The following is a 72,089-nucleotide window of genomic DNA, read 5'->3' on the forward strand; positions in this document are numbered from 1 at the left end:
TGGGTTTTAGATCCTGGTAAATAGTAATTCACGAATCACGATGGCCACGGATTTAGATAATTGTTTAAGCTTATTAACTATTTTTTTAATCAATCGATTTAGCAATACAAAAAAGATAACTTAATAATGATAAAAACGGATATTATAATATGTTGTTTAATTGATTGAAATTTGTAAGCAGTAAACCTAAGTGCTTGATGAATTAAATATTAAACTGTATATTATCTTATGTTATGTGTACAAAAATTGTTTAAGCATAATATTCTTATTCATGATAAACTATTACCCTTAACACACAACATAATGTTTAATAACTAGAAAACTACTCATTCGAATTTTTATTTTGATACATCAAAATTCTTAAAAAATTTATTCACTAAATAATTTACAGTAAAAAGGGGGGGGTTCTCATTTGAAAATCAAAAGCTTGTATCGCCACAGGATACTCCTCGAGTCGTACAAAAAATCTCAAGACTTTGAAAATATGGTCTCTGAGTATATTTAAAGATTCCAAAAGTCAGATTTTGAATAACTACATTATTAAAGAATAGAAGGCGGGCATGCTTGGTGAACCACCCTATGTAGTCAAATTATAATTTTTTAACTCAAGCAGTAAAACACGCTGTTAAACTCAACTTCCCACAGACGTATAAGAAGACTACCTACCTATATATAGAAACAATTAGAGAGCCTTAATAATATTTTTACTATTTTTATTATTTTATTTTTTATTATTAAGGCTCTCTTGATACAATAATTTATAACTTATACAGGTATGTTTTTTATTATTTAAAATTTAAATATGTATCTATAATATACTTACTATATGTATATACGACGTTGGACGTACTGCAATGTACAGTCTACGTCGATGGTTATGATATAGTATAAGATCACGCAAAAATCATATACATCATATATTATATTATATAGTACATTAATAACATTCTATATTAGAATTTATATAAATATATAATTACATGAATATAGGTGATATACTGATATCTGATAGGAATAAATTAGGTAAAAAAAAAATTAAGTACATATAAGTAGGTACCTAATAAACAATCTATATAAAACGTTCACAATAAGCATATGTGATAAAAATTAATAAGAAATTAGGGCAGGAAAATAAATCAGAAAAGTTATATCTAAATGAATTTACTTATTGATGACACTTTGTATTATAATATGTAGTATGTACCTATACTCTATAGTCTATTGTCTATACGTATTATGTTATAGTCTATACTCTATATAGGTAATAATTATTATAAGAGATCATAACAGCATTTACGATTCAGTCGTCTACGACGATTATACCATTTATACCATTTATACCATTTACCTTTACGGCTTTACCATTAATTAATAAAGATGATAAGTTTTGTTAGTAATAATAATATAGATTTGGATTAGACGATAGACGATTTAGATAGATTTCATTGTAGTATTCGGCCTCATTACAAATTTATAATATACATGTAATATGTATATACAATTTTTTTATTTTAAATCTATGGGTAATGTTGTTTGTAAGTTATTTGATAAGTAGGGAGGAGCATTAAATAGATTTTTGAAAAGATTGAATTTTATTTCATTCAAAAAGTTTTGAAATATTTTGGAAATTTTTATCGTGTACAGAAAATGCCAACATAAACATTTGGTGAAAATTCCAAGTATCTACGATTAATATTTATTTGTTTTTGAGTTACAAGCTGTCGGCAGTGTACCTAATACCTATAATACATATCTAACATTGTGGACAAATCCGACCGAAATGGGCAAGTGCCACTTGCGGCAGATTGGATAGTGGATAGAGTACGTATAGTCAGTGGATGGGATGGGTGCTGTGCTTATCAGTTTAAGTGTACAGCTTATAGACATTAGACAAGTATACTAAATACAAGTATAACTACCTGACAAAATCAATTTAGTTATAAGTAGTTAGTAACTAGGTACATCCGACCGGGAAAAACTGAACAGCACTTCAACAGCGGTCAAAAAATATAAGCAACACATAAAAATCGAACAGATGGCGCCACGGGTATATTCCTACTACATAGTACAATTTTCCCAGGATAGAAACTGGATTTATAAAACTGTACCTTAAACGGCTTAAACCTGGCCGGATAACCAAGGTATCTAGCAGCGAAAACCTCAGTCAAATCCATTCATTCGAAGATTAGTTGTTTCCGGCAAAACTCAATTTCACGTTATATTGTTGGAAGATAAAATATTTAATAACAGCTGGAACGTGTGCGAATAATTCGCACGAAGAAAACTTATAAAAAGTAATGATATTATTACAAAAAATATAATAATGAATGATGATAAATGTAAATTTAAAAAAAATCAAAAAAACCATGGATATTGAAAAAAATATTTGTCATCAAATGTCTTTATGTACTTATACCTATAGTCTACTGCCTAAGCTTTACAATACTAGAAGTTAATATCGATCCATACATATACTATAATTTATTTTTTATTTTTCTATAACCAAAACAATCAAATTTTCAACATTTTTGTTGGAAATTAGTTTAACCTTGCCGTATTAGTACCTAATATCTAGCAATATTATTTATATTTAATAATAAATATCTTTAGAAATATAGGCCAACTAACCGCTCATTTGCGTTTTTCATTTTATGAGCAATGATTAATAATTTTAATTTAAAATTGAGTTTAACACATCAATTTACTATTACAGTTTCTACATATTCTATCATCTTATTCGTTGACGTTACATAATATTAACACTATATACTATACAAATATACAATATACAGCAGACCGAGCTCCCCGGTTTTATTATATTGATTATTGAATACAGTTTAAATACAACTAATCAAGTCAATAGTTATTTGCTATGTAATATTACTATGTATAATTATTTTATCATAAGTTAAAATATCCAACGAGCATGGAATTTTCAATATTTGGCAACTTGAATTATATAACAATTACACGTATATACTCGTCCAGTTACTTCGATATTTTTTTACTTGCCAAGGTCAATCTTTAATACGTTGCAGTATATCGTATTTACTTTTTTATTTACAGGCATACGCATCAGAAAACTGAAACATCAAATTACATCCGTATTTTTCATTCAGAAAACGTGTATAGAGTTTTTTATAATTTGTAGATACACGCATAGAAAATTAATAATCTGTATTGTTAAAATATAATAAATTCTCGATAAAGAGTACGAGAGTACCAATACTTATATAATTCACAACCTTGGAATATTAATGTAGAATTGCTTTTATTAGTTTAATAACTATTATACAATTTAATTAAAGTCATATTGTTTGATTGCTAAGTTAATTGTTTAACCGTAAACCAACACAGCTTAGCAGCTCCCTTCAGTAAAATAGTGAATCTAGACTTAAAGCACGGATCAAATTTTATTTAATCTAAGCTTTAACTTTTAAGTAGGTACCTACTACTTGCTAGTGGACGGTGCCTTACTAACAACTGCATTAAATGATATAATGTTGTAATGTTAATATGTTTACTATGTTAAGAATATAATTTTGTTTTTACATACCTATATATAATATCTATATCGATTATTAAACATCATAATATTACATTTACGGCTTACGCATATTATTTTCCTAAATATATTTTTACTGACGTACCAATTGAAACAACAACACGTATTTGATAAACCACGCAAACATTATTTATTTGCTATCGCATGTATCAATATTTTAAATTATAATTAATAATTATTATACATACATTTAATTTAGTATGTCGATTGTCGAATGAACTATATAGTCTAGTAACTATAAACATATACATCCCGATCCATTTAACATTTTAACATTTTAGGGCATATTTTACATTATTATTTATTTTAGTTCTTATAATTACAACATTTTTGGAAAAAAAAGTATATTTTTTATCATTATTGCTTTTCAAGTTTTTTACTCTTTTGAATGACAACTAACATTTAAAATTTCATATTCCAAAGCAGAATATTATTTGGAGTATTTTGATTTAAAACAAGTAGCTTATTAGTAGTTAATTTATAACTTATTATTTATAAGTATAAGTTTTTAAAATTTATTTATTACTTAAGCGGAGTTGTGGAACAACATTTTACTGAGTTACTGAATATACCCACTAGCCACAGATGTACCTCACTACTTCTCGAATCTAAACTTTAAATACTCATAAGTCGTAAAATACTAGCCTAAAATTGGGTTTTTGAAGAATAATATTGGTACTGCAAAAAGTATTGCTTTGGATTGAAAAATTAAAAAAGTAAAAAATTGTAAAAAAAATTGTTTTTACGGACTTAATAATATTATTTGCAAAATATTATTAAGAACGTAATAGTTTTTGAAATAATGAATGTCTTAAGGCGGGTTTCCACTATACACGTTCTCTTAAATCCTTTTTGCTGATTAGGTTAGGTTACTAATCGATTACCCACGTTACCGTGTTGTTGGACATAGGTGAACTTTTTTTGTGGACACGGCCCACGTACATAATTGTGGATACCCGCCTTTACTGGATCACTCGGTATATTTATTATCGATTATCGACTACAATAGATAATAATAATAATAATAAAAGTAAATGTTAAATTATCAATTATGTTTGTGTATATTTCCTATAAATATATTATAATAAACACATACAATCTCAAACCATTGCAAAATGATAGTTACACATATATTGTCATTTGTAACTTGTCAAATAGATAACCGTTCAACTAAGACAATGTTACTCTTCATAGTAAAATTTATAAAATGGAAAATCTGGTATTTGAGTCCCACGAATTGATCATAAGAACGATTTCGTTTTTTTAAACTCTGATCATAAAATATATATAAATGCAGAGCATGGGAGTTACTCGTTTCCTCCAAATCTATAGTAGTGATGTGAAGGTATTCGATTATAATATTCTGGTGTAAAGGGATTCTACTACTATGTTATGATGGCTGATGGAACACGTTTTATAGTAATTCGCTGCTCATAACTAATATTTATCATTCATTGTAATTTATAACTTTTGGGCTAATCTTGTTAAAAACAACACCCTAGATAAAATATAATTTATGTTTTTTATAAATAAAACCATTATAATTAATTTAATTAAAAAGCTAAAAAAGCCTAGTACTATTAATTTTTATACGAAAAGCTTTTTTATGTCACTTTTTGTTCCTAGATTCAAATAATATATTTAGTTTAGGTACCTGCAGCGCTCACGTCACATCTCACTCTCACAATGGCATGTAGTCATGCACTATGCAGGGCACCAACGCTTAATTATGCACTAATAATTAATAAATATACATGTCAATAATTGTTATGTATTAATTACCAAATGTCGTATGTAAGCGTGTTATAAAAAGCGTTGTGTAAATATATAAAATGTTTAAAGTAGGTACTGTGCACTGTAAAATAGGATAATATTATTAAAAATAATAATAATAATATCAAAAGCATAAGTATCAAGTACTTTAATATATTATAATATATGCAGCGGCAGCAGGTTGTCCGAAAACGCGACGACAAATCGCAATGGTTGACGTGCCGGCGGCTGCCGTTTTCACGACAGTGTCAACAACAACAACAACAACAACAGCAACAACAACAATAACAACGCCAAACACCAGCAAACAGGCTATGTAACACGCTCATGCACTCGCCACTCGCGCATGCGCGGCGGACACGGTTTGGTGCCTGCGTCGTCACCGTCAGCCGCGATGATGGTCTGGCGGGGTAGGACGGGATGATATTTTCTACTACGCAGTACGCACTTTACGCACTTGCGCACGCACACGCACGCGTGACGCCGACGCGTCCGAATATTGGAACCTCCTTGTTTCCAGCACTCGCCGGTACGGAGCTCGGCCGACCTTGACGGCAGTCACTGTTATTGTTTACATCGGGCCGCACAGCTGTGTCCAATAGGAGCGCTCGGTTTGTCAACTGCGCAATTCCGTCTGGAAGCGGCAGTTTTGCTTTTGCGTATCGGCTGGTCCCATCGTCCTATCGGCTTTTTTTCCCACCGCACACATCGTCACTGCCGTCGGTTCCAAGCACACTGTCCGTCAGCCATCGTCGAATCCGTACCGATTTCTTTTCGCACGTACACCACCCCTTGTCTTTGTCCCGTCGACAGTTTCACAAGCGTTGTTTTATGTAGCAATATTTCGTTTTGGATTGGTTTTAAGTACGCGATTCTCGTCTTTGTCTCATCCTCAGTAAAGACTCCGCGCACACGCCTAACCTATCATCCACCTCTTCCTCCTGCTCATCCCCGCCGAGTACGCTCGCAGCGTGGTATCACGCCGGTACCCATACAGACGTTCTAACGGTGTCGTGAAAAACCGAACCGCCGACGCCATGGCCGAAGTCGACGACGCCGTCATCGACGTGGTAGCGTCCGAGGTGATCAACGGCTGTACCATCACCGGCGACAGCGACTATTCGGACAAGGCCGTGGACCCGACGTCCGTGGAGATGCGCGTCAAGCGCAAGGCCAAGCGGCTGGCCAAGTCCCTGTCCCGGGACAGCGGCATCGTCAACGGGCACGGCGGCACGGCCACCGTGGTGCAGCTCAAGAGACGCTGGAAGAACAACAGAAAGTCCCGGAGCGGTTTCACCAAGAGAGGAGAAATCAAAAAGGGTAAACCATCTTTCCGTCGTTCGGTTGACCGGCACGAATGTTTGTGTATTAATATAATGTCATTTACACGTCGCGTAGTAGTGCACACGTCATGACCATGTGCTTCTTGGAGACGCCGCGTCAGATCCCCAGACCGTATGAATTGTGTATGATCCGTTCCTTAGGTTTGGATATCGTGTGTGTGGTGTGACCTGTCTCTGCTGCTGTTGGTGTCGGACATGTGATTTTAAACGACCGTTTGGTATTGTTGGAACTTAAAACCGTTTTTAATACCGGTTGATACTAAATATAGTCTCTTAGGTATTACGTCCACTTGGCATAATTAACGTTCGAATGTATGTATATGCACAAAATAGAATTTATAAATAGACTTGGACAAAACAATTTATTCAACTTTGGGTACTTCTGAACAAATAGATTTAATGTAATTAGCATTACGACATAACACGTTGTACCTTGTAAGGTGCTTATGTGAAACTTATTTCCTTGAAAGTTTGGGTTAAAAATAAGTTAAAAATACTTTAAATTTCAAGTGTATGTCATAATATTGGTGGTTTCTAATGGTTTATTTTTTCATTTAATTATTTACTAGTTTTTAGGGTCCATAAACAAGAATTAACAACTATTATTAACTTATATAATATACAAAATATTAATAAGTAATAACAATAAATTATTGATAAAAACAAATTTTAGTAAGATATATCTGTTTAAATTGTTTAATCTGTTTACTATTCAAAACTGTACATTTGAATAAATGATAATACAGTTATCTATTAACTTTTTTAATTAAAGAAATTGAGATGTTTATATTATTATGAATAATATGAATACCTATCAAAAAAAAATATATCAAGATAATAAATATCAAAGTGCATTTAAATGAAGTTATGACGTACATTTTACTATTTTTTTTATTTTTCAAAACATAATGTTTTGATTGAAGTTATAAAGTAGGTTAATTAGTTGTTTATTTAATGATAACATTTCACTAAGACATATTATATTATATTTTAGGATCCAAGATGATTAAACATTTGCAATGATGGAATATTGCTGGGTATATTTAATCTAATTTGTTTTTATACAATATTATACTTTTTATGAGAAACAAAATGTTTTTCTTTAAAACAATGATTTCTTACATTTGTAACTTAGATAAAAGTTATTTTTTTTTAATTCACAACTATCCTGTAGGCTTAAAAAAGAAACAATGAGATAGTTATTGTTACAATATATTTCCTCAATTGATGGCTACAATACTTGTTTTATCAGTGTTACAACATATATTCATCTATATTGTATTTGTTTATTAGGTGGTGCTGGTGGCAAAGGCGTTTGGGGAAAGTTGGGCGAAGAGAGTGATATTGATGCCGCTATTGATATGAAGGATCCTAATTATGATAGTGATTTGTTGGATGATGACAACATTGTGCTGCGAGAAATCACTCCAGAATCGTCTGATGAAGAACTCAAGGTAATTATTTAATTATACCCATCTATTAATCTATATTGCATATTCAATCTTAGTAGGTATTATAGCTTTAAAGATTGGATTTGTATCAGTTAATACTTGTGAACAGCGTCTTATGTTTTAATTTTCGTTTTTTAGAATTCCATTACATTTAATATTCTTGAGTATTATGAACATGGTGATACTGATGAAGCAGCAATGACACTAAGCGAGCTAAACATAGTTAGCAAATGGCATTTGGTTAGTGTTTATTTTTCAACTATAAAGAAAAAACATGTTTATAAATTCTTATATTTTTCTAGATAACTCAAGTTGCTGTTGAAGTAGCTCTCGAACACAAACCATCACAGAGGGAGATGACATCTGTATTGCTATCTGATTTATACGGTCGTTTAATCAAGCAAAAGGAAATAGCCCAGGGATTCGATGTAATATTGGCTAATCTTCCTGATCTCATTCTTGATACTCCCGATGCTCCCATCGTTGTTGGTTTGTTTTTAGCCAGAACCATTGCAGATGACTGTCTCCCACCAAAGATTATAGATTTTTTCAAAGAGAAAAACTACAGTGATTTAGCAAAGTAAGTAAACATAGTATAACCAATTATGTGACATAAATTTACTAATATACATTGTTATATTATTTTCAGTGAAGCATTGATCAAGGCCCACAACTTGTTAAATATCAAACATGGACTGACTAGACTTGACAATGTTTGGGGTGTAGGTGGTAGCCTGAGGCCAGTGCAGTATCTTGTGAGACAAATGAACATGCTTTTGGATGAATATTTATGTTCAGGTGATCTGCAAGAGGCCATCAGATGTATTTTGGAATTGGAAGTACCACATTTCCATCATGAACTTGTTTATGAGGTTTGTAATATTCGTTTGAATACCAATATTTTAAGTTCACTTTTGTAATGCAATATAATTATTTTTGTGATCCAAACTTTATTTCCAGGCTGTTATTGATGTCATTGAAGCTATGAATACTCATACTGAAATTTCTATGTGCAAATTACTTAAAGCATTGTATGATGCTATTATTATAACTCCTGAAATGATGAATAAAGTATGAAAAAACAACTTAAAATATTAATTTAAAACTAATTTAAACTATAATTTTTTTAGGGTTTTGATAGAGTATTTGATGTACTTGATGATATATCTATTGATGTTCCATTAGCATCTGCTGTCCTTGAACGTTTTTTGGATAAGTGCATCAATGCTGGATTTTTGAAAAGGGATGTGTTGCTTAAAATACCGACAAGGTACTATATTAATATTAATGAATTACTTTAATATTATGTTATATTCTTAATTACTACGTTACAATTATACTTTGTATAGAGCATCTCGTAAGCGGTATGTGTCTGAAGGTGATGGTGGTCGTCTCAAAGAAGCATAAGAACTATAAGAAAAGAACCATTAACAGACCTATACTCCTCTTCTCCTCTACCTCTAGAGTACAGTATTTTTTTCTCAACTTGATTTGATTTAATTTTTTTTTTTTTGTCATTGTCATTACTTGATAAGATGTTAACTATAAAATATAATTATTTCATTACAATTAAAATCAACCTTAGAATTTAACACTTATTTACATATTCCAATGCTATTTTTTAGTAATGTAAGTAAAAATGTGTTATGGATATGTAAACAATTTTATCACTTAGCTGTATTATTATGCCAGCTAAGTTGTTGCTTATCAATTAAAATTAATAATATAATATTAATAATTTAAATTAATATGCCAAGAATTTAGAATTGAATATCAGCAATATTAGTTTTCACAATAATGAGAGTATTATAAATAAATTATCTATTATAAGATTATATTCATGTTTGACATGTTAGTAATACTGTACTCATTAGCATCATGTGGTCGAATGAATTAGGGAGTTCTTATAAAACTAGGGTACATTTAAAAAAAAACTTGCTTAATTATAACATTTTATTTTATTTTTATTGTATAATTCATTGGCTTATTATGAGATAGTTTATACAAATTATTTTTTTCACTACTTTTTCATGTAAATTTATTCGACATTTTAAATTTATGTATTGTATAACAATGAGTGTATTTTCCAATTTAGAAGAACCATTTTCTAAAATATTTGTAATGAAATATTGTATTCTGTTTAGTACAAAATTATATAATATAGATATTATGTATCATTCTTAAGCAATATTTTTTATTATTATACAAATAATAAATTATTCCTAGTTACCCTTATGTGTAACATTAAAATAACAACTGTATTTAGCATCAGAATAATATTAACTATACTCCATTCAAGTTAAGAATCATACTTAACGCCAATAATATTTGTCCCCTTCACTTAGTCAACCACCCGTATGCTGTGTAAGAAATATGCCAAAGGCCTGTGCACAAGTCCTCTACTGGGCGTGTTTGTTAACTTGAATCGAGTATACGTGTACACACATTATAGAAGCTCCCTAAAAGCTAAATTGTATGTTTAATTTACAAAATTAGTACATTTTTTAGAAGTTTTTGTTTATTTATTATTAATGTTATATTGATAATATAATTTACTTTTTATATTTTACTACTGAAACAAAAAAAAAGCATTTATATTATCAGTTTAATTGATTAAATATAGGTTAGTAGTTTTACTTGAAACAATTTTTATAAATGATGCAAATTTTTTTAAGTGTGTGACATTAAAACATTTTCTAAAATTATTTTTTTGAAATGAGAAAGTTTGATCTATATTGTACCTCTTTCTCAGTATATCTGATTATTTTAATACTTATTTTTCTTATTTTAGAATAAAGAAAAATTTTTAACTACAATAAAAGTTTATACTTACTTACCCAAGTCAGAAGTGAAAAGTCTATGTTTCTAATAATTAGTTAAGTTTAAAATATAAAATGATAATAGATATTTTTAAAGCATAATGTATTAAGATGTGAACCATACTTGTACAATATATTAGCTTCCCAAACAAATTGAATTACATACCTACACTCTTGACCTTGAGTCACTTGTCAGCCAAGATACATTAAGCGTTGGAAAACTCAAAAAATTCAAATTCCAACTATAATCTACAACTACAACTTACTGTTACATTAATGTATCTTATATTTCAAATATAAAATCATTCAAAATGGGCAATTAATACTATTTTTATTTTTCTTACTTAATTATAATGTAGACACAAAGCACCTAATATTATAGTTCAGGTGATCTTTTCATGTGAGACCATACAAATAATGTTAATCCATTGTTGTTAACTAATTACCCATTCCAATAAAAAAAAACAATGTTATAATTTATTACTTAGCCGCTAACAATCTTAGACTTAACTTATTATAGCATATTATGTAATAGCATTCTATCTTAAAATGTGTGTATTGATAGTTCAAAACTCGTCAATCACAACTCATACACAATTGCTCATTGTGGGTATGAGGATAAACTACAAACACAATTTAGGATGATTTTCTTAAATTAAAATCCACGTAAGTATTAAACAAAAATCGATTCCAACATTTTTAAAAAATATTTTTCCTTGAATAGGTTTGTATATAAAATGATAAAACAAGGATAATTACTAATTTCGTGTTAACAAATGTATAAATATTTTCAAACAAACTATACTTTATGTTATGTAAAAGATAATGTGTGTGTAGTAGGTATTGAGGTTGTGGTATATACTTATTTAGATTCAACAACTCAACTGATTTTGATGAAGATGACAAAAAAAAAAATTATTCCAAGGACCAAGATACTAGGAAGATTTTGACTTAAGAAAGCAGTTTGAACCACGCCCAAAAGGTGGTGGTGATTTTTGTTTTATTATACTTAAACTCACACCTAGTTCAAAACTGGAACAACTCAAAAAACACAAGAATCAAAGAATGTCGAAAAACTTATTGTCTTGCCGATGTCACTATTACGAAGTAAAATCTATAGGTACTTACAGTGCCATCTCTTGGAGAGTAATGAATATATGAATAAATCGTTCAAACAATCTGTGTAGTATAATAATTTTAATTATATAAAAATGATAACTTTTTTATTACATTTTTAATTGTAATATCTATAATCTTTAAACAGTATTTTATAGTAATATTGTTCATTTTTAACCCAGATGAAGACAGGAAGAACCCTACTTAGGGGAGGACTGGGTGGGCTGCAGCCCCAAATCCCGACATAATTAGGGCCCCCCATATATTACACAGTCGTCAGTAATATACGTTTTATTTATACCGATCGGCAATCAACATTAAATAATAAATTATTGACATGAAGTATAATTTGTTTATAACCTTAAAAATTCATTGAATACAAAAAAAAAGTATATCAAAAAAAAATTGAATTTATAATTTAGATTGAAGGGCTTCACCAAAATATTAGCCCCGGGCCCCAAAATTTCCAAGTCGGGCTCTGGAAGTCCAGAAATACAGGCATACAGTCAGTTTAAGCACTTTAATATAATAGGTGATTACATATTTACATCTATAGATTGCCCATAACTCGCATAAACGTTTGTTTGACAAAAGACAATTAATGTCAATAGTTATACTTTGTAACTATGTTTATAAAATTATAGTCCCCGAGTTCACCCAAAAGATGCCCACAAAGTATAAATACCTCATGTAGGTAATTATTCTATATGCCAACATTTGATATAATTTACAAAATACCACGTTATAGTTATCAATAATTATGTTAAAATTTGAACACACTCTATAGTACTGTAGGTACCCCAAATAAATATAATAATATAATAATAAATGGAGAATGGGCAGACTTATCTGTACGACTGTATAGTGTATTAGTATAAATATTTGAAATTATAAATTATATAGTAGCACAATATAATATAATATTAAGGTAGATAGTTGTAGGTAGGTAACTACCTAAGGATATATATTTTATACTTTTAATAGACAATAGACTAGTGAACTCGTGAAGTAATTTCCCAGACGATTATAGTACGATGGCGATAATCTGTATTCACAATATTCGCCGTTTATTTCTAATTAAAAATAGTTTGTTATTTTAGATAATATTATACTAAACTATTAACGTCAATACTATGTTCAATGTGTAGTACAATACTACAATATCTAATAAGAATGGACATTTTATTACAGGTTTTAATCATAATAATATACTTTATAGTAGGTAGTTATAAAAACATAATAATAATAACAATACAAATATATAATATATATTATACATACGATATAGTCTGTTTAATTTATAAAATAAATCAATATTATTATTTATTGCCGATGATTATTGTAACATGTAATAGCTTTTTTAGTGGCAGCTAACTGTTAAAAGCATACGTTAGATTCCAAAAAAAAAGCGTTAACCTTGTTACATAATTATAAATAAAACACAGACAAATATTGATCCATTATTAATCATTGAAAACGTTGAAAACTATAATAATAACGTAATAATAACCGTCACGATGTGTTTATTGCAAAATACTAATGGTCCTAATAGTGCACACGAAGAATATTACTCTTCCATAACCGAAAGGAAATGCATCCATCCTGTCAGATAAATAAAAACCGATTAACGAGTTATCTTTAAAAAAAAAAAAAATGAAATCTGTCATGACTCAGATTATCCTATTTTTTTCCTAAAAAGAGGTATAGAACTATAAAATATTATTATAATGTATGGCAGTATATTAAATTGTGTATAATATAAAATGTATTATTTGTTATTTAGCTAACGAGTACAATTTATACAATATGTTATGTGTATTATATTCGTCAGATAGTGAAATAAAATGTCGAAAATAGAAGATAATATAATATAACATATACGTGGGCACGTGGTGGTTATTAAACGAGTCGATTATTATTTTGAAAAATAATGCACACGTTTTTGAAAATATATTTTTTTCATGCAGATAATTTGAAGTTATAAATTACGTTTTTGAAAAAAAAAAATTTTCTGTTAACATTTCATTATTGCAATATTAATTATAGCACATTTTTAATTTCATCCTCCAAAGCAAGAATATTTTTCGGTGAATTTTGTTTATATTTAGTAGGTATAGTTAATATAGATACCCGATTAGTTTTAATTTCTAACTTTATAATTTAAGTATCTTAATCATGTTTAAGCGGCCGAAGTTGTACATCATCATTTCGGGGTATATTCATTATTTCATCATTCACTCCACGTATATCTGAATGTTAAATACAATGAAATGCATTGGAATAAATTAAAAGTACTTTAGTGTCTAGTAGTTTATTTAGGTACACTATTCAGAGTTAAGTCCTATCGAGGAAACTTATGATGTACCTATACAGATAGTACAATCATAATAGTTATATGGTCGATATTAAGGTGTATATCGTAGGTATATGCACTTAGGTAATTGGACAGTCAGGTCTTAGATAGGTACCTACTATAGTCTTATTGTCTTAATGCCGTAACAAAATAATTAACCCTTTACTAAAGACAAAAAGTAAATACCAAAGACATTAGACTTGGAGAGGTATTAATGTTTAAAGAGAAGCGATATTCCGATATAATTAAGTTATTTAACCAAAACTAATAAGATCGATCGTTTTATTTTACTTATAGCTTATAAATGTATCTATGCAATACAAATGTAACAGACATTGTTAATCAGGTATTAACTGAGTATATAGAGAGCACTGAGCAAGTACTTGACATTTTATCCGATCATTAAGCACGCAAAGGACCTGTATTAAATGAGAAATGTCGAATTGCATTCTTGTTTAATTTTTTTATTCGAAGAGAGTGGTAAAAAGTCGTCATAATAATGTCATGACAATATTGACAATCTGTTGTCTAGGCGCTAGACATCTAGGGTGACGTTGATATTTAAAAACATAAACTAAAATATTAAATACCTTTAATTACAATACCAGTCCACAAGAAACGTTAGTGATTTAAAATATTCTTTCTAATTTCCAACGACGTATTATTTATGAGAATATAGTCCTTGAGTGTATTACTATATTCTGTACCAGGGATTGGCAACTCAAAGTCACTAGAGAGACAATTTTGGAACTTGAACATAGATTATATTTTTAATGCAGAAATGGGAAAATCAATAAAAATCGTAGGAAAATATTTTTTATGGATAATTTTTTTTTAAAGCACACGTCAATCTTTCTTGTAGATTCGTATAATTCTGATTAAAGTAAAGCCTTACTTTTCAATTTCAACTATCATAGGATTATTGTGCCAATAATTATCTACAAACAATGTTATCTATAAATACAAATAAACCTTAACATTTTAAAGAAGTAATTTAAAAATTTGTCAAAGACAAATCAAAAAGGTACTCCAAAATATCAGAATTTTCTATTGACTTGAAATGTAAATACTTTGGAATCATTATTCAAATCTTGTGTTTTATATTTTTATCCTTGTTTAGTTGTTTATCTCTTGATTAAATTCGTTGGTTACAACTATAGTGACTATAGTCAAGAACGACCATTGACTTAGTTTAATATTTAGGTAAGGATTAAGATTAGATTTATCCACTATCTCCTATTAAATGTATTATGTAATTGAAATTATTTTTAAAAATATTTTCGGCCTGATGTTAATAATAATGCAATATAATATACTTTATTATGTTTATGTTTTACTTTATATAATATCATGTTTAGGTACAATTTTGTAGATTCAATTGTTACAATATGAGCATACCTATTGTGCGTACAGATATAACGTGATATATTATGACTTATGAGTTAGAACAAGTTCTAAGTACACAAAAAAACTGCCAGTTTTTACACTTTATAAATCGATCGGCTTAGACGGGTACAGTAAATAGCAGCACAGAATAAGAGCATAATAATAGCAGTGAAATAGCATAGAGTAACTAGGTTTGTACAGTATGTTACTCTCACGTACACTGGTGACTGGTCCATAGAATCTTACTGTTTCTTGTCGCCACTATATTTTAGAATTTTAAAATTATTGTTTTTATTTCATAGGACGAGTGGGTAGACGATGTGCATAGTGCATCGTTTATGGATTCCAACTCACGGTTTGAGATAATATATTTTATATCACATTATAATATTTTTGGTAGACCTAGTACTCGGCATTATAATGGTTTTGACGGTTGTTCCGTTTTTTTGTAACAGCAGCGAGATCTATCGGCCCGAACTCATACCGACGAGTGTCGGAACTCGGCAGTTCGTCTGTGGAGCTTCAAACGGTTGACGGTAGATGGCTCTGTCGCCGTACGTTCATTGAAATATTGCCGGGCCGGGGACCGTCGGCGTTTTCCGGATGAGCAAAACGTTTTCCTGGTGCCGAGTCCACGCCGAAAAAACGTTGTATATTCCTTACTGTAGGTCAGTCGTTCCGGTCGACCGCACGCGGTAACGGAAAGCCATAATCAGATGGTTGTCAGTTACGGGTCTGCCATGTTTTACGGGAACGCGCACTGCATAAGTACTGGTCGACGTCCAACGATTAAGTTAAGATCATACTTCACAGGATCATTTCTGTAGAATGCATCGTCCCCTCCAGGTGCAAATCTGGAGTCGTCATTGGCCACGATGATGAGACTTGTCCATGTGCCAGAGCGTGAGGCGGCTGATGGTCTACTGTTCGCAGTGAAGACCATCCAGCAACGATGATCGCAACCAGCTTGCTGGAAGGCATGTGGACAGTCTGAGTGGTTCACTTTTTAATGATTATATTTTTACAAATTATTTTTAGTTTTTAAAAACGGCGAATTTGCATTTCACTCTTGCGGACCTATACGGCTGAAACGATTGAAATTGAATTAAGCTGAATTGGGGAGGCGGCCGTTAAATGAAATTCATTGCATTTTCCGCGTCACGTTACAATTTTTTTAGATATTTGTAGAAATTATTAAACACTGTTGACGTGTCAAATTAACTAACCGATTAATTAATACTAACTACAAAGTAGCCTTTTAACTTTTAAGCGCAGATACGCAAATTTAATCTATTTTTTCCTTTTACTTTAGAAAATAAATTACTGCAATAGCAATATCATCAAATTACTTTGTGATATTGACTGACGGATCACAGATAGTCTCCGCTCATAGTAATTTTTTATGTGCTGCAGCCTGCAATGACTATTCTTAAATCTCAATCAATAATTGTTTTAACACGTATAATATAATGAATTACTCAACTTCCTCCTTTTTAACAATTCCAGTCAATTATTTATGCATTATTTTTTAATTTGTACTTTGTAAATACGACAAATCAATAAAAGTCATGGATTTTTGTACTTTTTAAAATACTTTAGTGCACTTTATGATCCTACGGTCATATTGTATTATGTCAGGTTTGTGCACGAATGCTTAAAAAAATAATAAGAATTGTACTTGTATGATTGGAATATTTATTTAATGTCGTGGTGACATTTCGTGTTTCACTAGAGCACATTTTTAGTTTTTTTTGCTATCAATTTTGTTCATTTCAAACTTAAATTTTTTTTTAAGGTTGCGTGTGCTTAAACTTAAGCAGGGTTTCAATAGAAATTACAAATCCAATTTAGCTTATATATAATTTATTGTTTGAACTATTTCCCTAACCTCGAAATTGTTTGACTTAATGCCAGCACTAGTTAATTTTTTTATCAATAGACGTGTGATACGCAATAATAGACTGCATTTAATACGCACGGAAAATCGGTATGAGTAGGTAGTTAGTATTATAATTAATAATGAGTTATAATGAGTATGAAATAATTGTATAATTAGTAATTATATTATTATTTGTGATGTACATACAGGTATCCATTGGACCATTATACGATATAATATATGGATTTACATGGTACACGCAGCACTAAAAACATTAACCTTGATGAATGCCTGAAGTGAAATGACATAATATATAGGTAATATTATGTACTCGTGGAAATTAGTGCGTGATGATCGTTCAATAGGTATATTACTTGTTTCATGTTTTTCCATATCCTGTATAGGTAAATATCTACACCAAAGTTATGGTTGTAACTGCATGATAAAACTATACTTCTAAACAAATTCGCTCCATACATCTAAAAACCAAATTAACGATTAATTTTGGTTACAGATAGTATATTTACACGAGTTATTACGAGAACAAAACTCTATAAACACTATGGATAATACCTAACTGTAGTTTACACTACATTTTTTTTCTAGCTGATCAATTAATAAATATTACAAATACATAACATCTGAGTAAGAACGATGTCAAATATGTCACGGACAATTTCTCAGTCTTTTTTTTTTCACAGTCATTGTGTACACTGAAATAGTCAACCCCACCAATACGGCAGAGTGGAAGCTTTCAGATAATCAGATAGCTCGTTAGCCAATGCTCGAAACCACTCTTGATTGTGGTATTATAATTTTTTGATCAAAGAATTTAAAGTTCTTATCAACAAAGATACTACTTCAAGAGTTTTTTGAGAAAAAAATAATTGGTGTTCAATTTTTTTTAATTATAAAAATAATCATTATAATATCACTTAAAAAAATAAATATTCATGCACATCTAGTACATTATCACTCTTAAAAACATAAATATCGTATACCGTATAGGTATGTCTAATGAGTTTTTTCACTAGAAAAACACGGTTATGAATAATAATCAATAACATAGTATTAAAAATGTAAACATTACTATAACTGAACAGTTTATAATGATTTAACTTTGTCGTTTGCTCCTCTTTCCGTCACATGTTTACCAATTTTTTGAAATGGGATGTCGATGGCCAACGTCAGAAATACTGACAATCCAGTAATCAGTATCATTTGACCTACGTCGAACTAAAAAAATAATAGTATGAATAATGTAAGTGCAACTTGCATTTACACATTTTTGTACACTTAAAAGAAAAACCATCAAATAAGTGTGGCGTAATAGGTAAACGGTGAATTAGACCTGAAGTAAAATCCATAGCTCGCTACTCGATATTTTTCCTCTATGAGGAAAATCAATAAATATGTTGTTGTTAATAAGGAACTATGCCAACTATGAAAACCTTAAGGAAAATCGTTCAGAAACATTGTATCGTGTATCCAGCCCAAAAACATATTTATGTTAAAAATGTCAATAAATATCATCTTGATTATATATTTATCATTATTATAATTCATAAATATTATTATAACATAAATACATTTTTTATTATTATTAATTAGTAATGTTTAACATAAATATGTTTTTGGGCTGAATGATACACGATAAAATGTTTCTGACCAATTTTTCGTAAGGTTTTTGTTATCAAGGTTACTTCTGAATTAAAACATATTATTTATGATTCAAAGATCGAGTAGCTTGCTATGGTTTTTTTCAATATAAAAATCGTTAGGTTAGATTAGGTTACAAATCGTTCTGTAAATTTTAAATTACACAATTTATTTTAATATAGAGTATAACTATATACCGTATTTAAAGTATCAAATGCTCAAACTTGTATGTAAAATATTCACGGATGGAAATTAAAAAATAATTATATCCATCCAATATGGGTAGCAATAATATATTAATATCTTATTAAACTGTATTTATTTATTACCATTGTGGCTGTAGTGTGTAAGGACGGACCTCTGGCTGATCCAACGAAATAGAAGAACACAGGATATTGTACTAGGTAAACAGCGTATGAGATTTTTGAAAGCACCGTAAACGGCCTACAACATAACAGTCTTCCAAACCAACCTATCAAAAACGATACAATTTACAGGTATATACTAATTACTATACAATATTTTAAAAGTCATAATATTAATAACTCATATATACACAATATTAAATATTAAGTGTCTATAAAGTATTAAGTATTACTTCAAATACTATTTAAAGTCTTAACCAAGTCCACCCGCGAGCACCCTTATACAAAATATGCATTGGGAAAAGCAGTGTTCAGGATAGAGAGGAATGGGAGTTTTCCATCGGGTGTTTAAAAAAAATGTTTCTACCTGTAGCTAATATGCTTTTTACAGCATCGTTCCTTACCCCCGTGACCACTGTCGGTGGCAATGACGCACCATAGTATGAAAACAGTCCAAAGGATGGGTGCGATCGCGTTAAAAATCGCTAGGTGAATATTGTTGTATACATAGTTCATGTTAGACAGCTGATAAGGACCGAACACCGCCAATAGTCCACAAGCGGTCGCTACAAGCCATGTCTTTTTCACTTGCACCTGCGATTTCAATTGAATGTCAGATTATTATAATATGATGCGAGAAAGTTGTACAGCCTTTAGAATGTATAAATGTCCTATATAGTATATACCTACACTGGAAATATTTAAACGGCCGCGTTGCTGCATCCAATAGCCAACCAAAAAGCCCATTAGATAAACGGTTGCTCGGTGCGTCGGTAAAGTATACGTCAAGTCAAAAGTACGATTCAATTGTGAAATGCTGTTGTACCAAAAAAAAAAAAATTTAGTATATTTAAAAATAATATGATTAATATTGTATTGTGTAGAACAGTCTAATGTTTACATAGCAATGCTAACATCTATAAAAAACAGGAATGTCGACTGTCGAGTATATTTTTAAGCTTCTGAAAGGTCGGATAAACTATAACTAATGTTTAAGAAGAGATGTCTGTCTAAAATTTTCTATCACACGCTCATTATACCAAAACAAATGTAAGTATTATTCATTTTTTTAGATTACATTTTTTAGACGAGTATAACCAATTACGCAATTTACCAAAGTGTTAATGTGTGTGTACAGTGTGCACAATGAGTCGATACGATCATGTATTAATAATATTTACAAAGTTTTAAAAAATGGATTGAAAAATATATTTTAACTATAGTTGTTTACGTGGTTATTATTTAAAAATAATCAAAGTTCATGATTAATATTAGTTTAGTAAGTAGAACTACTGTAGATGAACACGTGGCGAAAAATGTTGTTTGTCATACCATTTTTGCAGTCGTCACTGGTTTTGTTTGGTGGTAAAAATATGACACATGACAGACAAAGTATGTTACTACAATATAAACATTTTTTAAATTAGTTGGTTATTTGAATGCAAATTTGTATTCAATCGTATCCACTATTATAAAAAAACAAGGAACCCACTCAAAATATAGAGTAATACAAGCCTATTGTGTGTGTGTGTGTGTGTGTATGTGGAGGGGGGGTCAATCATAGTACTTAGAAGCATACTCAGATCCAAAATAAACAACCGTGGCCAAATTATTGTTTATGACTGCTTGATAACGTAGTATTGTTGATGCAGACATGATTGCCGCAATGACGAATAACGCAACAGCTTTACTTTTTCTTAATAAATATATTAATGGGATAGCCATCATGAACAATTGAAAGTCTATGGCAAGTTGATGAGTATGCGTTAAACACTGAAAATAAAAACTATATTGATTTTAACAGAATATTTACATTATAAAATGATATAGTAACAATATTTACCATATTTTTAAAACCAAATAAGTTTTGAATATACAGTAAGTTTCTCCACCAGTTCTTGTAACAGAGATCAGAGTGTCGCGTGATAACCATATTCCACATAGGACCATAATTAATTTGTGGTAAGTATCTAGCGCAAATTAGCATTACTGTTACTAAAGTTGCAGTCAATCTAAAACAAAACATTTTCACTGAAGATTAAATTATGATAAAATAATGAAAATAAAATAAATCTTAATTGTTCATTCTACATTAATATTTAGTATCTAAGTTGGTTGTAAAGATTATGAATAGGTTAAATAGGTTAAATAGGTTAAATATCTAAAGCATGTTTACGATGGTTTATTTATAAAATAGCTTATATTAAAAATATAAAAATGAAAGCAATATTATTTACCTGATAATGCAAAAAAAATAATATTTTTTGTACCTATATATTACTTACAGTTTATTGTTAACAATAATATATTTTTATTCTAAAGTACAAATATTTTTTATTACAATGCAACTATTATTAGTTATTATTGAAGTATAATTTAATTATTTAAAATGTTTAGCTTAAACTGTGATATGTTTTTGTTCCGACAGTTCATTGCCTATTCAAATTAAATGTATAATAATAAATATAAGTATAGTTGAATCATCGTGAAATATATGAATAAGAAATAATTTAGGTAAAAAAAAAATATATTCATGCGGACAAAAACCTATTTTTCACATTTTCCGATTTTCTATATACTATAATAATATAAAAAATACGACTAAATCAAGTATACCAACCGTATATAACGTGAAATAACACTCTTGACCGGTGAAAATTTACTTAATGTATACGCTGCTAATAAGCCACTAATGGCCAAGAAAGAATCTGTGTATAAATAAGCCACTCTTCCTGTGACTAGCCACGGTTTTGACATATTCTATGAAATAAAAATAAAATAATGATATTAGATAAAAACGTGTCAAGTAGAAATGTTATCCAAGAAATATTATATATACTGACTTCGGACATTTCGGTCTTGTTTAAGTATGGCAAAAACATTTTAGCCATGACCATGTGACACAAAAGCAGGGCGATCATGTTAAGAGCTCTAATGCCCTCTATGCTCTTGAATCCATCTCTAGTGGGGGAAATAAACAGAGATTTAAAGTTTTTCCTGACTGAAAACGAATTCCTTAGAACACGCGATATTCGGAGCATAAGGGGTGCAGTTCGTTCGACGTCAGCTATTATTTTATACAGAAAATATAAAACGCATATTATACTGTTGTTATACCTACACAAAAAATTGAATGAACCTATCTGGTTAAAAAAATAATGTTACGTACGATCGAGTTCGTCGGGAGTGCATAATGCTCCTTGTCCAAACATCGACATGCTTAAAATGAAAATTGCCACCCAAAACCGTACCCAGTCGAAATCGGTCGAATTTTTCGGTAAGCGTTTCACCTGACACATGTCATTTTCAACGAGAACTTCGACGTCTTGGTACTTCTGAGCAGTAGATCCCGCAGCAGAGGCCACGTCATCCGGACCGCAAGAGGATGGTACACAAACTCCCCAGTATACGGTAGAAAACTTTGGTAAACGATGACCAGGCTAAAAGAAAAACAAATTATCCACACTGCACGTCTCGCCAAAATTAAGGACGATTCGAAATGCTTGGAAAACTTACGTCAGTCAAATTATTTTTCACTTGGTGGTAAGCACTGATGTAGTTGCTGAAAATCGGATTCTTTAATTGGATTGCGACCAAACAGTACTGTCCGGACATTCCGTTGTTGTTGATGACGTTAATGCACTCGTCGAAATCGCCATATTGATTTAAATTGCCTCTTAATATTCCTGATGGTATCTTGGCTGACGAATCGATCACTGAAATTTCGCGGTAATAAATAATCGTCTGACGGTTTACATCAGAACTATTGTAGGTTTATAATAAACATATTGAAATAAAAACCAACTTTCCAATGCCCATTTGTCTAGATTTTTCACTCCGTCTAACATATTTTTCACGTCTACGCTACATTGATCGTGCTCGCTGTTCTTGAGCTCATCGTAAAATCCAAAAGGAATCGATTCGAGGCCCGCAGCCCACGCCGCAGAGGCCAGCGAAAAAACAACGAACAATATTGATCCTTTCATCGTCGATTGTTACTATTCAACTAACACGTGTACACGTTGAACGGAGTTAGTTATATAAGACGGGAAGTTTAGAGGTGACAAAAGTAAAACACATGTTACTGCGGACAATGTAACTTCCTTTTAATGCAAATTTACTATTGTTACATTTTTGTTAACATATAATTTTCTTGTAATTCTATTTCCGAATGTTATATTTTATAAGTTAAACTTTTATACAATCTGACTCGGCAGCTCGGGAAGGCCAATCGCACACCAATTCCTCTTGATTCCAAACAGTGCCGGGTTGACAAAGGAAAGGCATCAATTTCCCATGATCACACATGAAATACTAAAAATAAATATAGAAGCATTTTTAAGATACATTAGTTTAGTTCACTAAATATACACAATATAGTTATACTTATATAAGTACAATTGTAGTCGAGAATAAAATACTTCGTGGAACCAAAATCTAACTTGATTTTTTGCAAATCCACTTTTTATACATAATATAGGTTATTAGTTGTATCAATGCTTTATAATTATTAATTCAAGCTTACAAAGAGCCATTTAGGCGCATTATTTAAAGAGTTATTGGAACTAAACAGTTCTAATTTAACGCAGTTTACGAATTTTTTGTTAGTATCTAGTGACCTGAATAAAATCTTTTGATTCTTAATGATAGTGTTAAAAAGATAAAACCAATATTTTCTACCCTGATTATGATAAAATAAATTAGTGAAAACCAAAAAAGCCGCGAGTTCTTTTATTTATACACCATAATCAGTGGCATACCCAGGAATTTTTTAAAGGGGGGTCCACATTTTTTTAACATTTAAAAATATTATACAATCAGTGGTTTACACCTTATACTTTTTAAATTCTGTCAATCAAAGGGGAGGGGGTCCAGGCCCGACCCTCCCCTCCCCCTGGGTAGGCCCCTGACCATAATAATATGTCAACCATACAATAATATGACAGTACATCACATGTATTTTCAATAACTTAAACACTAATGTAATCATTTTAAGATATTTATTGTATACAGCTTTAGTAGTAGTGTATTTTAAAAATTATAAAATGTAATGTGTTTCTTCAGAAACGCCAATAACCCTGGTGGTTGAGGAGTATTTTAAAATAAATTTAAAAAATATGACAGTACAATATTATTATAGATAGATTTGTAAATAAAATAAAATACTCTATAAATTATGGTACCATCATAACCATCATTATACTATTTTAGATCTGGCATCACGTATAGAGCATATAATATTCTCAAAATCTTAACTATATGGAAAAATATAAGTACGACCAAAAGCAGTGCCGGATTTAACCACTGTGCCGCTTTAAGCACTAAATAATTTTCCGCCTTTTAATATAAATATTTTTCTAATCTAAAAAATGTTATTAAAGCAATACAATTATAGTTTTTCCTTTATGGCTTAAAATTTTAATGATGAAAACTAAAAATATACATCTCTACGATTATGAAATTGGGAAACATAAAATATAAATATTACCACAAACCCGTTGGTCTAAAAACATTTTATAATTAGTTCTATAGTTACATATAGTAAAAATGTAATATTAAAAATTATTTGCCGCTCTTGAGAAATTGCCGCCCTAAGCACTAGCTTATAGTGTTTACTGCGAAATACGGCACTGACCAAAAGGTTCTATCTGAATGGTTTGATCCTTATTTGAAGACTGAAATGTTGTACATTGTCGTGTTTTCACCGTAAGACAAATCAATATTACAAGATTTATAGCAGAACAACGCAGTCAGTTTTTAGATTTGACAGTCGATAAAATCCATTCGTTATGAAAGAATAAATAACAGTTCGAACTTTAAAAGTTTCTCCTGGACAAATAGATATTTACCTCTGATTTCACGAGTTTTCAAAATTCACAACTATAATTTACGATACACATTTTCAAGCTATTAAATATAATATTTTAGATACATGTATATATGTTTATACATATTAGCAATATAATATTATAGTAAATTTACCATCGCACAGTGACGAATTTAAAAATGAAAAGGGTAATTACATTAAATAATGTAAATATTATGTATAAATAAAATGGAATAGGTACGCGTTATAAGATAAGGTTTGAATTAAAATTATGTTAATACTACGTGGACCATTGAGGATCGGTAATAAAACATTAAAATTATAATCAAAAAAATATTCAGATAGGGTTCGCCTTAAAAAAATGTTGAGTAAAATGTTTTCTAAAATAATAACAATTCAAACAATTATAATACTGCACGCAACACGCAGTATATAAGTATAGAATAGAATAGATACATAATATTATACATATTATACTCTAAGACAATAGTTGACTAATTTTCGTATTAACTTTCTCGCAATTGTAATTCATCATTGTTTAATGAGTTGCTTAAAATATTTTCAATCAGGCTAAAGTACCTTTTAAAAGTAAAAATTATTATATTATACTAGTATATACTGTATAATGTATACTAATTAGTAATTAGTATTTACTAAAAGGTATAATATGGGTGGGCATAGAATATGAATAATAGCAATTATTGTATGACAATTGATTTTTAGTCCCTTAATTGGAAAGTCATTCTAACGTAAAAGTGGATCGGAGAATAAATAATTTTAAAGAGTTTATTTTTATAAACGTGATCACAGAATTCATTTGATCATAGTTATCATAGAAATATTTAAAAAATAGTAACTTTTTTCAGCATGTTTTAATAAAAATTAAATTTGGTTAGATTTTGTATACATGTAAAAAATATTATTCAACCAATTTTCTGTTAATTAAAACAAGAATCTACTTCATGCAAATTAAAGCCGGTTGAATGCAATATTTAATGATAAGAAAAACAGAAAAACGATATTAAAAAGATTTAAAAAATATTAAGTAAAAAACATTGGTACTTGTCGGCAATCCGCCCGTCACTATTCTTCGGTACTGGATTCTCTTATTTTAGGTACAAACTTTTTTCATGATTTAGGTACAGACGTTTACATAGAGATTATTTTGAACTAATTAGCTTCAGTCGTTTTATGATTACACTACATACTCCACCGAAGTTCTAACCACAGCATTAGCAAGTTGTTTGTAGTGAATCGTGTACGTACATAGTAATAATGAATTTACGTATATTATTTAGTGAAGCATCTGGTGAGTAGTGACGAACCAGCTGTTCTAATTTTGGAAACATTATAAAATGATGTAGTTACTTACTATCATAAATATTAACCACCTACTATATGGTCGTATCACCTTGACAACGGGTATGTGATTTAAATGTATGTCAAGCGGTTGGTAATTTCATTATTATAATAAAATAAATACTAATTATAGTTTTATAGTTTTTCAGTTTGTTTGAGAAATAGTTTGTTATTTATTTTATTTACCGAATAAAAAGCAATTACAAGTACATATCTATTTTAGTTATAACAAACTGTAGTTAACTGAAATGTTAAAGATACATTTGGCATTATGTAGGTATACACCGAACACGGTATAGATATTACCTATGTGCAGTACATACTAAGCAAATTATTATCACCCAATAAAAAATAACGTACTTATGTCTCTGTAATAAATAAAATAAAATAATATTCGAACCCCATTAAAAGTATTTGGGTTTGTTTTGGATTTGTAAGTTTTAATTGAAATATATATATATATTTATTTATTATTATAACCAAACAAAATCAATGTATTATTATTTTTGGTATGTAACTTACTTTATGACAGTAATTACTAGGCGAATACTCTCCTTGTTTGCATCCTGTTGTTTTGTGACCATACGTTTTTACAACTTTATTAGTTTCTTTAACTGTTACAGTTGCAGGTTCTTTAACTGATACAGTTGTAGGTTCCTCAACTGATACAGATGTAGGGTCAGTAGGGACTTGCATGGTGCTGTATTTCTTATTTTGAGTAGTTATTTCTGGAGGCACTAACCACTCGGGCTAATGGAATAGCAAACACGGCAATTAGAACATAAATAATAATATCAATAATAATACAGTCATTCTAGTTTTCATACCGTAGGAGTAGTAGTTAGCTGTACAACTGGAGGGGTGTATGTTTCCATAGCATCTCGCAAAACTCGAATGAGAGGATTTTTGGGACCACAAATGCCATTAAAATCGTCCATATCTACAGCCCAAGTCATTGCACCACCGTAGCCTTTGTTTTTGATATGTTCCATCTTTAATGATAAACTTGTGACATTATCATAACCAATCCACTGTGTACCTTTTTTTATCGTGCATATAATACAAATTACAAATATATTATTATGTACATGTTAAAAACAATTTTTAAACGCATCTGGTAAGTATACGATTATAACACCTTTATATGTATACGGGCACATGCCAATTGGATCCCACATTTGAGTCCAACCACTGTCTTCCTCTTGTAAGTATTCACATATCTCATAATAAGCCAAAAATCCGACAGCTTGAGTGTATTTTCCAGCTTCGCCACCTCCTGCTTCTTTATTGATGTACGTGCCAATATTGTAATTTTTATTACTAGCACTCAATGTAAACGATCGGCCGTAGAACGGCACACCCATAACTAATTTATTTGGTGGACAACCAAGATCCACCCACAATTGCATTCCATCGGCCTGTAAGTCATAAAATGCACAAAAAATAAGACTTATGGTACGATATAAATTTAAAATTTAACTTTTGGTTACGCACAACATTTAGTTTTTCATATGCGTACTGATCAGAAGGTCTTTTAAACAATGGACTGTGGACATCCGCAAACCCAGCCCAATTTCCTCGTAAATCGTAAGCCATTACGTGAACAGCATCGGTTAAACTATTAGAAACACAGTAATACACAACTATATAATATTTACTAATTCTCATATTCTAACATGGATGCAATACCAAATAAATGTGTGTACATTTTAAATTATTAAATTTATTATTACAACAAAGATTTATTTGAATTTTTTTGTTGCTATTTTTTATTTTATACACGTGTAATTGTTTTTAATTGTACTCCATTATAATTAATATAGAAATAAAAGTTAACACAGTTATAACTGCCTATTGTATGTATACGAATAGCTTACCGGCATAGACCCGGAACGTAATAACCTTCCATCAATCGGAATTTTGCTAATGGCACTGCCATAGTTAATTGCCATGAAGTATTTTGATTTTGAAATTCAGCTCTTAGTTCTTGTACAAAATAATAAAAATTATTGCGATCTAAATAAGCTCCTTCACGGTCAACTGCGCCGGGATATTCCCAATCGAGGTCTAAGCCATCAAACTTGTACTTCTTAAGAAATTCTAAGAGCATAAAAATGTACATTTTATAATTTATAAAAGTATTTACAATTTTTAAAGTGGCTAACCAACTACACTTTTGATGAATGTTGCTCTTTTCTCTGAAGAAGACACTAATGTAGAATATTTCTTGCCTCCCTCTGCCCAACCACCAAGAGCTACCATAAACTTAATGTCTGGGTTCATTGCTCGAAGATCTGTGAAATTCTTGAAACCATTTCTATCTACATCGATCTAAAATTGATTGACACACGCACAAGTAATAAGTATTAATAATATAAATGCATAATATGTAGTAAGTAATAAATAATGTGTATAAATAGTTGAATAAGAAAAAATGTTTTTAATTACTTCAGGATCGAGAACACTTATGCTCCAAGTCGTGTTGTCTACCCCGACAAAAGAATAAATAACATGGGTGCAATCATTGATCGGTATATCGTCTATGGTATATTTTCCAATTCCCGGTCGATAAATAGCCCAATTGCTGAAGTAGCAGACGACTTTAGCACAATCTATAGATACAGTCAAACAACAGTAAAGTAAGTTATAAGTTGTTACACAACCTGCAAACACATTTAAATATTATACCGAATTGAATTACCTAGGGTCGATGTCGAGCTCAAAATCGTCAATATTAAAAATGAAAACGTTCCATGCAGCATCATAGTAGGTAATTATTATATCTAGATGTGTTTGAAATAATATTCGGCGGTTCAGTGTATAATAGCGTGTATTATATAATTTGATTGTGTTTCCACTGACAGTCCTCTCGGTAATGATGTCGTCGGTTGTATCAAAAACTAATTTATAGTCTAGTCGACACTCATCGGCAACAGTCAATATACCATTACAATGTCAATGTACGTCCACCGCATCACGTGGCACAACAAATGCACACACACTCATACGCTCTGCACTCACTCGCACATATTAACCAGTAAATAGTTAAGAATATAATGTTTCAACTTCTTCCTTCGTAGTTCGTAAGGTACTAAGGTCGAGTTGGATGAGGCTACGGTTAGGCTGATTAGGGACGGTTGTTGAATAGTAACGAATCAACGGAGAAAGCCTTCCGGAACAATAGAGAATTATTGAAACCGTAGACAAATGATTAATAATCTAGATTTTTATTTAATTTTTTAATTTGTATCGTTTACTATAACATATTATCTACTTTTTTTCACGACCGACCCATCGATTCAGAAGACTGATTAGAGAACTAGAAAACACTATAGCTAAATAGTATAATAGTAGACGTTACATTTAGATACCTACCGCCTACCGGCTACCAGTAACCCGTTTGATATTACTATATTAGAACGAAAAATCTCATATAATAGTGAAGCAGTTTGCATGAATACAAAACAAAATAAAATATACTGTGTATACAGTAGTACTAGTGGTGCATATCAAGTGCAAAAATGTTTTATGGTTTTAACAGATTTAATGTATATTATTATATTGGGCATATTTTTATAGAGAATAGCTGCATACGTATATTTAAGTTTTTTAGTACATTAAAATCTACCCTAAATTTATTATTGCAGACGTAAATTATCAATGCATCTGCAATAAATTAATTAACTTTTCATTCATATATATCTGGGGTTCCCCGCATATAATTGTATAATTAGTAACTAAATAAGTTATTAGTTTATTTTATTTTAAGCCTTTAGATTTGCATCTAGACATGTTCTTTAAAAATTTTTTTTTGTGTTATACAAAAACTAAAAGGAACATTTGCCAATAGTGCCAACCAAATATTGATCACTCGGTGTCTTTGATTAACTAGTATAGGTATTAATGCCGGGTTCCAAAAATTATCATTAGAGACTAGATATTTAAAGAATCAATAGTGAGCTTAGTGGTCCTTAAGGATGATTTGGTGACCATGATTGGGGGGTCATTAAATGTAACTATTATTTTTTTTTAATGACCCAGCATATTATGTATTTAAAAATAAAAATAAATACATTTATAGGAAATATATTAATATGTAATTATTCTATACCTAGATAATTACACAAACCGTTTACAATATATAATACTCATATATTATGACATCGATTACGATTGAATGAAAACAAAACAATAACAACGTAATCACTCATAGCTCAAATAGTATTTTAATTGATAGATAGGTACGAAAGAACAAAAATAAGTACTTGTGAAAAATTGTGTATATCGATCAATAATTATACGTATTATAATATAAATTTAATAAAACAATTTACCCAGATATCTAAAATATATATTTTAATATTTTATATAATATCTAATCAATCTACCGTCTTTAAATTTTGTCATACCCATTAAACCTTCATATAAAAATGATTTCAACGCAGGTCACATACAAATAAATTATGATAAACAGCTATACTATAATTTTAAATTTATTGATAGGTATGTACGTAAAAAATAACGGTACCTGACTTGCATTTGCATAAGAGTTAATGGTGAGCCATTGAAAAAATATCACAGAAAATGTATTCATGTTATGAGGAAAACAGAATTTGATTTCATGCAGTCTTAACTCTTTAAGTGAAAAATAATTTATGAAGTTAATTGTTGTAATTATCGTATTCATAGATTAATAATTATATTATTAATACACGAATACGAAAAAGTTATGTTGATTGATTTTTTTCCAAATAGGGCCAGAAAAATTTCTAAAACAAACGATATAATATCTAATTAAAAACGAATTATAGATTCATACAATACCCTTTTAAAAGATTATTATATTTTAGTCTATATATTGTTTGCACCCCTACATAATTAAATTAAATTAAATTCATCGCTCACATTAATTTTTAATTTAATATAAACTTTCAAGCATTTTGATAGCCTAGGATGGGTCATAATGTAAAATAAATATTTTTTAGTACGTACTTATTACATGTTACATGTAATGCAGAAAACCAGACATATTACATTTATAATATCTATTTACCGGCTATTTTTGGATAATTTCTAACAATCTAATAATTATCTAAAAATTACATATAAAAAAATTACCTACCTATTGCTCAGGCAATTTATCCGATGACCAATTTCTCGCAGGCAGTGCGAATATGAAAAAATATATTCATACAATATATGTATTAGTGTAAATAAATGTCAAGTTGTGCAACAATTAGAAAAACTACAAAAATGTTATATTTGATTTCCCATTTTAATTTATTAGTTAATATAAGTATAGATGCATACCTAGTGCATCTAATGCATCACTAATGCATAGTGGTAGGAAATATGTGATAATATTGTCATAATATAAAATATTGTATATGCCTGATTTCTATATTTTTCCCCCACAGTAGGTACCAAATACATCTAATTTTCTACAAGAAACCAGCCTCAACTTTGAAGATTGAAGTATTTTTATATATTGCTCTTAAATTTGAGCTCAAACAACAACAACAACAACAACAACAACAACAACAACAAAAACACACACATTGCAAAACCAATACATTAATTATCCGCTCAGAATCTTAAACTAAAGTTTTCTTTGATACGAAAATAAAAATATCCAAATTGTTAAAAATAGTTACGATAGATAATATCTTAAGGTATCTTACTTATTTAAATTAAAATGATTGATTACCACCTATTTGTAATGTTTAAAAAAATAATTTGCTATTAATTAACTATTGGAATTGGATATTGGAGCAACAAAGTCCGTTAAATTTAATGTGCAATGTGCTTATATTATTATTACTTCTCATTTGTAATTAATTTATTACATTGTAAGTGCCTATATAGGTATATTCCTTTGTATTTTTCTATGACAGACACTGAGCAGTGAGCAGCATTCTTCTTATTGTGCTACACATTTTCAGAACGCTTTTTATTATTTACTAGAATAATAACTGCAGTAGGTAGATAGAACTTATATTGTACGCTTGTAAATTCGTATTATTCCACTTGAGATGGTTTAACTAGCCCTTGTTGTACAAGATTCTGCAATGAAGCTGCTATGACGTTGGCAGTTGACTTAAGATAGCCGCCGGACGTCAACATAACTAAAGGAATATTATTTTGTTGAGCTAATTTGAACACCATTTCATCTCTTTGTATTATTCCCTAAAATTAAAGTGTTAACATTTTTATTAATTTGAGAAGAATAAACTATTAAATATTTGTATAGTATCGTAACAAATAGGTAGGTACGAGGTTTGATTAAGCTGGCTCCAGACTTTGCATACATTGTCAAATAACATATGTTTCTGACATTGCTGGCTGTGGCTGTAATGTTTTTAATTCCCCCTCATTATTGAAAACGCAATCGAATATTGGAAAAATTGTCAATAACATGTGCTAAATGACAATGTATGCAATGTCTGGGCCCCGCTTATATTTGCTTAGTAGGTACCTAAATTTAAGTTTTTAAAACTAAAATAATAAATATTCAAAATACCATTAATTAATTTTAGCTCTACGTGATCAATATTCGATATTATTAAGAGGTACCTATACATATTTAGATCATAGATGTATAATATCGGGTCTTTTGATGAATTTTGTTAACACATGAATTTCAAATGCTTATGAAAGAAACGTGCCTACTATATGTACACACTACTCGTACCTTTAATATTTTTACACGTATACAATAACAACATACGAGGAACCCTGTACTAAGTTTTCAAGTTTTTTACCGAAGGAAAAATTTTTCTCGACAACAATTATTTAAAAAAGATGGACTGCTCGGCGCTCCGTTGTACTGTAGTTGTCGAGTATGTCATTGTAATGGATGTATTAGATTTAAATTCAATGATAAATCGTTGCATACAAAAAAAGATTTTGAGCAGAGACGGTGTGTCATCCTAGTATAGGCACTTGTATAAGTATTACTTATTCAATTAAATAATCAAAAACCGTTGAATATCAAATATTGTAAACAATTTTAAATCACACGCTTATAAAAAATTTATGTTACTTTCCAGTGAACTTTTCCTTTATAAAGGTAGAAAAATTTGTTGAAATCTTCTATGAAAATTTCTAATATTAGTTGTAAAATTAAATTTTTTTATGAATTTCTAACTGAAAAATTTCAGGATTTTGATGAATTTTCTAAAATTTGAACTTTAAATGCATATAAAAAATAATCTTTTATATGTAACTTCAATATTTTTAAACTGCTATTAGTAGAACTTATAAGGAACCTTGCATTCAATTTTAAGCTTTTTTACCAAGTGAAAAACCTTTTATTGGCAGTAATTTAAAGGAACCAGGAGCCAGTTTTTCAAATTGTAGGTACGCAATTAATACAATTTGAAAACTATATTGTATATTTTAGTTGCCACCTCAATTATAATACTTTTCTACTAATCTTTTGGCTAGATACTGACAGATACTTATTTAGTCACCGGGGGAGGGGGGAGAATTGTAGGATTTTGATAACTATTTTATTCTGTGAAAGAAGACTTCTAAGGTCCAAATCAACTTAGAATTTTTTTATTTTACTTAAAATAATATTATAAAATAATTTGTAAAAAGAGCTTAAAATTGGCTTATTTTTATTTTTTAATGATATATTATTAAGTTTGAAATTAAATTATTGAAAAACGAGTTCAATGCAGCTTGTTGAATATAACCATTTATTATATAGAAAAAAATATATCAAATTTGGGCGGTTCTACAAAACAGGATCATTATTTTGTAGACAAAATTACATTGGTACCGTCGGTATTTGGTGAAAATTTCAAGCGTCTACGGTTATTAGTTTTTGAGTTACACCAATAATAAAATAGATTTTGTTTAAATCTGGTTTTTCGTAAGTTTTTTTTTGGTTTTCCTGACGCTTTTGAAGATTACTGGGAATTTATACTTTTGATTTCTCGAAGTACCAACTAGATACATATTCGATATTCCTACCAGAAAAGTTGCTGAAGTAAAAAATCAAATTATTTTAACTGCCCTAGAAGACTATGACAGACCCGAAAAAAACATACGTATATCATTGTAAAATCAATTCCTCTCAGAATTTAAAATTACTATTTACTCATAGACCTTAGTATAAGAAAGGTCTAAGGACAAACTTAATAAATATGTAGGCACAGTGGACGCCCATAAATAGCTTATGTAGTTAAGTATTTTTGTTATTTTGGTTTCTAAACTATGAAAGAAGCCTACCTATTAATTTATTGAATAATATACTGTAGTGGTAACTGATAAATTATTTCTAAAAATGTTTTTTGGTAAAAATCACTCCAAAAATTTCATAATATGAATAGTTTTCTATACATTGGAAATTGGTCACACAAAGTTCAAGGAAATTTTTAAAAATTTTGGTCTTTTCTGTAAAAATTGGAAATAATAGAAAATAGAACTATGACATCTGCAAATTGCATTTTAAAATTCTTAATCAAAGTAATAATCTGAATAAAACTGAACTACATGTATAAGTTGTGATAATCCCCTAAATTCTTAATATAGTATTAAAAAGTAAAGAATAATCAATGAACATTCTTAAATAGACAGTTAGAATTGAATTTTCACATTTTTTTAAAATAAGATGAATATTTTACTAATAAAACAATGTATACAGTTGTATAACTAAATCTAATATTATCATGAAAATAATTAGTTTTATAACAAAATCAAATGAAAACTTGCCTCTGGAGTAATAGAGAGCAACCCCAACTTATCTCCTTTTAAAATGTCTGTACCAGCATTATAAATTATGAAGTCTGGTTTAACCTTCAGGAATGATTCATTCAAAGCACTAAAAATAAACATGAAATATTGAATTTTATATATTTAATTAATTATTAAAATTAAAATGATTTATAGGTAAGTAGATGAAAATAAATAGTACACAATGATTATCATCATTAATTGGAAATTATAGATTATATTAAAAACATCATATTGACAATAACCCTATACTAGTAGACTAGTTTATTTTTAGCTTATTCTATTTGATTATTACTATATAGTTATTAGGTTATAATTTTTTAATTCAACAAATATACCAGGAATTTTACTGTCTAAAATAATTCTATTTATTGTTTAATTTTCACAATACACAATACACATACATAGATATTTAAATAATACATAACCTGGTGGCTGGTTATTAGGTTAGTTCTAACAACTGCATAATAAATAATAATATGGTAGTTTTCACTATTCTTAGGCATCTGTATCTACTACTTTTAAGTGAAATTTTAGTTCTAAATTCAATAATTACCTATACAGGTATAATATACCTAGATACTATGTGTTATAAGCTGACCATGCAGGGTTAGGTGTAACAAGGTTATAAACATATTATGACAAATGTAAATTGCAAAATGACACAGGTGCAAACTATTTTATATGAATATTAAAAGTAAGACGGGTTAAGAGTGTAGTATGAAAAATAATGTACAAAATAAAAATGTTGTTTATATGCATATTGCATACATTAATAATTTCATAAATTACATTAGGTACTCAGGTACCTACTAATAAAACACCTTAAGTACAGTATAATATGCTTATAATGTTAATATTACAATTTTTATTAAATGTAATATTTAAATTCATTTATTTACTATCTTAAGAGGAAGCCATACCTGGATGCTTTGTCTCAGCCTTACAAATGCATAACATATCAAATTAATATTGATTGTATTAAACAAATAATAAATTTAACTTGGTTGTTTAATCTTAAGAGTGAATTGACCTTTAATCAAATCTAGAATTAAGAATATTATCTAGAAGATGACATGGTTTTTTTTTTTAATATTTCAATTTGTTATTTTATGTTTTTGTAAGATGGTGACAAGGCATGCGGACGGGGATAACCTCTTAATATATTTTAAATTTAATTTTGTTTTGACAATGGATTTTTACCTTTCAACGGTGGTTAAATATTCATAATCTTGTATAAAGTAATCTAGTTTCACAGCCTTTGAAATGGCAGTTTCTGCATATGTATCTTTTGGGTATATATTTTTATTAAATACATCAATAATAAATACTTTTGAGTTGCCAATAAAATCTCTCTCGTATCCATTACCCTTAGAAAATGTACTATATTTTTTAAAACAAAACTAATGATATTTTTTTAGTGTTTTGACCAACCTGGTGAGCATCTAAATCAATTATCATCACCAGATTACAGTCATTTTCTTGTAATGCATCGTTCACAACCAATGATATATCAGCATATGGACAAAATCCTCCACCACGATTTTTACTACAGTGATGAAAACCTCCTCCTAAATTAATCCCAACTCCATCCTTTCGAGCTATTTTTCCAGCTAACCTTGAACCTCCAACCTGAAATCTAAAAAATCTAAAAATAATAATAATCATATTATTTGAATCTTAGTTTGTTTACCTAATGGGCCTTAAATATTGTCTTTGAACCAAAAAATTAGGAAATATGGCAACCACAGGAATTTCTGATATACGTGCAGCAACACAACTCCACTGTTAATTAAATAAGTGTAGATTATTCACTATACACAAAAAAAATAACAGAAATAAAATAAAAAATAAAAAATAAATAAATAATAAATACTGTATACAAAAAAAATATTTTCACTAAAAATGTAATTTAAATATTATTGAAACAAAATAATTTTTATTACAATAGGTGGCTATTTACTTTCAAACTTTTCAGATATTTTCCACCATGAATCGTAAGCAGTGCATCATTAGAAATTTCATCAGGAATATGGATGTTACTTTGATTCAAACCCAAAGTATTTTTTAGTATCTAAACAAATTTTGATGAATTTTAAGTTGATACATATGTATAGGTATTGAGTAGGTATATTAGTTATTCTAATAAAATACAATTGATTATCAAACCATCTCATAGTTTTAGAGAATATAAATTTGTAAATGAATAACACAACAATGGTTAGTCTAATAAGACTTTTCTCAAAGAAAAGCGATAAGCTACCAAACTAGTCTTAAATCATTTAAGAGAAAGTTATTAAAATACTTATTAAAAAAAAACAAAAAAGTATTTTATGATCTATAATATTTTAATCAGATAAACCAACTTTTCTAGATTTTTTTTTACCTCTAAATTCTACTTGAAAATTAAATTTCCAATTTTTAAAAGATTAAAAATTACTCATAACATGTTTTAAGTACTGGACAAATACTCAATATCCATCTAAGCTTCTACTAAGTTGACTACAAGTCAAAAATAACTGTTAAACAGTATAATAATATTGTATTGTTTTCTTTTGAAAATTAAAAACCAACAACAATGATACAGAATTAAGTCAGGTAAATGTTGAAATACTATACAAAATTAAGTCTCATTTGCTTACTTTGTAAATGTGTGCCCATTTTTTTGAATCAAAAGGATGTAAATTTTCAAGACCAAAAAATGTAACATTGTACTCTTTTCTATATACGATCGGCCAATATTCTTTGGGCTTTATTTCAACCATAACTTATTAGAGAGCACTTAGGTACTTTCAATTGTTATCATTATTTAAGTACCTAGGTAAATCATTTCTGAGTTATTAAAAAAAGTATTATTATTTATGATTTAACATATTATTATATAGTCACTATTATTATTTAGTAATCAATCTTAAGCAATAGAATGCTAATAATAAACATATTGTATGAATGAATGTTGGATATTTGCAGTGTTCTATACTATGGCCATTGAACAGTGAACAACTGAATACCATAATATTATAATGTATTTAGATCAGTGCCTATGATTGACTACAGTTATACATACTTCACTCTTAAACATATATATTCCAATGACAAATTTACAAAGCGATTAGCTAAAATTAAAATACATAAATATATATTATTACATAAGTTAATAAATAATAATGTAGTTATTAATATTTGTATTTTGTAACTTTGTAAGTCAATTGATTCTGTGATAACGGTGTTTGATAATAACAATTGACCTGATAATAGAAAATCATGGTATGGTTAGGTTATAGTGTTTTACCATAGAACAATTTTGTTCAATATGGAATAGATCGATTTAGATTTTTTTTGAGGCAGTCAAATGTCAATAGTCATGAACTTGAGCAAGCTGAAGAAAGTACTTGAGGACATCTATTACTTATCTGAAGGTTTAATTATATTTTTTATAATAGGAAAACATTAGGGAATTTGACCATATAATACGTGCGTGACATATTCAATGAAAAATTCTACAAACATACCATATTTCTCATTGGTTACATCACTAAATTTTTTACAATTTAAAGTGTTATGTCGTTTATACACTTAGGGCTAAAAATGTCCAGAAATACTATCTTAACATTATCTTAAACCAACCCCACCCATACTCATATTAATAATATTTGAGTATTATAGACCACCAAAAAAATTGGACAACTGTTCCAGATGGTTTCAGTCAACACCCCAATGGTTGATTATTATTTGTAATTATATTGCACTATATATTTATATGACCACATACAATAAATGAATACATCTAAATCATATAACACGTTTGAGGTGTATTTGTATCTAATTGAAAATCCACAGACAATCAAAAGGATAAAAGTATTTAAATTCCATAATTACAGTTACGTTTATTTTTTTTTTTATGACAAAAAACAATACCTAATTTTAGATTATTTTATTCCCATTTAGCAATTTTTTTTTTACAAAACTTTTATTACAAAACATTTAAAAGTAAAAATAGTAAAATAAACATTTAATCTTCCACTCCTTTAGTATCATCAATTTCACTGCAACTGACCCAACGACCAATTGTATTCTCTTTCCATAGTGATACTTTATTAGTTTCAGCAGATACTGCAAGTACATTTCCAATTTTTGACCAGCTTACGGTCCAAACACGGCTTTCAAACAAATGCATTCGTACAGAAGACCATTTGGAATAATCATCACTATGTGACACTACAACAGTCTTATCTTCAGAACAACTTGCAATTAATTGTCGATTATCACCAATAGTACATGTCCAAGCCACATCACGAACCCAATCTGTATGACAATTTATTTCACCAACTTGTACCCATTGATCATTTTCAACAGTCCATATTTTCACTAAATTATCGCAGCCACCACTTGCTAATACTAACTTTTTACCAAAGTCTGTTTGATCAGATCCAAATAATAATTCCTTGTATGGAGCCCAAGCTACAGTATTACATCCATTATGGTGGGCACTAAATGACTTAGAAGACCATTCTTTGTTAAACACATGTACTCCAATGGACCCATCTGAACTCGCACTTGCTAAAATAGTGCCATGTTGATGGGGTGCCCAAGCAACAGCATTAACTGAAGATTCATGAGTAAATTCAAATATATTAAACCAATCATTGGATTCTTTCCATACAACAACACGTTTATCGTAAGAACAAGAGGCTAATAAATGTCCAGATACTGGATGGGACCAACAAATTTGCCACACAGGTCCGTGATGACCCTTAATATTGGCCAATAAAGTTTTATTACCATTGTTTATACTATAAACTTTGATTGTTTTATCACTAGAGCATGTAGCTAAGCGTTGACCATAATAATCCAGTTCAGCATCATGGACTTCCCCTTCGTGTTCATTCAAAATTAAGCCAGTCATAGGTACCATTTTCATATTAATTCTCCAAACAAAAACAAATGTATATCTGAAACAAGATTTAAAATAGAATTATTAATTTTAGTTCAAAATGCACAAAATAAAGAAGTATGTTGCAATTAGCAGTTTTATAAAAAACTTGATGACAACAAAATGTATAAAATACTAATTGTAATTACCCGGGGATAAAAAAAACCGAGATGGGCAATCCACCTAGTAATTTTTTCTTACGTGTAACTAATTGCAAGCAGAAAGAATCAAATATGCTGTGTATGGTTATGATTTTAAAATTATCACACTAAAATGATTGAGTGAATCTATTATCTAAAGCTTCCTTGAATCATCAGTTGAATATTCAGTGTTGAATATTTTTTGATAATATAAATCTCAGACTTTACCTTTTATATATTTAAACACAAGGCGATTTCTTTGGACAGCTATATCTGAAGTTCTACTAAACCAATTTTTGTTATTTTTGTTTTAAACACAAGTCTTTGGTGTGTCGATAAGCCATTTAATTAGAAAAGTTTAAAGTTTAAATAATTAGCAATATTATCATACATAATAGCTGTTATTCGTGGCATCTATTCTAATACTCATATGACCCATTCGGGATCTCAAATAATATGAATGTAAAATTTGGTGTCTATTAGTCAAAAACTGTAGATTAGCACATGAATTATTTAGATATGACTCTATTGTAATATTTTACAAAACAATCATTTGAAGAGAACAATTGAAATATTTGTTATTTTTCGGGGGATAAGAATACAATAACTAGTCCGGTTTGAAGTTACTGATAAAATTAATTTAATCGGTATGGAATCATTTCACTGTTGTATGAGAATTATCAGAGATCCTATCTAGTGACAGGTTTGAGATATTACCAAATACCAATGATAATTTATCATATATAAAAATTTTAATACACAATCACTTATTTAACATAATCAAGTAATTAATTTTAATTATATGATTAATAAATATCAATTAAAATTAAATGCATTGAATGAACCTTATCAAAATCGCTACTTTTTAATGAAAGTTACAGTAACGATAGACAGCGGAATAATAAATAAACGAAATTACCTTGGGTGGCGGTTTGATTAATCCAACAACGCGTTGATGAATTTCGAAAGATCCGTTTGAAATCGAATTAGCAGACGTTTTTTAAACACAATTTGCAAATAACGTCATAATATTAATATACCTCAGTTACTTGCAAGCTGCAAGTTGCAAGCATAACTTCACAAATTACAATTAATATTCAATATCATAATACATAATATTTATTTTGTATCTGATAAGGAAAGAAAAATCTGTCAACGCGGCAGAATGATAAGACGTGATTGGCATTATCACTTTGTTATTATCATTTTCCCATGGGCCGATCATCGTACGGCATGCGGTCTTCTCTCTCTCTTCTAGTCAAGAAATTCTATATAGATGATTGGATGATGCACACGTTTCACGCGGCTGCCGGTGAGTATGTTATTATATTGATAGGTATCGTATTTGACAGTTTTGTGTAAAGTCCTATTAACTAAACTTAACTTAGTTATTAGGTCTATGATTTTATGTGTCATCCTGCCATGCTGTGATTTAAGCGAAAGTCAAGTTTGGTCATAAACATACGTTTAAAATTATTTAGCTATAGGACCATAGTATACTACAACTCAATTGTGTGGAGTATACAATTTTGATTGATACGTATTTACATAAGTGCATTCTTGTTTATCATCTGGCTCCCTACCTAAAACGTAATATTTATTCGTCGTCGACGTGTTTTTTTAGAAAATATTAATTGTTTACTGTTACAGCAGTACAGTATTACACGGGTTCAATAATTTTGTTTGATCTCTTCGGGTCAATAGTTAAAGGATATTCTATCCTCTAACCTCTTTGGATACCTACTGAAATACATCATACCATTATGGCCACTACAAAACGAAGTCAACCAGCATGGTCTTGTGACAAAATATCTGATACACCTCGCTTAAAGTTGTTCAACAGCTTGACGAGAAAGAAAGAGATATTCATCCCAAAAAATGGGAATAAAGTGCATTGGTATAGCTGTGGGCCTACTGTGTATGATGCTTCACACATGGGACATGCTCGGTAAGTTCACATATTGTCTTATATTTTCTTTTTAAGGAATTTACTATGTTTCTTTTCTAGGAGTTACATTACGTTTGATATACTACGTAGAGTATTGAAGGATTATTTTCATTATGACGTTGAATATGTAATGAATATCACAGATATCGATGACAAAATAATCAAACGAGCACGACAATTACATTTGTTTGAAGAGTATGTAAAGACAGCTACCGATAAACAAATTGTGCAAAAAGATATTGTTCTGGCTCTAGGTGACCTTAAAAAAGATATTGAACAGATGGACCCGGACAAAAAAGTTATGACATTAAAGGCTATTGAGAAATTAACCTCTGTTTCTCAACTAATTGAGGGATCACTGTTGGATGATATAAAAGTATGTTAAAATGAATAATTTATTCATTTTTAAGAATTATAAACAAAGTTTTATTGTAGTTGGCCTTAAATGAAATCAAAGATCCATTTGGTGCTTATTTAGACACATTAAATAGTGCAGATGTTCCTGATAACAGTATATTTGAATCTCTGCCCAGATTCTGGGAAACAAATTTCCACTCAAATATGGCTTCTTTAAATGTTGAGTACCTATAATAATTAATTCTAAATTAAATATTAATGTGAAGTATTATAAAGTATGTATGTAATTTTTTCATTAACAGATTTTACCACCGGATAAACTTTCTAGGGTGAGTGAGTACATTCCTGAAATCATAGCATACATAGAAACAATAATAAAAAATGGTTATGCTTATGAATCTAACGGTTCAGTATATTTTGATGTTGCTACATTTGATTCTCAACCTATTCACCATTATGCTAAGTTAGTTCCAGAAGCATATGGAGATTCAAAATCACTTCAAGATGGAGAGGGTACATTTTTTAGAATTTATAACAAATTACAACATAAAAGTTTATTTGGATTCTAATTTAAAAATATTTTTGAAAGTACATTTCTTGTGTAATATTATGTAAATTAAAATTGTTTGAACCACCATTTTTTTCTATATTTTCAATTTTTGTTTAAAAACCACTAATGTTAAATAAAATAGACAGTAAACAGTCTGTTGTATTTACTAACCAAATGCACTTATAATTACATGATGAAGTCATCTAGTCATCTAGTTATGATGAAAACTGAAAAAATATTAGAATATGATGAAACTAATAATAATATTTTAGGTGATTTAACAACAAGTGCAGTTAATGAAAAACGTTCTCCTAATGATTTCGCCCTTTGGAAAAAATCAAAAAAAGGTGAACCATGGTGGAACTCTTCTTGGGGAAAAGGGAGACCTGGCTGGCATATTGAATGCTCTGTTATGGCTTCCTGTATTTTAGGCCAAACATTAGATATTCATACCGGTGGCATTGATCTAAAATTTCCACATCATGATAACGAAATTGCTCAAGCAGAAGTAATTATTAGTATAAATCAATACATCTTTTACTGTACCATTAACTGATACAATTATTATTTGTTTTGTAGGCCTATTATAACAACGAAGAATGGGTTCGGTACTTTTTGCATTCGGGTCATTTAACAATTTCAGGATGTAAAATGTCAAAGTCACTGAAAAACTTTATAACTATTGAAGATGCTCTAAAAAATAATACATCAAGACAATTGAGACTTGCCTTTTTACTACATTCATGGAAGGACACTTTAGATTATAGCGAAAGCACTATGGAGTCAGCGATGGCATGTGAAAAACTTCTCAATGTTAGTCTAATATGATCAAATTAACCTATTGATTTTTTTATAACTGATATTTATTATGAAGAGTTAAATATTTTAGGAATTCTTTTTAAATGTAAAACATGTAACTAGAAGAAATGATGTTAATAAATTAGCTGTTGGATATTCAAGGTGGTTAGCTTCTGAAATAGAATTGAGCAAGAAGTTTAATTTATGTAAATTAAATGTTCATGCAGCATTGTGTGGTAAATTTTAATTGTAAATTGTTCAATAATACACAAAATTATGTTAATCAATTATCAATTTTTTTAGATAATATTGATACAAAAGCAGTATTAGAAGCAATCAGAGAATGTATATCTGCTTGTAATGTATATTTAAGAGACTGCGATTCTTCTGCCATAAATCATACCTTATTGTTGGACATAGCTAAGTACATCACAGAAATATTGAAAGTATTTGGCATTAAAACAGCTGATGAAATTGGATTCCCAGTAAGCGAAGGGAGTTCTTCAAACGATGTAAGCATTACATTTATTTGTTTTTCATTTATATTCCATTCACATTAAAAAACCTCAGCAGCGACCAGTTTTATGGCTCGCCATGTCAATTATCTGTATGCCTCGTGTAGTAAAGCCACGGTACTGAGTACTACTCCACTGCCGAGGTTTTTTCTAAACGAGAATGGAGTATAGAATTATTTATTATTGGTCTAGAATTCTGTACACCTAGTAAAAAATAAAAATGCTTAATATTAATAAATCAATACTATTTAATAGGTTGAGACTATTGTCACTCCATACCTAAACATTTTATCAGATTTTCGTGATGCCGTCCGTGCTATTGCACGTTCAATAGGTTCTAAAGATATACTAATATTGTGTGATAAACTCAGAGATGAAACTCTGCCAGATAATGGAGTTCGTTTAGAAGATGTTGATGGAAAACCTACAGCTATTAAATTTGTGGGACGAGAAGCAATTTTACGTGAAAAAAAAGCAAAAGCTAAAGCAGAAGCAGATAAACTTGCTGAAAAGGAAAAAAAGAAAAAAGAACAAGATCAAGCCCGAGCTAAAAAAGAAGAACAAAAAAAAATACATCCTAAGGATTTGTTTAGATTAGAAACTGACAAATATTCAGAATTTGATGAAAACGTAAATGCTTGTATATCTTAAATTTTGAATATTAATTATTTTTTAAAACTAATTAGTCCATAATATATATATTTTTTAAATTATTTATAGGGTTTACCAACTGTTGACAATCAAGGTAACAAAATTAGTAAAGGATTGACCAAGAAGTTACAGAAAATTCAATCAACTCACGCAACACTACATAAAGAGTATTTAGAAAGTATTGACAAAATTTGATACAAAAATAAAAATTGAAATCATATTTGGTGTTTTATTTTATATTAACACCAGACTGTATTCATCCACTTTTAATTAATTTATTAATATATAATTTATAATATGCTGTGTCTAAAAAGTTATAAAAAGCTATGTGTAATAACTAGTGAGTATATTGTTTAGTTGTTTTTAAACATTTTTAGACACTTAAACTATACATTATTTATTTTACATTATTGGTGACAGTATTATTTCAAAAACATACTTTATTTAATTTATATTTTATTGACATTAATAAATGTAAACAAGTAATTTGACTAATCCATGAAATGAAAATAATGTGTTTTTTAATAAATAAATAAAATTAAATTTGTCTTCATACATTTTTAAACTATGCACACTTTTTTCAAAACCAGTGCCCCAGAAAATGGTACATTGTTCTTGTGTCCCAGAATCTTGTCATAAGATAAAGTCACAGTAGATATTGTCCCAAGTATCAAAAATGGGTGTGAGCATAATGGCATAGCAGTGCGATGACTTATAACTAAATGTACTGCAACTATATAGATAATGTTTGGGAGCTAAAGATTTATTTAAATATAATACATATATGTAAGTAGTTTAATTGCATTCTATAAGAGTCCCCAAAAATTGTCTTATACCGGGACCCAGGATTCAAGATCCAGCACTGGACTACCTTTAAACAAAATGCAGAAAAAAATACATTTTGTTTGTATAATTTAAGGGTTGTAGAATAAACAACATAATATGTGTACTAAGTATTTTATAATAATCAGCAAAGTATGTGAAATGTAAATGTAGAGGTTAGTTTGAACATTCAAAACTTTACTACATAGTATAGATTAAAAATAATCATTTAATTTTTTAATACCTACTTGAAAATCTTTATTATTTAATTTTTGTACTATTCAGTATTGCACTCCACAAAAACTATAATGTAGTTTAATTTTTCATTCAAATAATTAAATATATTTATGACATTATGACAAGTCTATTCTTTAAAATAAGTAAGGAAGTCTGTTAACTGTTGAGAGTTCATTTGACACCTGAGTCCTACCCTAACCTAACCCTTTAAAATCAATTGATAATCGTTGTAAGAAATTCTTCAAATTTTCTTCTAAAGTTTTTTTTACCTAACCTAACCTATTCACAAAAACAATAAGATGTGTGGTCTATACAATACATATATTTATTTATTTTTTAATTGAACATACAAATATCAGCTACCATTAGTTATTAATAAACATTTGTTTTGTAATTGTTTTAAATGTAATTTAAGATTAAATAAATTAGATTACATAAATTAATTCATTTGAGAAGTTGATGATGTTGTTTGATAGATCTTGTTGTAAGGCTTCACTTAACTGGTGCCTATGGTAAATGGCGTTTGATTCTCGAGTGTGCGGTCCATTAAAAATATTTATTATTGACTTTTTTACTGCACAAAGGTGAATAATTATATGATTTAATTAATTTAGGTTAATGTTAACTTAATATTTATAACTTGTTTTTTTATTTTTCCAAATATTTTTTAAAATTTAATTTGCATAAATTAACATATAATTTTATTATTCTATTACAAATTGGAAATAACAATATTTATTTATTTTTTCTAATGGTACATTTTTGAAAATTACTTCTACACATCTTTGTGTCAGGATAATATCTGAGGAGAACCTTGGTGTAAAATATAAATTTGTTCCTGGGGGATTTCAATGTTGGAAACCTATGTCCGAAATTATTCTATGTTCATTAAAATTATAATTGCTGTAACGTGTGTTTTTTCTATTATGCATGTTAAATTTTTATGTTTGAAATTTGCTGGTAAATGTATTGGACTAGTTTCCAATTTGATTTATGTTCACGAATTGGGTTTTTTAATTTTATTAAAATTTCCATTTTTTAGAATTGGCATTCCGTCATTGGACTACTAATATCAGAAAAGGTTATCTAATCGTATTACTAATTAGAATCCATCTTTTTCTAATATTTCTAATATTTTTTATAAATCTGTGTAGGTAGCTATACCATTTTACAATGTAATAATTGTGTGCTCGTCTTTTTTTTCGTAATTAATAAACTGCATGAGCATTGTTATTAAGTTAAAAATAATGTCCTGTCCCCTTTTATTTCTACGTCAATTTTGGTATTTTCTATTACATCATTTCTTTATTCTTCGCTAAAATATATTTTAAAACTATATTTGAAAATTTCGAGTTTATTACTTGTTGAGGTCGTGTAATTGTTTTATTGAATTGTTATTTGATTATTAAATCTTTATGGACTGATACAAATACGCCTCTTAGCTTATCTGCTTCTTATTTTAATTTTCTGTGAATTTTATTAGTTATATGTACATCGTACATGTGTAAGTTATGAAATATATATATATATTTATATATAATTAATAGTAATCCTTATATTTTTCTTTATAAATCTAATATTTTGAAAATGTACAAATTTATTATACACCCCAATTAGGTATCACTTTGTAAAAGTTATGGAGTGTCCCCCGTATACATTTTAGTACTAGTTGAGCCACTAAATATTTAGTCTATAAATTATAAAATACAACTAAGATTATGTTTAACACAAATATAAGATGGCAATAAATCGATACAAGGAGGCATTACTTTATCTAACCGGCCACGGTAATATTAATATTAGTATACAAATAAAAGAGAATACTTCAAATTCAAGATTAGAAATAAGAATATATTCGTTAGAACAGCGTTGACCGGTTTGGGAGAATTGATCCATGATGTGTTATATGTTTGGGCGAATAGTTATAAACAGTTTGGATGGCTGCTTGTTCCATCAAAAAATATCGTTTGAGTGAATAAGTAGGTATGAAAAGTTTTAAATAGGTAAATTAATTTATATACGTACCCTATTGTAATATATAGTTTCAAATGCCTTTCAATTGAAAATCAGGTGGACATGTGGGTACCGCTGGGCTGTTTAGTAGTCGACAAGCATGTTTTTGTAATGGATGTGTTATTTTCAAATTCAATGATAGCCTATATAGCCCCGGATATCTGTTGTGTATATAGTCTAATAGAATTTAAGCCCTAAACTGTTGTAGCCGTTGAACTGTTGAAATAATGGAAAAAGAAAAAAAATTGGTTACATTTTGAAGTTTATGATGTAGGTAGGTAGTGATCTAGTGATAATTACTGGCTGAAAATTGAAATATACTTATAAACTATACATACATAGCTATACATACATAGCTATATATACATAGCTATATATATACCGTATATCCATATGTGTTATCTCACATTTTAGTTTTTAGAGAGTTACACCTTGTAAGTACTTAGGTAGTAACAACTTACAAGGTATGTGTGTGAAATATAAAATATTAAGATATAAAAATGATTGTAACTTGCTTGAAAATCAAAATATTTCAAGACAATAATAAGCAAACATAAATAGTGTTCTCTCCATAAGGGGATTGGTGGCGATCAGTTATTTTAGAATAAACATTCCAATATTTTGTCCATCATATAGATCGACCTAGTAATTCGATTATTATTTTGAAAACTGATTTGAATTAATTATTATGTTTACTTCTACCAATTTCACCCTCCAATATTTCTATATATTTGGTTTGAATATTTTAAAATGTAGTAATTTTCAGACGTCGATTATTTGGAATTAAAATCAGAAATCTTAAAACGTGGACTGATCGATCTCAAGTAGACGTTATAACGAATTCAGATCAGTTTTCCGAAATATTATCGCATTATCCGGTCAATCGGTAGGATGGACAAAAAGTGCATACAAATGAGCCTAAAATGTTTACCGTTCACTCGCGCAACACCGAGGCGGAGACATGGAGTGGGCAAGTGCGGAAACGCTCTATATTTCTTTTACACAAGCAGTCACACACACTAATGATTACTTCCCATGCACACATTTACAAGACCCGCATGAATGCAATTTGAAAATCGTCCATTTTTAAGTTTTTAACATCCCCTTAATTGTGACGGTGCCGGTTTTTCTGATTTTGCACAATTCTATAATATTTGAACATTTGAAAATTATATTTTATATTTAGTTATTATCAGCTTAGTGATAATATGTTTTCACTAATCTACTGTTTCAATATTATTTATTATTTTTCGAACGTATTTTTCTAGCACTATTTAAAGTAAAATAAAATTCGGGTTTTGATCCTATCTGAAAAAAGTTCTCTTCTTTTAAATTACATACGACACCTATTGTACAACAAAGCTAAATGTACCCACAAGGCACATGCTCACCTTTTTTGTTATTGTGACTTGTGAGATTCTGTAAAGTGTATACAGTAAATCCTCTCAAATCGAGTTGTAATAGGGAATTCTTAAAATAATTTTTTTTTTTAATTTCAGAAAAGTTTTAAAAAATGGAATTGTCTAGTTTTGGTGCGCACCCCTTCATTATTATTGCGGATGTATGTGTCTGTACATTTTTCTTCAAAAACGGTCACGTGGATTACATCAGCATTTTATAACGATGGCTTTTTCGATAAAAGGAATTCATAGATATCGTCTCCTGGAAAATTAGCGTTTTTGAGTTATATGCTTCCAATATTGAAAAATTGAAAAATGTACGAAAATCTGAAATTGTTTGAACTGAATAGTTAAATGTTTTACAACACGTGTTTATATGAAATGATACACAAAAAGTAGATTTTGAAAATAATGTTAGTTACCTATACGTGTAGGTATTTCCGTGACAGTTGGGATATAATACTTATAAAGAAGTAAAAAAATGGATTTTGATGATGAAACTCTGTTCTTGGACGTTCTAGTCGACTTGACGATTTCAACCTGACTAGAAGATCTCTGATTTAATTAAACTCACTTCAAATTTAATCCTTAAATAAAACATTCTTATTTTTATTTTGTTATAAGAAAAGTAAAGAAAAATGTAAAAAGAGTAAAAACATTTTTTATTCTAATAATATAAAATTTTTGAAAAACTGAATCCAAGCTAAGCTCGGTCACCCGGTACTTTTAATAATAATAATGGATACCTAATAATAATATAAAAAAGAACGAATATTATCAACTGTAAAATTAACTATGTCAAAATTCATTTATATACGGTAACTGGAAAATCAAATATTAAAAATTTTAATTTAATTAAAAATTATCTGGCTACGTATTTTTCATACCAAATTAATTGATTGAAATAATAAAGCGATTAATTTTCACGATGAACGGCATGTAGACTTAATTAAATCCAATAACAATGGTTCCTGTATAAAAAAAATTAAAAATTACCGAGAAAGTGACAATGAAAATATTCACTATTATAATATATATTAATTATTGAAATTTTCAACTGAAAAAAAGGTTTTCTACAGTCAATAGCTTTGTTAGGTGTAGGGCTTTGAAAACAAAGCACTAAAAAGCGACTATCTGGAAATTGGTATACCGTAACATAATATGTGAAGGTAGAATTAAATAATGTTTTATACAGGTTAAAAATAGTAGGTAGGTAAAGACTAAAGACTATTTGAAGACGTGGACGGTGGACCTGAGCAGTATTGATAAAAAAAAAATAAAAATTAGATGAACGATTTAGTTGGGACACTTAAGCGGCTACAGACCTACAGTCATATTATTATTACTGCAGGTGGATATAATATTAAAAAATTCAATTGTTTCAATTATTATTAGGTAGAATAACACTTACACTTACCTATAGGAGTAGGTACAGGCTACAGCGTTATTATTTTGTGTCGATGACGCCGACTCGAGGTAGGAGGTATAATATGCATAAATTATATTATCACGAGTGTCATATAATTATTTTAAGTATCTATCAATTATATATTTTTAGTTGAACCTCGTATTTTGTAACAATACATTTTTTTATGAAAATGTAGGTATTTTTGATTATTTCCTTAATTTGGAGAGTGGAAACATAGGTAGCTTACCCGATAGTTATCTGGGCATGGCCGTTTCGCCAAAATATATTTTTATGAAAAGACGTTTGGGAACCATGTACAAAATCTGTTACATATTCTTATCATTATAAATATTATAATACGAGTATAGGTCAGGTTTCAAAAAATTATATAATTAAAAGAAACAGTTTTGATCTAAATACAAGAATTTAAAATTTGTCCGATAATTATTGTGTGCGAATTTTAAATAAACTATGATACTGTCACAGTGTATTTTCTTCCATTATCGACGATTATCAACAATTATCGAAAATTATCGCTGTATATTATATGGTTGTGCATATTTTATACATACCACAAGTCCACAACATATATTACTAAGCAATTAAAACCATTGGCTTCCAAACTTTTTTTAGCGGAAATATCTTTTGGCTGAAACGGGAATCGTACCTTTTTCGTTTTTGGTGGAAAACGGCTATGGTAGAAACGTCTAATATTATTTTGATAGAAACGGGAAACTTCCAGTTATCCGAAGAGACCTCTCGTATATACCCAGAGCCACAACAGAGGGGGGGGGGGCTGTTGGACCTGGAGTACAGAGGCCGGCTATTTTAGGGAACCGTTGAAATGAATTAGGGATTTTTGAAACTTTGATAGGAGTTTATTTTATTTTATTTTTTATTAAATAATATTTGATGATTTATTATAAATATATAATAAGTAATTATTAATTATTTTAAGCTGTGGGTTAACCATTGATTACCTAGAAATCGTACATGATGGGACATCCGTATTGCTTGTAATGGGTTGTATTTTATTGAAAGTTTTGTATGGGACCCACAAAGACATTTAGTACAGGGGCCTAACATTTGATGCGGGGGGCCTCTGTATGCACCTATAAATATATATAGATGAACATTTAGGTATCGTAAACTGTAGTATAGATACTGATATTATGTACTACAATGAAATTTTAGTACGCAACTATATAAATGATCACTATACCTATATACGGGCCGCGGATTTCTCACAATCATAAATAATTCTCGAAGTCCGAAAAAAAGGCTCCCCCCAACAAACTATATCATCGTCATAATCACAAAAACGATTTGTCGGCGTTACCGCGGCGTGTTTCGGAAAAATAATAACATTATGCTGTCCTCCGGATCGCATATTATATGTATAATGACAACAAAAAAAAAATGATGATTTGGTGCACGTATATAACACACACACACACACACACACACACATTACAGATATGTACCTAAATGCAGTGATGATATCAACATAATACAACGAAATCATTTTTAGGGGACGGATTTGCAAACGATTTTGCATATAATATTCTATTATTATATAATACTCGGACGAGCGTGTCGATAGTACGCGTATATTATTATTATCATCGCGAGAATTTCCGCGGGACCAGACTGGATGGCGGCGAGGTCGAGGGTCGTCGGTACCGGACGATAAAACAAATTCGTCGCGGACCCGCCGAAATTTGAATAATATATCGGCGGGACAGCCGGAGAAATTTGAATTACTCTGCGCTCATATATAGGTATAGATACGCATTAGCGACGGTCCCGCGTGTACCGGTTATGATGTGATATTATTGTATGCAATACGTGCGAACATATAACATTATTTTTGTGTATATAAAACACAATTTATAATGTATAACGCGCGTATATACTCGTGTATATGCATCGGGGTTACGGATATCCGGATTCGGATGGAACGTATTATTCCCATCGCGCGCGGACGACATCACGGGTGTATTATTGTTGATTGAAAAAAAAAAAACGAATTTATATATACATTTTATTTTATTTTTTCCGAAAAAAATACGCCGTTGCACATCACGTCGTGTGCAGGCACACCGTTTTCGCAACAATATGCGATTACTAATTCTTTTCGACGTGTGCGAGTGTGCAAGAGACGCGTTTGGCCTGTAGGTACTCTATATATGTGCTGGGTAGGTATACATATATAATATATATATATATATATAGAATAGGTATAAATGTTATGTATTATATTATTTTTATATATATTTGCGAATCTCACCCGGAAACGATTTTATTTGATTGACAAGTGACGAATAACACTCACACACACGCGTACACCTATGTATATCATGTGTGCACCAAGTCACGGTCGAATAAATCAAAAAGGTGCGATAAGTGTCGGTTATAGACAAAAGCTGCTGCGGATTCCGGCGGCGGCGCGGCCCCGGCGAGGGAGGGTGAGACGCGCTATTGTGACCGCGTTACGTACGTCCGGATTGACTTGTTGCTAAATAACGATTGTTTTGCGGTTATCCGGTCCCGCGTCGCCAATTTCTTTTTCACCGATCACTATACGACGTCACATTACCTTTACATAATAATAATAATAATATGTGAACTGCGCGTATACAATATTGTCGTGGCCGGGTAGGTATAGGTCGTATACACGCGGCGTAATAATACAATATGTATTAAATATGAATATATCGTTATTTTATTTTCACCATAAGGACATAAATATTGTACTTCCTTTCCAGCGTCCAATAAGCAAACGGTTTCGGACTAGCCTAGACCGAAATGGTCGTGGCGAATTGCGTTGGTCCAAAGTTCCGCCGTTATGTTTCGTTGGTCAACTCGGCAACAATGACGCCCTTTGTCACCGAAGTCAAGATCGAGACGGCGAACCGTCACTTCGCCGCTGCATGTTCGACCTCTCGACTGTCAAGCAGCGGGCAAACCTTCGAGAGCGTCCAGTTTCAATCGAGACGGTCCGAGATTTAGAACGGCCGGACTGAAACTCGCAGGCAGAGAGAAGTACACTCGAGTTTACTGCAGGAGCCTGTAATCCGCTTGTGGGATGGAACGGGTAACCGGTAACCGCCACGGTTAAACCCATGTGCCGCTCAATGTCTCAATGTGGAAACGGACAAAGCGGTTCGACGTGGTTCGACGTTTATTTTCGGGTATCACCAAATCGGGTTGCAGCCTTACAGCCGGTCGGACGCTAGTTGAAAAAAAAAAGTTGATATATCTAGATTATAAGATTTTTATACTGGAAATTATATTGAGATTTACACAAATAAACGTTGTGGAATGTAAACGTTATTTAATTAGTTTTTATTTGATATTTTTATTACCTATTAATAAACGTGTCAACGCGCTGGTAGAAAATGTATTTCTACGGCTTGTGAAAATTGTAACTATATTGTACACGCCACTGTACTTTCATTTTTTTTTTCTGTAACCTGTGTAAGGATCTCTTTTTTTATCGACATTTAAAGAAATAAATCGAAAATGTCAAATGCCCATCTCAACAACTTTAAAAATACTTTTACATTTTTATCGTGTACAGAAAATGCTAACATAAACATATACATAGATATCCATGGTTATTTGTTTCTGAATTACGCCGCCTACGCTAATCGCGACATTTGAAGTAACTTGGCTTCAATAAGCGCACTACTCTCGACATATGCATTTATCTGATAGAAATACGGAATTGATACAATGAGAGATATTGATTTTAATTTATCTAAAATAATATAGAACTTGGATCTTTATAAAACGTGTTTTTGATAATTACCTATTTTAAATGTCAATATTATGTTAATAGTTGGTTAATAAATATTAGATATTTTCAGTCGACTATTGATAACTATTAAGGTAAAACAACAACCATGTTTCCAAAAGTTCTAAAACTAATAATTGTGTTTAACAAATAGTTTAAATTTAGTTGTCGAAATCCTTACACATTTATTTTTGCTCCTATACCTACTGGAACTTAAAATTAGGAAACACTCACGATAAAAAAATATAGTAGGTACTTAATATATTATGTACTGTACATACAGGCTATAAATTAGACTGTGGTAACTAGTCAAAAATAAAAAAGCATTTGAAGAATTTGAATAACGGTACTTAGTAATATTTGTTTCAAATACTGTTTTTAAAATTCTTCAAATGTTTTTTTATTTTTGACTACCACAGTTTAATTTTGGTCACTTGAAATAATTGGCTGCAGTTGACTGCTTACAATAATTATTTTCTAGACTAATTTCTGAATACAATTTAGAGTAATGTTGGACTATAGTAGAACTCAGTTAGTTGTAGGTAGTCTCCAGCTTGATTGCTGCAGAAGTGGATGCAACGATTCATTATAATTGATAATTAATGACTTAATTAAACTTGTATTATTTTAAATTTTGACGGTGAAAACAATTATAGTTTGGTTAAAAAATTCGTTCCATGTTAATTAAAATTCACATCTCTGACCAGGGTAAAAATAAACACGATATATACTAAAATAGGAAACAGTTTTTTCACAGATAATATAGTAAAATGTAATTAATAACTATCTATAATAAGTTGAAATAACTAAATATGAATACAATAATTATTTTTATTTTTTAAATGTCACAGTTTTATTTTTTATTATCATTACCCAAAATGTTAAATATATACTTACGTGAGCTCTTTATTATATGATGTACTCACAAAGAATGACATTTCACGCATCAAAGTAGTATCAAATAGTAGTAAGTATAGAACCTACACAAAAAATGTTGGTTTTTTTTTGTAATACAAAATAATAATTATTGAGTTCACTGGTATCATTCAGTGTATAATATATTATTTTTATCTTGTCACTTGCATTATATAGGTAGACACCGAGAGTATATGTAGAAACAATAATATTTGTGACCGCATGTGTGTAAATACTACACATTTACACCGACACGCTAATATTACAGCTGTCGAACCTATTGATAATATTATGGGTACAACAGAACGGCTGTTTTGAAACGTAAAAACTATAACCTAATCAGAGACCGGTCAGAGGTGTGGCTCATAATGTATAAGGAACTCCTTTAAAAACCGAACATTTCAAACTATGCTTCGGTGTTGCCGCGAGTGGCCGTTAGTAACCTATAACACTGTATTATAGTATTATACAAATACAATGCTGCGGGATGATGTACCTACTTCCGGTACCATAAATGTCGATTTCAAACGATTCTCTTCTGTCGATCGAGTACGATAGGAGTCCAGTTGCGTCATTTCAGTTGATGCCAAAATGTGTGCAGACATTTTTAAATCATTACTAATATAGACCATATTTGCCTACTAATTGCCTAGGTATAGAGTTACAGCCTTTAGAGGTGATAAACTAGTACCTATATATACCTTGTTAATTATAAGTGTGTAGTTGGAGTACAATTTTTAGATTTAAACGAGAAATGATCAATTTTTTTTTTTTATTGATCTAAAATATACATCGACAACTAGGCCATCAGTACAAGAATTTGTTGGTTACATTGTTAATATTTTAGTATTTACATGATTACATTAAATTAAATTGTACAATTCTGTTTTTTTTTAAGAATAAAATTAAGTTTTTTACGTCCTGTGGGTTTGGTCCTAGTGCTTGGCAAATTCGTTCGGAGATGTGGTATTGATTTCGATAGGTACTGGTTATATTTTTTACATTCTGTAATGATGTGATTGACCGTTAAAAGTACATTGCATGAGTCACATAGTGGAGGATCGTCTTTGCTCATCAAGTAGCTGTGCGTTAGGTGTGTGTGTCCAATTCGGAGGTGGTTTATTATGGTAAATAATCAATTGTTGTGTTTTCTAATAATAACTAATACTGTTTAACGATTATGACTTAATCCCCCTGTCCCGTTGTTGTAAAATTTACATACAAAAGTGCCATGTAAAAATGATCTTTTTCATCATCTTACAATAATAATATATGTATAGGTGCAAACTGCAATTGCCCACTCTGTTGCCCTCAATTGACGACCTGTATCGCTTATTGAAGTGCCTGTACACTATGAGTCACGACACTGCTGCAGCTGTTTCCGTATTTTGTACCGCATATAATATTATTATTATATTTATTTCGATTTTGTATACATTACGGCTGCCTAATCAACGCCGATCATGGCCAACAATAATAAAATATCTGTTAAAAGTTGTTTTTATAATATTTGAAATGTCGACACCGAAAAATCTATACTTGAATGTGATCAACTTTAATAAGTTTTCATAGGTATATTTAGAATTCATATTATTTGTCGTCCCCGGCTGCCCCCCTCACCATACTTATTATAAATATCAATATCTTTCTATGTACATGATCACACCACTCAAAATACTGCAATGCTTTCCCGTTCGTCGGTGCATAATAACCAGGTTAATAAAAAAAGTTTTCCAACAAGATTACAATATTTGTTACATAATTTATAAGCCCAATGTATGTAGATATTGCCCATGGGCATATAAAAAAAAGCCACTATCGTGGCGATCGGCCCAGTCGTCCTAGATATACATAAATATGCATTTGGTCCCCCGTGTAAGATTCATGTACTGAGTGATTTTTTAAGTAAGCCCGATAAATTATTTATAGTTGTGCATTTATTCAAATTTTGATCTTTGGAAATTTTAAGTATAACACTTAAGTACCCACTTAGTCATAGAACAATTTTTTTTTAATTGCGTGTACGATGTTATGAGCTTAGAGACCACACGACTATTTCATAATGATTTTATTTGGATTTTGCAAACTTATACTATACCTACGCACTTGAATATGTGCAACTACAATAAATTGTAAATAATAGTCTTAGAAGCGTTCTAGTACGAGAAACTTATGAACGAAGTCTTAAGTGAAAAAAATTTCTGTGATCCAACATTTTTTTAATATGGATATATTTTCAAAATAAAAAAACCTCGTGTTCTACTTTTAAACATTTCAGGGGGAGGGGTCCGATAATATTTGGGTCCATAATTATGGATTTGGAAGATATGTTGGCTGTGATGAAAACTTGAATAGTCTATAAATCTTGTATAAATGTTTGAGCTTAATAATAATAACTAGATAAAATATTCAGTAAGCTGTTAACTGTTTAATATTTTTGTCAAACCATTTTTAAGAAAAAATAAAAAAACTACTTGTTCAATTTTGGTTTAGATACATCAACATTTTCAAAGAAAAAATCAGCTTAAATGCCTAAAATAATTTAAACAAAGAAGTTAGCCATGTCCTACTCCTTAATTGGAGTAAAAAATCTAAATAATTGAAAATATGACCGTTGAGTACACTTTCTTATAATTTTCAGAAATCAAAATTTAAATAAATTCATTCTTGAAGCTAAACGTTTGGGTGATTTGATCTTGCTTGGTGAGTCACCTTGTATAATATTTTCCATTGACTAGTCTCAAAGGAATCATTGAGAATTGCCGGACATGCTGAAAAATGGTCGGCAACAACCGCGGTTTTCCTTTATTAAAACCCAACGGAAAATATCGAGGCAGTTGCCTACTCTTTGACTAAAGTACCTACTATCTACTGCATGTAACGTATACCATTTATGACACAAATATTGTATGTGAGCTCTGGACTGAGATTTTTATGTAATTGTATTGTTTTTCAGTAATTAATCATTTTTTATCTTGCTTCTAAGGAATCTCTCGAAATAACAATAATTAACTTGGTGTAGAATTTTTGGTGTAGAAAGAAACACAAGTAAACACTCAAAACATTTTGAGAATAGAATCGGTGCTACTAGTCCTCCCAAATTGTTTCATAATTGTAATAAATGTGTTTATTGTTGTAACATTTTTCCGAGCATTAACGTGTGTGTGTCGTGTGTGTGTGCTATGTGCATGTTAAATGTTAAAACTTAAATTTAAAAAGTAATTTTCCAGTACGCGTGTTATATTATATTATAATGGCGCTATACCTTAACTACATCTATACTGTTGTAGATAAAGGATATTCGTGTGCTGAAAATTTATTAGAGTAAGTTGTGCTGTCGTTTTAAATGCGCAAGCGATGGATTATTTGCATTGAAAAAACGCTTTTGGATGGAGCTCGGTTTCGTTTCAATAAATAAATCACATTTAACGTACTAAATTGGATAAACTTTTATGGATACAAAAAAAAAACATCATACGTGATGCCGATTCGTCTTCAGCCCTTAGTATCTGAAATTATTAATTCTAAACATTTATAATAATACGCAACCTATTTATACCCCTTAAATTTTAATGTAACATACACTTTATATACAATTTAATTTTTGAATAATAATCCAAAATTTCATAGGGTATGCATCTCATTTGAAAAATAGAAGTTTTTTTAGCCGTGGGACACTTTTTAAGAAAGCGAAAAAAATTCAAGTATTTGAAAATATGGTCTTATAAGTAGGTTTATTTAAAAATTCTAAAAATCGTAATTTGAAAGAAATATTGAAGGAAAATATGAGGGTGAGCATGATATGAATTATCCTGTATATTGTTATATGCGCTGTATAAATTAATTGGAGTTAGTAATCCTAATTTCAAAAATAAAGCTGATATTTTAGTACACTTTTTTTAATGCAATATAATGTATTTATCCACCTATTTACCAAGATTTACAAAAAAATATTTTAATTTTTAAATATTATTTACAATTTGAAAATAACTATTTTATAGAGTTACTTATTGGCAGCCTCAAAACAATTTTGAAGTATGTTGAATTTTGTTCGAGAGATATAAGATATTCATAATTTTAAAATAGTAAATATAGTGAACTGTACAACTTATAAATAAATAGCTTAGATCAAGTACAGTAAAGAACACTTTACCAGTTAATATTTGTTGTATTATATCATCATTGTTAAAAATGTACACCATTAACTGCTATTAAACTGGGTACCCAAATTAACCTTAACCATATTTAATCTGCATTGCAGTCTAAATCAATAACCTATATCTCATATTCGAGCCATTCTGAGGAAATGTTTAAATTATATAATCAGCCTAAAAATATTTAAAATTATCTTAATGTTATACTAATATAAATATTGATAATATGCTGAGGACTGAGGTTTCTAATAAATTAAAAGTGTTAATACTGTTGATATAATATTTTTAAATTATATCATCATTAAATAATGCAGGTGCATAAGATAAATTTATTTTACAATTGTTTGAATTTTAATTTTCACTTTATTAATTGAACAAATAATAAAATACAATTTAATATTCCGAAATACATAAAAATAGTATTAAAAAAATAAAAATGTAAAATATTATAAAAGATATATCAACGCTTGTCGCTCATAGTGTGTTGGTTATTGGTTAAGTATTGGATATGCACTTTCTGTAGCAGTATAGCCTATAGATACTATAGTATTAGGTAATATTATTATATTAATATTAAAAAATCAATTGAATAATTTGCTGTATTCTGAAATTATGAATTGCTCTTATTCGTTAAATTTTTTTTTAAATTTATTATTATCAATATTCGAAACCTTAAAAAAAGGCTATTTTAAAATTTTGAAAATAATTATTTTTAAATTTTTTTCTCTGTAAATCGTGTTAAAATGGTGGCCATTAGTGATATATTTCATTAAAAATTTAAAATATTCACACTTCAATTTTTAATTAGGGATACTGACTTAACAATTATAATTAGCATACTATACAATTGTCATGTAGTGCCATAGTATGTACTTATATTGTACATACATGTATAAATAAACTTATCATCATTAAATTAATTCAGGTTATGAATAACATCTTAACGTGATAATATATACACCCGAGTACACGAGTATAGGCAATTCAATATTTATTCAAGTGTTTTTCCTCTTGGTGTATATTTTACGGTTATAATTAATTAATTATGTTTTTTTAATTTGTATACACATTATATAATATATTATGTATACTGAATTAACAAGGATTCATGTATATAGCGTATTGTAATATAATATAAAAAAAATATATAAATTGATTTCAAAATTTTATCTGCTTATGACATTAGTCGGTTTGTAAATAACTTACATTGGTTTTTTTTTGTTTACTTAATTATAGCGTAGCTTTTTATGAATATTGAAGAAATACACTTTTATGTTGGGTAAAAAAAAAAAAAATACACGATGAATAATAAAAGCACCCAGAGATACTGCAGCAGTGCTCGTCATCCCTTTCTACCACGCACACTCGCCCGCCTCTTCGTCTATATAACAGCGAGTTCCATTAGCGATGGGGCTTTTTTATTTGTTTCAGCGCTGGAAATTAATTTAGCCACCCGAGAGGGTTGAAGGAAAAACCACCCCTCTGACGATGCTTTGCATACACAACGACCCTCGGGGAAGTTATCCTTTCTCTCTCCGTCTCTTTCTCTTTCGTCTTTATTTTTTTATTTTTTTCGGCTACTATGGGTATATGGAAGCCTTTTTTTTTACCGTTTTTGCTGCCAGAACTTTCTTACATTTTTTACTGCACCCTCAGGCTTTCCAAAAGAGAATGGCTAATTAAAGTGAGCTGGGCCAAGGCGGGGAAATAGACGGTTTGCTGTACTCGGAATTTTCCAACGGGTTATAAATCACGAAGAGGGAGAGTTTTTAATAAAATATATCTCTGTTGTTTGGGATGGAAAAAAAAGAAAAAAGGAAACGAAAAAACCATGGTAGCACAATTTTAATCGGCACACCCACTTTGTATATATACTAAAGCACCTCGAGGGCTACAGCAAAACTTAACGATTTCGAAGTTCTTATACGCTTAAACTTCTCCGAGCTACCATTCATTAAATCCAAATTTATTATTTATTTATTCAAATATAATACTATTATAAATGTAAAAGTAAAATACTTACGAAAAAAAATAATTTTTATGTAATTAATTTTCCAAGTTACCAACAATGTTGAGTTTTTTCAAACAAAATTAGGTTTAAATAAAATTATAATAATATTTTTTTTAAATATAGGGTATTGGCATTTTCACTAAAAAATAAATGACATTCTTCGCATTAAATTATTATTAAAATAATTATTAATTATGATTTTCTACTTATTTTAGGCTTTTTTAATTCAATGGCACATATTATTAAGTACCTATTACGTACCTTTAACCAATAAACCAATTAACCCGCCGTCAATCTTTAATAACTAATCATATAATAATAATATGCATTAAAAAAAGTCCAATTAGCAATAATCTAAAAGGGGTTTTTCTTATTCCAATTTAATAAAAGAATATTCACTACAACGGGAGTTATAAAATTAAAAACGGCCATATATATTGTTACTATTTCAGTTGATTTTTAGTTATTACATTTTAAAAGACTAAATCAATGAATATGCACATATTATATTACATCTTTATAATATGTACCTACATGTATTATATTTTAGTGACTTGATTATTTTTTGCACAATAATGATATTTCATGATTTATCACCCTTTAGTTTACTATCATTATATAGGTCATGTTGTACATTATACAATATATTATGTTATAAAAAACATACTACAACCGATACTATATATATATAATATATGGTATTTGCCTATACTCACCATGCTTAGTAAATTCCATAAAAAAAAATAACTCATTCGAAAGGTGTTGCATCACAAAACACACAATATGTCAATTTATTGCTCGTGTAGCTATACTCGAATTTTTATGATCTTTACTATCAGTAAGGTACCTGTGCAAGTTTTTGTCAAAACTCACATTAATGCCGTTGTCTCATCGTATGCACAGTATCGTTCATCTTGCAGTATAAACAAAATGCAACGCATATTTAATAAAATATTTGTTTAATCTTATCCTATCCAAATCTTCAAAGTTTAAGCCAATCGATTTTTATATACTATAGCAAAAACATGGGTACCTACTTATACGTATAGCTGCTAATCGCCAAGATTAAATTACACATATATTTATCGAGGCTTCTCCGTCGACGGTTATTACATCGAAATTTCGCTCAAAGATAGCATAGGTATATATTATTATAAATATGCATATTTAAAAACAATCATCATATTATATTGCATGTATGTATATTATAAACATATGGGAAGTGTATTATATACTTTTCATATAACCATATACTGCAAGTCTTTTATAAATACACATTATTATATTGTACCTATTTACCTACGCGGAGCACATTTCATCGCAATATTTTTGAAAGCCCTTCAACCCCGAGGCATTTCCGGGTTGATCGGCGCCCGCGCGTACCACAGCGTATTATGTATACACATATATAGGTAGGTACGCGTATACGCACAGGTCCGCAATTGCACTCAGGTAGCCCGTAAAAAATAACAAAATAACAGGCACGCTTTTTTTCCGCGTGCATACTTTTTTTTTTTCCTATCTCTTATTGTGAATATATACACTACAGACACACACACACACACACACACACACACATAGAAGGGTTCGAGGGTGCTCCAGGTGTTGTTTCTTATTTTTAACACTGTTATTACGCATAGCCCCTTCGTTGTTTTTTTTTTTGCGTTTTTTACAATGCTCTCCTCGCCGTTTCACCCCCGTATAACGCCACACACACACACACACACACACACACACACACATTAGCCGCCTCGCGAAAGAGTGTAGCAGATATTATGTCGGAGGGCGACGAAGGGGTGAGAGGAGACGTCGGCGCACACGTCGTCGGTGTGTACACCTATACACGTACCTACTACATTATGTGCGTTGTTAAAAAACACGCGTGCTCACCAGCACGAGCTCGTTATTATATTGTCTCGTGCCCGGCGAAGGGGTTTGTGTTGCCGCAGCAACAACCGGTTCCCCCCCACGTGCACTCTGACGATGATGCGGTATACTATTATTACGACTATTATTATTATTATCATATACCATATTATACCTATTATGCGTGTATATATATATATATATATATATATGTGTGTGTGTGTGTGTTTGTCTACTTGTGCGACTCTCTCGTGTTTGTTATTTATTACGTGCGTGTACGGTTTACCACCAATACCGTAACCGTATACCGTAATGATACAGCCGACCCAACTGTACGTGGTCGCAGCATTGCGCGAACCGGTTGCGCGCGCGCGCGCACACGTCGAAGAAGGCGTGACCCGAAAGCTACCGGCGCCGAGCGCCAAGACGATACGATTGCCGGTAAAAAGAGATGATATGTTGGGCGTGTCTCCGGGTCGCTTAAAAAAAGTAAAAAACAGCACACGCGTGCGGTGTGTGCGTGTGTGTGTGTGTGTGTGTGTGTGTGTGTGTGACTTAGGTACACATAATAAAGTAGTCGTGTATATATAGGTGATGTATAGGTATAATAGTACGCACCCATTACGTTATGTATGGGTACCGATATAATAGGTGTATATAGTGTACGTACATGTACATACAATGTTATATATAGTAATTGATTAGGTACCGCGGGCTATTATATTAGGTATTATAATATATATATATATAATAGCATACACTGCTGATGCCCCGCACGTGCGATGGTAGGTAAATATGTACGTCATATATCGACGAATTAATGTCAGCATGTGATATGCTCACGGGTAGCGGAGTTTTGGCGAATCGCGACCGGAACATACGCAATCGAATTTAAAAACATGTAGGTATCCTGTGTAAGGAAATATAATATTGTTTTACTTTTTTATTATTTTTTTCATCGGCATCAATTACAATTTTTATTAGCTTGCATTATTTCAACATTTTATAACTGTTAAAAATAGTATATATTAAATGCGTAAAAAACGGAATATAACGTAATTGTTTTCCTCGGGTATATAGGTATTCGATATACCGATATGAGTAATTAGTAAATATCGATAGATATATGATGCATAAATGCATAATTTCAAAGGCACCGAATTCACACGCCCAACAAAGAATAAAGAGTAAAGTATACCACGTAGGAATTAGAAGTATAGCTGGGCCAGTGTTTCATACACTTCTACGTATTTACAATAATACATCAACCGTATTCAGTAAAACACGTTATATATCATGAAACTATTTTATACAAAGAAACTGATTATTTAAATTTCACTTTACAAATGCTTTGTAAAATATTGTTGCAAATATGCGAAAAACATTCGAGTAAATGGTATGGGGCATACATCATACATCTACCGATAGTGAGTGGGCGAGGGGGGAGGGAACAGAGAGTTTTTATTTGATGTGTACAACGTCATGTTTTATAAACGACATAAACCATCACATCGAGCCAGATTGCGCATAGTCGAAGCAAGCAGATACACATACATATTATAATATATAGTGTATTATTATTTTATATTTTTTACTTTTATTGTGATGTTTCTATTTTATATTGTAACTTACATCTTGTTGTGAAAACCGAAATCATCATAACAATATTATATAGCGGTGTGTTTCCGTGTGTGTATATATGTAAATATATTGAGATGGGATATCATGAGGTACTTTTTTTATGCCAAAATCCATTGCAAACTTACAGCCATAAATTCGGCGGGTTTCGCATATTATGCCTATTATTAATCTAATAGATAAAAAGTACCGGAATGTAATTTATAATAAAATATAATATTATATACTTGTATAGTAAAGTGTTGACATTTTAATGACCAATAAGATTTTCAAATTAATTTGTTTGAAGCTTATATTGAATATTGAAGGTATTATATGCATACATTATTTCGTGAAAATAAATTCACATTGATATTTTGTATTCAGTTATCATATTCAGTTATCACTGCATCTTCAAATAAAATTCAACCGAAGTCTGCATACAAATGCTTATCTTAGAACTAGTTCACATAAGTCGCTGAGTAAACGCAAAACAGAATTATTCATAGTACCTAGTTTAAATTTAACACAATTTTTACCAGTCTACATTTAGCCTTTAAATTTCATAACATTATATATTTTATGACTCAGTTATGTGTGTGTTGAGTTCAAAAAAATAAAAATGTATGTGGGCATTAACGGAAAATAATGATTATCGTTTTTTTCACGTGTTATATTATGTTTAATACATTCAACACAAAATGTATGCCAAACATAATGGTAAAATGAATATATATATATAGTTTACCTGCATTGTTAATCTAAAGAATCAGCTTTGCAGTTTGGAGTGCAAAAGATGACATGTACGGGCGTGCAGGCGTGAGGCACAAATAATATTAATAAATCATCAATCAATATATTTTGGATTTACGCGAGTCATCATCACTTCTGTAATTGTAGTAAGTGTATATAAAGATTTTCAAAAATGACAATATTGTTGAGATTCAAAAAGAAACTTCCCATTTAAAATGTTCAGATGTTTTGAAAAATGATTAATGATAATACTTGCAAAACACATTTTTTTTTAGAATAATTCAAATATTTTCGAAAGCAATGGACCGGTAATTCTGCACAATTCTCAATTAGTTCAAGAAAATAATGAATCCTTTTATTATTATTCGACAAAAATAAAGTAAAGATAGGTATGTCATTTACTAACAAGTTATAATATTAGTATTGAGCGCTACTTGAGGCTAATGACTTAATATTACTTAAGACTTAACAAAATAGATTATAAACAGTTACGTTGGTGTAAATGGTATTAACAATTGTGTATTGTTTAAATCGTTGTATTTTAATTGTAATACCTTCATTGTTATGCATTTATGACATACATCGAGTTATTCGCTTAAATTATTAGAATCAAATAACATATCCCTAAAACTATTGTTTTTATCGTCGGAAGTTCTAATGGTATGATAAAAAAGGGAGTCGTATAGTGGGACTTGTGATGCATCGAAATTATTTTATATAGAAAATATGCTTGAAAGTTGAAGGGCTGGTTTATTACCGGAAATAAATATGGCATAATCAAAAACAAAATACTCGGATTTTTTTAAGAAAAATTAATATTTATTTTAAAAGTGCATTATAAATGTTTCGCGTGTGTGTCTTACCTGGCGCATTATCCGCCGTCATTACCACATCAAAACGCGTATATAGATAAGTATACCTACTATTTTATTTATTTTTACTGCGCTTATCAACACGATTGCACGAAACCGATTCAATACAAGATGTACCTAATTTTATTTTTTAATGCGAAAAGTTCAAAAGTTGTATACAATATATTTCTACATGCGGGCTCTCTATATCCAGCAAACACTATACTTTATAATATAGTAGGGTTGCCATACGTCCCGGTACACCGGGACATGTCACCAGTTCATGACTTCGGTCCCGGTCGTCTCACTAGACCCTACAAAAGTCCCGGTTATGTGTAAATAATATTAGTACCAAAAATTATATTAAAATATGTTTATATAAAAATTATATTTGTATTCTAAAACCATGAATTTCACGTCGAATTTCATACGTATGCTACGGGAAAACCAGAGCTATTGAAACAGGTGAAAAAGTCAGAAAAATATAATATTTCAAAATAAATAAATAATATTTCGTTAATCAAATGTATCTTCTAATTTAATGTCTTTCATAGTTCAAAACTATTATTATTTTATTCTATACATACATTCATTACACTATGTTCTAAATTTTAATATTAAAAAAAAAAAAAAAGGTTCAAATTATTTTTGTAAATGTCCCGGTCAGTACTTGAACTTTTATGGAAACCCTATAATATAGGCATACTACGCGTAACATCGGTTGCCTGCGCACTCTATAATATATTGAGTCTAAATAATGGAGACACCGCGGCGGAAAATAGTTGTACCGATTACTATGCCGATAGGTACTTTATACTTCACTTATGGTGAACGGACGATGGAAATGGTGATTAGTGACATATATTTTATACCACGACCAAAGCAAAATATTTATTTTACAGTTTTATCCATGTATAATAAAGAAAACCTAACTGTAAATATTATAACTCATAAAAAAAAAAATATCACATGGACTAACCGCGGGTCTAACTAACCACTAACCAAAGCCATATATTTTTGTAAACGAAAAGCTCCGGGAAAGTGCTCAATATTAGACCTTATGTTATGTTATTATTTGTTCACCACTGTGTACGGGATACAGAGGATTTGAGGAATAATCGACTTATATGCAAGTGCACTTGGCATAATATAGAACTCTCGAAAAACGGACGCGACAGGAACGACGTGCATATTACATATATAATTACACAATATATTTTAATTGTATGAACCTAATGTAATCTCGGTGATCCGCTTGTGAGTTGTGAGTGAATGATGAGTAGAAGCAATCGAGTTTGACCTCGAATCAGACGGGACCAACGATTCTTGCAGCAACAGCAGCCTGCAAGGCAATCAGTAGCGTTCACTCTCCTCGACGACATAATAATAATAAAAAGAAGAAGAAAACCGTTGCCCGGAATCCGCGGTGTTTAAAAAACAACAGATCAATAAAGAGTGGAAGTTTTTCGTTTTTCGTTTTTTTTTTTTTTTTACTTCTCTTTTCCCGCACCCACCTCCCCTCAACCCCATTATCACGAATCTTCGTCGCGCGTCGACTCTGATGCTGCTGCCGCTGCTGCTTGGCTGTTCCTCCTCGTATTCTCTCTCCCGGTCGTTTGTTTAATAAGAAAAGTTCGTAATTTCCGCGCGATTGTGTGTGTCCTTCCGCGAGCTGTTACTATAGTAACGTCGGTGGATTCACCCTTTTATATTTCCTTCTTTTTTTCGCTCTCCCTCACTCTCTCGCTCTCTCTCTCGCTCTCTTTTATTATTATTATTATTATTTTTTTTTTACACACGGCCTTGTGCGCCTCTGTACACGCCGACGACTAAAAACCGCGCTCGTGAGGGTGGCGGCAGGCAGTGCGTGGGTGAAGCTCACCCGAGAGAGCGAGAGAGAGGAAAAAAAGGGTGACCGGACCCAAATGTAGCTAAAAAAAATTACGCGATCGATAACTACTGTTGTTTTTATATATAACCCTCTTTTTTTCCCTTGTAATTTATAATTATTGTCTTTTTCTTTCCGACTGTACGAAAAAAAAGTACCGAAATTTAAACGGTAATTTATGAACAATGGGGGGCTCTTTGATAAACGTATGGCGTGGCACACACGCGATCAAAAAACTACACGTTCGCCTGATGCAGTTTTAATAATTAGTTTTATATATAATATTGTGTATAGGTGGACTTCTGCTATATAACTGTTTACGCGGGCTCAGTATATTATTCTCTCGCGACGTCCTTACTATTTTTGACCGAATTGCGTTAGATTATCAGTCGTATGCAATGATACATTAGGATATCTATTGTCAAGAAGTGTTGTTAATTACAATTTTTGATCGTACTTGTTCGTTATATAAGATGAGTGCAATTTAATAAACATATTTTTACCAAGCAAATCGCTAGTACATATTATATTGGCACAACTGCTGATGGTCCCCGGGGCCGACGATAAGTGTTGATAGAAAAAAAGTGACAAATTAAAACGTACTTACCGTATTCAATTTTCTTCTGAAATTAGCTATCAAACAAAATTAAATTAAACTGTAGGCCGATTGACGCAAATGACAGAATTTTTTTGATTTTTGATTGAGATGCCCACGTAATCTTTTACCGCACCGAGGAATAATTATCGTTTATTATGATTGAAGAGTTTTTTTAACATAAATATTATTGATTGATCGATGAGTGATGGCAGCCACCTGTTATAAACGGTAGGTAATGGGTATATTTCTGGAATTATTATATTATTATGGAATGTAATGATTGCTTTTGTTTTTCAAACGAGTGGTTATACAATAACAATATAATATTTGTTATGGTTGCAACAATCGTTGAACAGCAGCAGAACTGCCGTTATGGCATAATATATTGTATGAAAATAATATAACGTACGCTCAGGTACACCTACAACGATTGACGCCGATGAATGAAACAAAGTACAACGTGTACGTACGCCGCAAAACCGTATATTCGTCTACAACAGCTCGACATAATAATAATAATATGTTCAGACGTGCGGTATACATATTATATACATGCGTATACGTATAATATGATATATGGAACACACTCGTACAGAATAGTCGTGGGGAGAGGCGCATCGTTTATGCACCCACAGGCCAGTTGTCGAGGGGTAAGCTCTTAAAGCATGCGACGGTGGCAGCGGCGGCGGCGGCGGTGGCGTATATATAGTGTATTTTTTTTTTATACGTGTCCGTGTATAATATATATATATCTGTACACACTCCAATAACAGTCCGACCACAGTCGGTTGCGTCCAGTCGATTAACGCCGCACTCGTATAATATATTATACATTTTTACACCGAACAAACAGTCGGTTAATCAATTGTAATTTTATTCGTTTCCGTTAACTGCAATAATAATAATTACATGTGACTGCGTTAATAGATCCAGCTCGCCTATATTTAACGCGAAAAACTAAACAAATGACCGCACGAAAATGTAAAAATATATTTTAAGTGAGTGATAGAATAATATACAATATTATAAACGTTGATGTAGGTCTTAAAAATATCTAATCGAGTACAAAAAATTATGTAAATAATTGAGTACCTAACCTAACATATAACCCGACAAGTACGTTGGTGCCCGCTGCCCATAGATGCAATTTAATCATATAGGGGGAGATAACAAATTCTCTAAATGTAAGCTAAGTAAAAGTAAATATGGTATTGTAATGATAGTTAATATTTATAATGTTAAATATATATATAGCTAAATTCAGTGTAATAAGTACTAAGAGTAAAAAAAAAAAATTACAAATCAATTAAAAGTTAAAACGATCAACTTTATCATTCGGTATCGAACTATCGACCAAAAAGAATTGTAAATTTCTTCATCCATTTTATAATAAATGTATATTGGATGTCATTAACATTGGAACCCTTGATCAAATACTACCCTTGTACAAGTTAACCCTTTTACGATGAGTGTTCGTTAAATTATAAGCTCGTGTTATTTAGCCGCCCACCCAGCCAGTGCCGCTTCTTAACACGATCAAATGTTCGTCCATGGACGAGTTCAAAATGAATGACATGGTGCAGTACGTCGATCGACGATCACAATATTGTTGTAGGTATATATACAATGTAGAGTAAATACATGAAATATTATTATAGTATGTCATATATCTATTATAGTTTATATGTTCATTATATATGTATTATGTACGCTATGTATGTTTATCCTTATTGTATATAGCATGTGTCTATTGTATGTTTTGTCTTATTGCAAAAATTCAATCGTATCTATATAAGATTTTAAGATGGTTTGACAATAATATGGTCGAATAAACATTTTGAAGTACATTCGATAAGAATTAACAGTATTCGTATCGAGGTCTCTCCTTTGTTCGTCGAAAAAAGCAACTGTCCAAATATAGCATACATAAAACATAACCCATATGTATACATATATATATATTATTATCGGTTATGAATTTTAACAAAAAAACTAAACCCTATTTAGCCTTTTTTCGAAGTACATAGCAGCGGTGGCACGGCGGTCCGTCTATATTATTTTTGGAATTGTATATGCACGTAAAAAAAAAATAAAAATGTTTTCATCGGAAAAAACGGGTTCTCGTTTTATATGTACAGTTAGGTTTTTTTTTATTTTTTTTTTTACACCAGTTTCGCTATACCACCCACCTTTTTACCCCGAGGTCTCGTTTCCCGGGGCGGGGGAAA

At 30.2% G+C, this 72,089-nt stretch overlaps 6 protein-coding genes across 17 annotated transcripts; 2 read left to right on the top strand and 4 right to left on the bottom strand.

The window, feature by feature from the left end:
• The first annotated feature begins 5,984 nt into the window (after positions 1-5,984).
• On the top strand, positions 5,985-10,487 carry LOC111035966 (programmed cell death protein 4). The gene is made up of 8 exons (XM_022317809.1): positions 5,985-6,658; positions 7,975-8,135; positions 8,271-8,372; positions 8,435-8,712; positions 8,782-9,004; positions 9,093-9,203; positions 9,263-9,402; positions 9,482-10,487. The coding sequence occupies exons 1-8, from the start codon at positions 6,376-6,378 to the stop codon at positions 9,537-9,539; spliced, it is 1,356 nt and encodes a 451-aa protein (XP_022173501.1). The 5' UTR covers positions 5,985-6,375; the 3' UTR covers positions 9,540-10,487.
• An 8,085-nt stretch (positions 10,488-18,572) lies between these two features.
• Positions 18,573-23,803, bottom strand: LOC111035970 (nose resistant to fluoxetine protein 6-like). 2 transcript variants are annotated; one of them, XM_022317818.1, is made up of 11 exons: positions 23,515-23,801; positions 23,226-23,425; positions 22,879-23,149; positions 22,553-22,776; positions 22,330-22,469; positions 21,553-21,721; positions 21,289-21,482; positions 20,400-20,526; positions 20,114-20,303; positions 19,674-19,816; positions 18,573-18,921 (listed from the first exon to the last, which is right to left on the bottom strand). In XM_022317818.1, exons 1-11 carry the CDS (start codon positions 23,693-23,695, stop codon positions 18,790-18,792), a joined length of 1,971 nt encoding a protein of 656 aa, XP_022173510.1. In that variant the 5' UTR covers positions 23,696-23,801; the 3' UTR covers positions 18,573-18,789. The 2 variants fall into 2 exon arrangements, with proteins under 2 accessions (XP_022173510.1, XP_022173511.1); XM_022317819.1 differs by lacking the exon at positions 22,553-22,776 and having other exon boundaries at positions 23,000-23,149; positions 23,515-23,803.
• On the bottom strand, positions 23,795-30,905 carry LOC111035972 (endochitinase). The gene is made up of 9 exons (XM_022317820.1): positions 29,597-30,905; positions 29,344-29,507; positions 29,061-29,226; positions 28,773-28,995; positions 28,390-28,513; positions 28,034-28,313; positions 27,723-27,934; positions 27,418-27,645; positions 23,795-24,023 (listed from the first exon to the last, which is right to left on the bottom strand). The coding sequence occupies exons 1-9, from the start codon at positions 29,658-29,660 to the stop codon at positions 23,898-23,900; spliced, it is 1,587 nt and encodes a 528-aa protein (XP_022173512.1). The 5' UTR covers positions 29,661-30,905; the 3' UTR covers positions 23,795-23,897.
• A 1,480-nt stretch (positions 30,906-32,385) lies between these two features.
• LOC111035973 (histone deacetylase 11) lies at positions 32,386-38,874 on the bottom strand. 5 transcript variants are annotated; one of them, XM_022317821.1, is made up of 8 exons: positions 38,705-38,867; positions 38,280-38,454; positions 37,601-37,711; positions 37,331-37,422; positions 37,072-37,285; positions 36,841-37,007; positions 35,617-35,725; positions 32,386-33,081 (listed from the first exon to the last, which is right to left on the bottom strand). In XM_022317821.1, exons 2-8 carry the CDS (start codon positions 38,400-38,402, stop codon positions 32,914-32,916), a joined length of 984 nt encoding a protein of 327 aa, XP_022173513.1. In that variant the 5' UTR covers positions 38,403-38,454; positions 38,705-38,867; the 3' UTR covers positions 32,386-32,913. The 5 variants fall into 5 exon arrangements, with proteins under 5 accessions (XP_022173513.1, XP_022173514.1, XP_022173517.1 ...); XM_022317822.1 differs by having other exon boundaries at positions 37,072-37,276; positions 38,705-38,862; XM_022317825.1 differs by lacking the exon at positions 37,601-37,711 and having other exon boundaries at positions 38,705-38,874.
• Positions 38,875-39,441: 567 nt separating this feature from the next.
• Positions 39,442-41,847, bottom strand: LOC111035974 (protein SEC13 homolog). Of its 3 annotated transcripts, none has more exons than XM_022317827.1 (2): positions 41,630-41,847; positions 39,442-40,589 (listed from the first exon to the last, which is right to left on the bottom strand). In XM_022317827.1, the coding sequence occupies exon 2, from the start codon at positions 40,556-40,558 to the stop codon at positions 39,650-39,652; it is 909 nt and encodes a 302-aa protein (XP_022173519.1). In that variant the 5' UTR covers positions 40,559-40,589; positions 41,630-41,847; the 3' UTR covers positions 39,442-39,649. The 3 variants fall into 3 exon arrangements, with proteins under 3 accessions (XP_022173519.1, XP_022173520.1, XP_022173521.1); XM_022317828.1 differs by lacking the exon at positions 41,630-41,847 and adding an exon at positions 40,939-41,404; XM_022317829.1 differs by lacking the exon at positions 41,630-41,847 and adding an exon at positions 40,720-40,838.
• Positions 41,848-41,919: 72 nt separating this feature from the next.
• LOC111035969 (cysteine--tRNA ligase, cytoplasmic-like) lies at positions 41,920-45,749 on the top strand. Of its 5 annotated transcripts, none has more exons than XM_022317813.1 (12): positions 41,920-42,022; positions 42,099-42,300; positions 42,364-42,658; positions 42,719-43,034; positions 43,094-43,234; positions 43,318-43,528; positions 43,838-44,073; positions 44,145-44,378; positions 44,455-44,599; positions 44,667-44,875; positions 45,134-45,508; positions 45,599-45,749. In XM_022317813.1, the coding sequence occupies exons 3-12, from the start codon at positions 42,474-42,476 to the stop codon at positions 45,722-45,724; spliced, it is 2,178 nt and encodes a 725-aa protein (XP_022173505.1). In that variant the 5' UTR covers positions 41,920-42,022; positions 42,099-42,300; positions 42,364-42,473; the 3' UTR covers positions 45,725-45,749. The 5 variants fall into 5 exon arrangements, with proteins under 5 accessions (XP_022173505.1, XP_022173506.1, XP_022173509.1 ...); XM_022317814.1 differs by having other exon boundaries at positions 41,924-42,022; positions 42,106-42,300; XM_022317816.1 differs by having other exon boundaries at positions 42,017-42,046; positions 42,106-42,300.
• The last annotated feature ends 26,340 nt before the right edge of the window (positions 45,750-72,089 follow it).

This window comes from Myzus persicae, unplaced genomic scaffold, assembly GCF_001856785.1.
Source record: "Myzus persicae strain clone G006 unplaced genomic scaffold, MPER_G0061.0, whole genome shotgun sequence".
Lineage (NCBI taxonomy): Eukaryota > Metazoa > Arthropoda > Insecta > Hemiptera > Aphididae > Myzus > Myzus persicae.

Excerpts from the sequence above, each read along its gene's own strand:
- LOC111035966 (XM_022317809.1), top strand. The coding sequence starts at position 6,376 with ATGGCCGAAGTCGACGACGCCGTCATCGACGTGGTAGCGTCCGAGGTG. Across the intron at positions 8,373-8,434 it reads TAGTTAGCAAATGGCATTTG|ATAACTCAAGTTGCTGTTGA; the intron begins GTTAGTGTTTAT and ends ATATTTTTCTAG. Across the intron at positions 8,713-8,781 it reads AACTACAGTGATTTAGCAAA|TGAAGCATTGATCAAGGCCC; the intron begins GTAAGTAAACAT and ends TATTATTTTCAG.
- LOC111035970 (XM_022317818.1), bottom strand. The coding sequence starts at position 23,695 with ATGAAAGGATCAATATTGTTCGTTGTTTTTTCGCTGGCCTCTGCGGCG. Across the intron at positions 23,150-23,225 it reads TGAAAAATAATTTGACTGAC|CCTGGTCATCGTTTACCAAA; the intron begins GTAAGTTTTCCA and ends TTTTTCTTTTAG. Across the intron at positions 22,777-22,878 it reads CACTCCCGACGAACTCGATC|CTGACGTCGAACGAACTGCA; the intron begins GTACGTAACATT and ends ATAAAATAATAG.
- LOC111035972 (XM_022317820.1), bottom strand. The coding sequence starts at position 29,660 with ATGATGCTGCATGGAACGTTTTCATTTTTAATATTGACGATTTTGAGC. Across the intron at positions 27,935-28,033 it reads GTGCCCGTATACATATAAAG|GTACACAGTGGATTGGTTAT; the intron begins GTGTTATAATCG and ends CGATAAAAAAAG. Across the intron at positions 24,024-27,417 it reads CTAGTAATTACTGTCATAAA|TATTTCATGTGTGATCATGG; the intron begins GTAAGTTACATA and ends ATTTATTTTTAG.
- LOC111035973 (XM_022317821.1), bottom strand. The coding sequence starts at position 38,402 with ATGGTTGAAATAAAGCCCAAAGAATATTGGCCGATCGTATATAGAAAA. Across the intron at positions 37,008-37,071 it reads TTGATTTAGATGCTCACCAG|GGTAATGGATACGAGAGAGA; the intron begins GTTGGTCAAAAC and ends ACATTTTCTAAG. Across the intron at positions 33,082-35,616 it reads TGCTCTCTATTACTCCAGAG|GGAATAATACAAAGAGATGA; the intron begins GCAAGTTTTCAT and ends CTTTAATTTTAG.
- LOC111035974 (XM_022317827.1), bottom strand. The coding sequence starts at position 40,558 with ATGAAAATGGTACCTATGACTGGCTTAATTTTGAATGAACACGAAGGG.
- LOC111035969 (XM_022317813.1), top strand. The coding sequence starts at position 42,474 with ATGGCCACTACAAAACGAAGTCAACCAGCATGGTCTTGTGACAAAATA. Across the intron at positions 43,235-43,317 it reads CAAATATGGCTTCTTTAAAT|ATTTTACCACCGGATAAACT; the intron begins GTTGAGTACCTA and ends TTTCATTAACAG. Across the intron at positions 45,509-45,598 it reads ATTCAGAATTTGATGAAAAC|GGTTTACCAACTGTTGACAA; the intron begins GTAAATGCTTGT and ends AATTATTTATAG.